We start from the raw sequence: 60,948 nt of genomic DNA on the forward strand, positions 1-60,948 counted from the left end.
ACTTTGACTTCTCCGTGTGTAAAGGCTCACCAATAGCACTAGCAATAACACTAATACCTGAGAGCGAGTACATCTGTGGGGGAATGTTATGCAAGACTGCCCAAGTGGGGACTGTCTTCAGATCCTGAACTTCCAACGAAGCATCCACAGACCACGAAAAGACATTAAAGGCACAATTTCCGGTTTGCCAGTAACCCACTTGGAGAACCCAATCTCGAGTTTTCAGACACGGAATCAAAATGAGGCAGGAGGTATCCGAGACTTGCCTGATAGTGATACTACCAAATTTGCCCCAAACTCGGTTTAGATCTGAGAATATTTTTGACAAGGGAGGAATCAAACCGTGAAAATGCGCAATAATATAACCCTTCCACTGATCTGCTGTCCTCAAAAGGACTGAGGCGGGGGCTTGAACAACTGGAATACCATCTTCCAGGAGAACCGGAGAATCAATCTTACAAAGATTACGAAGAGAGGCCTTAAAACGCTCGACATGAGACGGAGCATCGAGGAATGGAATAGGACGAGGGATTGATGAGGGTGGAGGAGAATTCGAAGGATTCGCGGAGATTTGAACCAATGGGAGATCTGCAGAGACTTGTAACTGTGGGAGATCTGCGGGAGGGGAATCGCCTGAATCCGGTCTGGAGAAACAGACATGGCTAGTAACCCGACGACCGACTGTGGGTGAGAAAAAGAAAAGGAGGGAGAAAGCAGAAGATTCTCAGAGAACGGCGTGAGGCCGATCCCCGGTGGGTTTCGCGGTTAGATCACGAAATCGCCCTAAAATTCTCTCAAGCACACTTCCCAAGCGCCTAAAATTCTCTGTGTTTTCTTTTTTATTTTATTTTCATCTATACTAATTATACATAGTCCCTTTAATCAATATAAAACCAGAAATTTTAGCACAAAAGAAATTAAAATAGGATTTACATTTATCTTATATAATATGAGAATGTTTTTTCTAATTTTTTACTCACATTGCGACATTTGACATTCTCTTTTAGTGACACCTGTCATCTTCTAAAACAAATTTATATCATTTCTAATTCCAAATAATCATATTTATCTTCTTAATATTGGTACAACTGACATATATTTTTAAATCTATTTTTATATCTTAAGTTCTTCTCTTAAACAAAATTAGATTATTTTTATAATAAAATTAAAATCTCATATTATATATATGATATAAAATATAATATTCTATAACATTTACTACTGATACTTTACACATTTTCTTACATTTTATTAAATTTGTCTTTCGTCCTTTAAAGTGAAAAAAAACACACTATTTTATAATAAATATTTTGTAATAAAAGAAAATATCATAATAAAAACCATATCTTGGATGAGAAATGAAATAGTTAAAAACATGATTATGATTAAGCTTTTATGTAATTTTATAAACCTTAATCTATACATGAGAAGGTTTTTTCTAACTTTTACTCACATTTCAACATTTGGCATTCTCTTTTAGTGACACATGTCATCTTTTATTTCTATTTTATTCTTCTAAAACAAATTTATATCATTTCTAATTCCAAATAATCATATTTATCTTCTTAATTTTGGTACAATTGACATATATTTTTAACTCCATTTTTATATCTTATGTTCTTTTCTTAAACAAAATTAGATTTTTTATAATAAAATTAAAACCTCATATTATATATATATGATAGAAAATATAATATTCTATAACATTTACTACTGATACTTTACACATTTTTCTTACATTTTATAAAATTTGTATTTCGTCCTTTAAAGTGAAAAACACACACTATTTTATAATAAAATAAAATATCATAAAAAACCATATCATGGATGAGAAATGAAATAGTTAAATACATGATTATGATTAATCTTTTATGTAATTTTATAAACCTTAATCTTTACACGTTTTAGAATCATATAATATTTTCTTTCATTAATTGAGTAGGCAATAAAGTTAGTCAGCTCCACGCTTCCACTAAAATCCTACTAAATTATGATAAATTACACAACAAGAGCTTTTCCTTTTATATCAATACACATATCAACATAAAATCAATCTTGTCAAGAGCATTTCAGAATTGTTGTCATGTTCAAATCATATATATATAAGAAGATTTTCATATAAGTTCACTTTATTGATTTTCTATCTATTTCTTTCATTAGAAAATTGTAAGTGCCGTATTTAAAATAGTATTAATTAAATCATTAAGTTTGATTATTTCTTATATGGATAATCTATTAAAATTTTATATTTAATATGATGTACTGGGTTACAAATTGCTTTTACCATGCATTAAAGAGAGTCATATATATAGCCATAGGTAGATATTTAATTAAATACTTAGACTCAAATTTACTCTCAAATTCTAGACATGTTGTAACATATATCATCAACGCTGCAAGAGGAAAAAAGATTGTCATGTTTCTTGATTATGATGGTATCATTCTCCAATAATTGATGATTGAAACGACCGCACCCGGATTCCCAATCCTCACACAGGATCAACTGGAAACGATCTCACCGGAACCCCATAATTTCGACGAGACAACCGGCGTAGAAATCGCACCTTACAAAAACTCTCACAAACATACCAAACCCCACCTCATCTAGACACTTGGCACTTGTAATGTTATCTATCTAACATTTGTCTTCTTTTGTTGTTTGGACCTAATTAATTAAATTTATTTGTACTTTGGACCTAAGTAATTAGTGGCCCATAAAACAAACAAAAAAACTCTTAACATTTTCTTTTTCCCTTCTTTGATAAGAACCAGTTGTAATCTCCTTCTGATCTAAAGCCACCATTTATCAATTTGTGATTTCATCCTAGGAAAAAACTAATTATAGTTTATTTTGAAAATTTGAAATTATAAATATAGGTTCCAATCTTATGTATGATTCAGGAAAAAAAACGGATTTTAAGTTATGTATAAAAATTAGTTCTGGGTTTCAATCTTATAAATGATTCATGGGAAAAAAATGATTCTAGATTATGTTAGAATGTGGGATATTTATGTGTTCTCGGAATTCTCTTATAAATTCATAAATATTTGGATTTTCATAATCTTATATAATTTAATGGTGGGATATTTTCCGTAAGTAATTTGAGAAATACTTACTCATTTATTCCCCATTAGATCTTACCAATTTGTTTTCCATAAAAGTAGAATTCATTCTGTTTCCATGAAATTAAAATTCAATCTCTAATTACTCTTCTTTTAAAACAATTTTCAGTTATTATTATTTAATTACAGTCATTAGGTTCTTGTAAAGAATTATATTATTTTATATATATTTCCAAATTTCAATAGGTATTCTTGAATAATTTTTAAATTATTTTTGCAGGTTATCATGTTTGTTGTTCACATTAATACTACATATAAAAAAATTAGGCGAGAATGTTTGACAAATTTATTTATTCATTAGAGTGTTTATGTATGTCTTTCCTATTCTCCATGAGCTGGTCCAGCAATTATGGTTGTCATATAATTTATCTATGTCCTTTCTTCTATTTTAGAATTTCAATTTGTTTTTCTTTTTGGACATTCATGTGGTAAAGCAGGATAAAACTTCTTTTTATTGGACGATGCGTATGAGTATCTCCATTGTAAATTTAATTTTTTAGTAGTCTTCATCTTTAAGTAAAAAAAAACGTATTTAAAACTATTATAAAAAAGGAAAATTGTATGTTTACTGTCATATGCTTAAAAAAATCATGTTGTTAAGCTTGTGATGTCTTTCTATATTATAGTGTGATATGAGTTGCATTTTTCTATACTATATATGATTAATTTGATTTCTATAGTTTTGAGTAGTATATGTTAATTGTATATTGGTATCATATATTTTTAAGAATCTTAGTATCAAATAGCTTTAGAATTAACCATCTTAGAAATAAAATAATTTCTATAACATTTTTCCCCTTTCACATTTAATTAAGAAATTTTATTATTATGACATTTGACATTATAATATCCTACTGTTTGTCTTCTAAGTAGATACGACAAATATGATTATTCATTTTATTCAATTGCATCTATAATGATGATGAAATAAAATCATTGCATGTTTATACTCATCCAAAAATTAGTGTAATTTTTAATCCATCATAGAGTTTCTAATAACTATAATAAATGAAAATAAATAATATTATTTTAATTGAAAAAAGGAAAATCGGTTCTCAAAGTTTAACATATAATTTAGTATCAGGAAACTTTCACAAACTATATTAGTATAAATAATTTTATTATTGATAATACATATATGATATGAAATATAACTATTTAATAAAATTAAATATAATTAATAAGCAATTTAATATGTTTTAAAATATTAATAATTTTGTATTTATTATTTAAGGTCAAATGCAAGAAAAATAACAAAATAAGTATTCAAATAAAATTATATTACAAATATTAAGTTACATTATGAAACGACCTGACCCGTTTTTATTTTTATAAAAATAATAAATAATAATACTATAATAATAATAATAATAATAAATAAACTACGACTATTGGTCCCATACCCACTAGCCACCTAACCACAATCACAAACGACAGTGGAATAACAAATACCAATTAAATAACCAACAAACCAATATCCAATAATAATCCATAGTAGAATAACCAATAACCAATCCTAACCATTCCAATGTCAATACAACAGGAAACAAGAAACCGGCAACCTAGCAAGTTCTAAAGACCCAACTCTAGCAACCTAGCAACGCCAGATAACAATCAATCGAGTTCCTAGAACATCTTCCTCTTCATTGCCTTGATTCCACGATCACACTTTCCCTTTACTTGCATCTCAATTTGTGTTTGTGGTGCATGTAAAGGGAAAGTGTGATCATGGAATCAAGGCAATGAAGAGGAAGATGTTCTAAGGACTCGATTGATTGTTGTCTGGCGTTGCTAGGTTGCTAGAGTTGGGTCTTTAGAACTTGCTCCCATCTATTGGGCTATACACCCAAGCAACAATGATCCAATGTTCCAAAACAACCAACAAACAAAACACACAAACCAGGAAAACGAACATTGTCTCGCTGGAAGGGAGGTGTCGACCGACACCAGCCTAGTGTCGACCGACACTGGCATTGGTGTCAACCGACACTACCCAACAATGTCGATCGATGACGTCTTGTTGGTGTCGATCGACACTCCACCTGCAACTGCGATTCGCTCGAAGCCGAAAGTCGGATCTCGCTTCTCAACCTCTTCCAAATCATCCAATACTCAAAACCCATGCCGGAAACATCATTAGGAACCTGTACAATCCAATCCCCAGCAAGAAAAAACACAAAACAACAACAAAGAAGCAAGAACAAGGAAATCAAGGGCTTAGATTAGCCATGGTCATGCACTCACCTCTTTGCAGGAAGATTCAGACCAAGAGCAACGAATCCAACCCTCCTAGCAAGCCTCTAGATCCTTCCTAGCTCCAAATCTCTCAAGAACAGCCAAGAAATCTCACCAATCTCTCTCAAAAACTCAAGAACTCTCTTTTCTCCCTTTTCTCTCAAAAACCACAAAGCGGCAGACAAAATAAACCTCCAAAACCCTTCTGGTCGACAATTCACTTATATAATCCGGTCCAATGGTTTTTCCTAAACCAAACCGGTTCAAATTGATAATTAAATGAATATGGTCGAACCAGAATAAGTGGTGTCGACCGACACCAACATCGGTGTCGATCGACACCCACCCCCAAAACGCAGAGTTTTGGTTCGCGGGCATTACAATTCTCCCCCACCAAAATAGATTCGTCCTTGAATCTCGATCAACACTCAGCCAAGGACTCATGTGCTACCGACTCCACGGCCCGCACTTCTCCGACCAATATACGAAAAGTCACCTCTAGGTGATAGACTCGCGCTCCAGGCGTTATTTGCTCTCGACTTTTGGAATTTCCTTTACTCACAGGCCTAAACCTTGTGTTTTTATTGGCTCTTCATCAGACCTAAGTCTGCATGCCATAATGTTGGCTCCTCATTGGGCCTAAACCCGCATGCCATAATGTATAAGGATAAATCCAATATTTGTCTCTTGGGTCGTCACTCTACAGCGCGCCTTCGGATCGTCATCCGAAGTCGATATACCAACCAAACTCCCAAGCCACAAAGTCTTAGAATATGGCGGTACTAGGAGAACCAAAGTCCCCCAAGAGTCGCGAGCAAACAATTCTGAACACGACTGAGTCCTATCCCTATCCAGGTTTCCTTCCCGTGGCTCGTGTAAGACAACACAATGTCCTACCAACCACATGTCCCCTCACTGGGATACCTCATGACCACACAAGGATAATCTCAATGCCCCACGGGCCGCCACAAAGGCCAAACAAATGTCCTAAACTGGACCGCCACCAAGGCCAAACAAATGTCCTAAACAGGACCGCCACAAAGGCCAAACAAATGTCCTAAACAGGACCGCCACAAAGGCCAAACAAATGTCCTAAACAGGACCGCCACCAAGGCCACTCGTCCCGAAGGACCGTCACGAAGACCATCTGTCCCGAAGGACCGCCTCAACAGGCACTCTGGCTAAACAGCCCGTCACAAAAGCCACACAATGGCTAAACAGCCCGCCACAAAGGCCACACAATGGCTAAACAGCCCGCCACAAAGGCCACACAAGCCACTCCAAGGCTCTCCACCGCTAAAAACTGATGAATTCTAACTCACATAAAACTTTCCATTTTTAGACCTTCCACTTCTGAAACTTTCTATTTATAGAAACTTCTAATTCGGGAAACTTTACTCCAAAACACTGCCTTGCGGAAATTTTGTACCCCAAACACCACCTCATCTTGTTACTTAGTCGCACAACCAACCACCCCAAGCGACCAAGTAAACAAGAGAGATGGGCTGGAATACTCCATTCCTACTCCAGCCACGGACTACAGATGGGACCAGGCTAGGCAAGCTCAAGTCGTGGCTTGCTTCTCATACCACTTCTTAAACCTTTCCTTCATCCTCGCCTTAGGCTCCCAAGTCTGCTCCTCCACACCATCACAGTCCCAACGGACTCTCATCAAAGGAATCTTCTTCTTCTGAAGTTCCTTGATCCTCCTCTAGAGAACCCTCAATGGTCGCGCCTCCAAAGTCATGTTAGGCTGAAGATCCTCAGGAATCTTAGCCAACAACTGATCATCCTCACGGAGACACTTCCGCAACATAGACACACCTTATGGAATGCTCGCATAACCTCAAGTAACTCCAGTCTATATGCTACTATTCCAACTCGCTCAATCACTCTGAACGGACCCAAATACCTCGGACTCAACATAGTCTCAGTCAATGACCTGTTTGGACCCCGCAACATGGCCATCTTGAGGTACACTCTATCTCCAACCTGAAACTCAAGATCTCTGTTCCTCCTATCGGCATAACTCCTCTGCCAATCCTGAGCTTCCTTCATATTTAGCTTGAGAACCCGAATCTTCTCCGAGGTCTCCTGAACAAAATCTGCTCCGTACATGCTCCTCTCCCCCACCTGAGTCCAGCATAACGGTGTACGACACGGCCTCCCATACAAAGCCTCATAAGGTGCCATCCCGATACTCGCCTGGGAACTGTTGTTGTAAGAAAACTCTACCAAGGTCAAATGATCTGCCCAATGGCCACCCCAATCCAACACACACATACTCAGCAAATCCTCCAACGTCTGGATCGTCCTCTCTGACTGTCCATCTGTCTGGGGATGATAAGCTGTACTCATATGCACCTTAGTGCCCATCTCTGCCTGAAATGCTTTCCAGAACACCGAAGTGAACTTGGAATCCCTATCAGACACTATGCTCGTTGGCACCCCATGCAACCTGACTATCTGCTTCACATACTTCTTAGCCAAGACCGTTGCTCCATCAGTCTTCTTAATGGCCAGAAAATGTGCCGACATAGTCAACCGGTCCACAATGATCCAAATAGCATCAAACGTCCTGGACACTGGCAAACCTACCACGAAGTCCATAGTAATCATATCCCACTTCCACTCCGGAATGGGAAGACTCTTCAGCAAGCCACCTGGTACCTGATGCTCAACCTTCACTAGCTGACACACATCGCACCTCGCAACCCAACTAGCCACGTCCTTCTTCATCCCAACCCAGTGATAGTACCTCTTGAGATCTCGGTACATCTTAGTCGCTCCTGGATGAATAGAGAACATGCTAGCATGAGCTTCTCTCAGAATCTCCTGCCTCAACTCCTCATCCTTAGGCACACAGATCCGCCCATGCACCAGAATAGTACCATAAGCCGAAACCTGATACTCTGAGTCAACATCTTTTGAGGCATTCACCAGCCCCAAATCCGACTCATGAGCCAACCACACTCTGCTCAACAGATCTACTCTATCAGCTGCACCCAAACCCAATGGCTCCTGAGAAACCGCACACAAGCTCAACGCACTGATCTCTCCTACCAGAGAATCCATATCCTGCTCCTGAACCGAAGCCGCCCGCTTCCTACTCAATGCATCTGCAACCAAGTTAGCCTTACCAGGTTGGTAGGCTATCTCCAGATCATAATTCGCCACCAGCTCCATCATCCGCCCCTGCCTCAAGTTCAGCTCGGGCTGAGTGAATATATACTTCAGGCTCTTATGATCTGTAAACACCTGTACTTTTGCACTATAAAGATAAGATCTCCAAATCTTCAGGGCAAAAACTACAGCACCCATCTCCAGGTCATGAGTAGGATAGTTGTCCTCATGCTTCCGCAACTGCCGTGAAGCATAGGCAATCACCTTCCCATGCTGCATCAACACATATCCCAAACCCACTCTAGATGCATCTGTATAACCCACATAGGGTTCTCCCTGCTCAGGCAAAGCCAACACCGGAGCAGTAGTCAACATCTTCTTCAGGCTTGCAAAGCCCTCCTCGCACTCCTGTGACCAGACAAAAGGGAAATCCTTCCCCGTCAACTTATTCATAGGACGTGCTCTGCTCGCAAACCCCTGCACAAATCTACTGTAATACCCTGCCAACCCGAGAAAACTCCTGATCTCCGTGGCATTCTGCGGTCTAGGCAATCCCTGATAGCCTGAATCTTTTCTGGATCTACAGAAACCCCATCTGCAGACACAATGTGACCCAAAAAACCCATCTCACGCTGCCAGAAGCTACACTTGCTCAGCTTAGCAAACAACTTCTGCTCCCGCAGCTTCTCCAGGACTGCCATCAAATGCATTGCATGCTCTTCAAGACTCTTAGAATTAATCAGGATGTCGTCGATGAAAATGATGACAGACACGTCCAGAAACTCCTGAAACACGTTGTTCATCAATCTCATAAATGCAGCTGGTGCGTTAGTCAACCCAAACGGCATCACCACAAACTCGTAATGCCCATACCTCGTCCTGAAAGCAGTCTTCCTCACATCCACCTCATTTATCGGGATCCGATGATAACCCGACGCCATATCTATCTTGGAGAACCAAGTAGCACCTCTCAACTGATCCAACAACTCATCGATCCTCGGTAGAGGGTACTTGTTCTTCACAGTGACCCGGTTGAGACCCCTGTAATCGATACACAAGCGGAAACTCCCATCCTTCTTCTTAACGAATAACACCGGCGCTCCCCATGGTGATACACTAGGACGGATAAAACCCTTGCTCAACAAATCCTCTAGCTGCTTCTTCAGCTCTGCCATCTCTGCTGGAGCCATCCTGTAAGGAGCCTTGGATAACGGTGTCGTCCCTGGTTCCAGTTCAATCGTAAAAGAATCAGACCGAGAAGGTGGTAACCCCTGCAATGACTGGAACACGTCCTCAAACTCCTCTACAACCTGAATACCGCTAACAGTTGACTTTCCCACTGACTCTGGCATAGATATAGTAACCAAATAAGCCTCACAGGCCTTCTTAATCATCTTCCCAGCCTGAATGGCCGAGATCACGAGATTCCCCGAAGTTGGTCTAATCTCTTGATAAACCAACTTCCCTCCTAAACGCTCAAACTCCACTCTACCCCGATAACAATCCAGATGAACCATATGCCGATGCAACCAGTCCATCCCCAAGATAACGTCATACAACTCCACTGGGCTGATAAGCAAATCCGCAGGCCAAGACTCTCCCGCGATCTGAATATTGATACCCCTCGCTCGACCAATGACCCTCAAGAACATGCGTCCACCAACTCTGACAACTCTTGTACGCTCTTCGGGATCTCCCACAATACCCGCACTCTCTGCACACTCCGGGGTAATGAAGCTATGAGTAGCTCCAGAATCAAACATAACATGGGACTTAAACCCTCCCACCAACTAGGTCCCTACACAAACCTCATGTGTTGAGAACCTAACACTTTATCACAGGACAACATAAAATCTGAACTTACTAAGAATTCACAATGATACAGTACCAGAAATTATACATGTGATCGCCCCGGCGCTGGTCCCACCAATCTCTGCAGTCGTGTAAACCCGTGGCGCCTGCTCAATCCGTACAACCTGCTGCCCTCCCGGCTGCACCTGCTGCAACGCTGCCACTGCTACCAGCTGCAACTTGGGACAATAGAGCTTGATGTGCCCTGGCTCCCTGCAATAGTAGCATACACGATCTGCTGTCGACGGGGCGCTCCTCTTTGGTCAGCTAGCAAACTTGTGATCCTTGCTCCCACACTTGAAGCAACCCGGACCACTCGACGTCTGCCTAGCCTCCCACCTCCTCTTGGTTCCCTGCGCAGGCTTGCCGCCCTTGCTAGAACATCGCTGGTGCTGAGCCTTACTAGGCTGAACTGTTGGGCTAGCCACCACTGACTGTGCCCGGATATCCTCCTCAATCCATGTTGCAGTCTCAACCAGCTCTGAACGCGAAGCATAACTCCGCCCCCTACAGTGAATCCTCAAGTCATCATGTAGGGCCCTCAAAAACCTTCTGATCTGAGCTTCCTCAGACTCCATATCCCGACGCCCATACCTTAGAAGTTGACTGAACTCCAAGTCAAGCTCTCGCACTGACCGAGTCCCCTGAGCTAGCTGAAGGAACTGCACCTCCAACCTATCCAGTGCCTTCCTAGGGAAATACTTGCGGTTGAACTCCAAGACGAAGTCAGCCCAAGACATCTCCCTCTGCACTCTCTTGGCTGCCACAGAACTCCACCACAACTGAGCATCACCAGTCAAATAGTGGACCCCAATGTCCACCCAAAACCCCTCAGGACACCTCAGAGTATGGAAGTTAAGTTCCATACTCGTCCTCCACGCATTCGCAGCGGTAGGATCTGTACCTCCCGAAAACTGCTCGGTATCAATACGGCCCATCTCAGTCAGCATGCTGATATAACGAGAATGGACCCCCACATCCGCAACCACTGGCTGCCGCTCCTCCGCCACCACTGGTGGCACTACCTGAGCCTAAGCCGGTGCCACTTGTGGCAACCTCTCCAACAACTGTGCCAGCAAACCCGTAAGGTCGACACCCGGGACTCCACCCACTGGGACACCCACACCCGGTGCCCTAACATCACCGGCTACTGGAGCATCAACACTGTCCCCTCCGGCCACACTCATGGAATCCCCCTGGATACCCTGCGACTCGCCCACACCCTCTGCTGTCACACTCTGGTCCACAGTTTCACTAACCACTGGGACTCTGCCCCTACCACGACCACATCCGCCTCCACGACCATGACCAACAACATCATCCTCTCTAACCATCTGCACTACCATTGGCCATTAGGTTATCCGTCTTGGCTACATAAAGATAAAGTCTTTGGGGATGAGGAGCTTCTTCTCATGTTAAAGAACTCTTTGGCTCGGTTGTTCTGAGTTTATCTTTGACTTATTCGTTTGGTAGTTTAGGATAATCAATTTTCCTATGTCTAAGTAATGTCCATCTTGGCTAATGTCCAGTATAATTTATATTATCTTGAGAAGAAAAAAGAATAAAAACAATTGTTATCATGGCAATCGCAAGCATAACCAATAGACGATAGCATGAGAATATTATCCTGTTGGGTTTTTTATATATTTCCCTCACCCCACAAGATCTTCTCTGCCACATGGCAGAACCATAACCTCTATATCTCGTGCACGTAAATTTGAGTTTGTGGAAATCCAAATCCAACCAATCAAAACTCACTGACCTGTCTATATTCCAATCTTCCTACAAAATGAACACTAATATAAAATCGAAGTCTCCAATTCACTAACATAACACCAACAACATCTCATCTCACTAATTTTTTAGTGTTCTTGTCTAGAAGAAGCAATGGCCACTTCAGCAATCCAACACTCTACTTTCTCCGGCCAAACGGCTCTAAAGCCATCCAACGATCTCCTCCGCAAAGTTGGATCCTCCAACGGCGGTGGTCGTATCGTCATGCGTCGTACCGTCAAGTCTACTCCTCAGAGCATCTGGTTCCATCCCTAATCCCTCTCTCTTTCACTCATCTTTGTTTTTCTAGATAAATAGATTTTCCATTTTAACATGGTACTAAACAATGAAAAGTGAAACTACTAAAGATTGGTTTCGGTTCAAGATTCGACTTGAATTATTTGTAATGTTTATTCGAATTCGGTTTAGCTAGGTTCTTTGGATATATTTTAACGACCCATTAGTTTTTGTTTCCTCAACCCTTTCTAGTATAGCTAAATGCCTAAATCAATCACCAAACCATTTAATTTTAGCATCTAACAAGAAAAACTTGTGACAGGTACGGACCAGACCGTCCCAAATACCTAGGACCATTCTCGGAAAACACACCATCATACCTAACAGGAGAATACCCTGGAGACTATGGCTGGGATACAGCCGGTCTCTCCGCTGATCCAGAAACATTCGCAAAGAACCGTGAGCTCGAAGTAATCCACAGTAGATGGGCAATGTTGGGTGCTTTGGGCTGCACCTTCCCGGAGATCCTCTCCAAAAACGGAGTCAAATTCGGTGAAGCCGTGTGGTTCAAGGCGGGATCTCAGATCTTCTCAGAAGGAGGGCTTGACTACCTCGGAAACCCTAACTTGATCCATGCGCAAAGCATATTGGCTATATGGGCATGTCAAGTTGTGCTCATGGGATTCATTGAAGGATACAGAATCGGAGGTGGTCCTCTTGGTGAAGGACTTGACCCGCTTTACCCAGGCGGGGCGTTTGACCCGTTGAACCTAGCAGAGGATCCAGAGGCTTTCTCGGAATTGAAAGTGAAGGAGCTCAAGAACGGTCGTCTTGCCATGTTCTCAATGTTTGGATTCTTTGTTCAAGCCATTGTTACGGGTAAAGGTCCGATCGAGAACCTGTCCGATCATATCGCAGACCCTGTGGCTAACAATGCTTGGGCTTTCGCCACCAACTTCGTCCCCGGAAAATAGAGTTTGATCGGATCATTTATGTAAAGTTCTAACATTTATCAATGCATTTAAGTATCCCTAAGGCCTAAATATATGATATTTTGGTTCCATATCCTCGCTTTCGCCAGAAATTTGCATTAAGGTACCAAGTACCAACTTTTAGTACAAACATAAAAATAAACGTATGTGGAACCGGATATTTTCATATTCTTGCTTCCTTCGGCGGTTCGGCAAGTGTAATTTTCATGTTTGAGTCATTGAGTGGTACAGTCAGTTGCTAGAAAGTCTGCTGTTCGAACAACGTAGTCATTGAGTGGTAAATGCTTGAGATGCATAAAATTATTTACATATAATGAATTTTTTTTACAACTGTTCCTTTATAAATGTTAAAATTGAAAGAAAAACAAATACAGTACACTACACTGTAGCTTGAAGATTCCAATCCTAGAAAGAAAAAAGAATACAAGTCTATCCAACACTGCATATAACTTTCAAAATGGCTTCCGAACCAGATTTCTCCTCCACTATAGATTAAACGACTAGGGATCAAAATGTCCAAAACTATATACAACAGAATCGAGATTGTTATAGCAGCTAAAATAACTGGGGAAAAAAAACATAAAGATCTGCTGATACAAAGACCCAACCAAATGTTCTTGGAAGGCCAAATGTAACAATACACTTTTTTCTGTCTTCACTTTTCTCTTTTCTTTTTCACATTCTACTATCGCAAAAAGGAAAAAAAATAAAATTACTTAGATATATATCTTTTGCTACCAACAAATATTAACGTCTCACGAATTGGCTAAATAGCCTAAAACGGAGAAAAAGATCACTAATACCAGATCCCAAGATCAAAAGATTTGTTTCTGAGACAAAAAAGATTACCTCACTCACGGATTTGTTCAGACTGATCTTCATCAGTTCCTGTAATTGCCTCAGAAGCTCCTTCGACGGACTCGTGGTTACTTTTATTGTTATCGTTGTCGCTTTCTTTGGTCTCTTGTTTATCCAAAGTACTGTCGTTGTCTTCAGAAACATTTGTATTCTCTAGTTTTTCTGTAGAGGAGGTCTTGACTTCATCTGCTGGTTTTGGGTCATTAGAAGCGCACTTGCTTTTGCTGATAAGGTGGTCACGAGAAACAGAGAGACTATTACTATTGTTGTTGCTGTTATTATTGCTCTCTCTGCTGCTTTGACGTGTTACCCACACAAGCTGCAACATGTGTTCTTGCCAACACTTTGCATTAGCTAATGCTTTCTCGGCTGCGCTGCGTTTCACAAATGTGACACAAGCTGCACGGTTTTCGTTCTCTGTTTCATGGTCCTTGCCACTACCAATGGACACATTCTCTTCCAGTTCCACTTTTGAGACTTCGCCATAAGAAGAAAAATGTTCCTTTAAGACAGCAACCTGAAAGTAAAAAATAGTTCAAAGCATCGTAAGTCCGTCAAATACTTAATAATCCGGGTGGAATTAGCCTATTTAATGGAAAGTGAGAAAATTTTGCACACTGATAAAGAAGAAAAGGGAAATGGGACATACATCAGCTAACCCAGTTGGCAAAGGAGGAACCACTTTGATGGTCGTGGTGCGGTTATCCAACTTATACCTATTTGCCATAGGAGCTTTCAAACTTGTGGTATACGAATAAGGTCTCTGCTTCAGGTTTTTTGAATCAGGAGATGGTGTTTCTGTGCTTAGCTTGCAAGCGGAAAGAGGTTTCTGGATAGGCACTCTCTTATCTGTTGACACTCTCTTATCTGTTGATGACTCTGTTTTTGGTGATGCAATTGCAGCACCGGGATCAGAGGCTGCGTCTAATTTAGCGCGCTTAGCATCTGGCTCATCTGTTTCCTCGCCCTTGACAACCGTACCCTGAGAAGATTAGCGCAAGATGATATTAATGTTGATCAAGTAAATAATTTCATCTGCATCTATGCGATATTTAGTAAGACAAGGTCATTAGCTGAAGACAACCTAAGCAAAAATAAATATATCACGACGCACATATGTCTACTCAAATCTTTGTGAACAGAACTCAATGCTATAATATAGTCAGAAATCAGGTTTGCACTTATCTAGCATTATACACTACTTCAATTTCCAAAAGACACTTCTGATATTCAAATTTGCAGAACCCTTCTACTTCTGCTTAACTTTCTAGAATCTAGTGATTGCAAATTTGTAATTCTCCTTTGAAAAGGTATTACCGGGATAGAATAAAAAAAATGGAAAGAGATTTCGTTACTTGGTCGTACTTGTTTTTCAAGTGTCGCCAACTTTTTGCGGTACTCGTTACGCTTCTGCTCCAAAATTTCCTGTTTTTTCTTAAGTGTCTCCTTCAACTGCTCAAGAGTGTCTGCTTTCTTCTGCTGAAGCAGCGTAACCTTGGGACCACTAGTAGCCACCACGGGCTTAGACTGTTCAGAGGAGGATGGGGCTCCACCAGTGTGAAAGGCAGGACCCTTTGCCATGGGATTTACATGGTTGCTTTTCAAAGCTGCAGCAATCGGAAGTTGGTTCTGCCCTCCAGAAGCAGTCATACCACGACCCTTCATAGAAGCACCATTGCCAGTTGACAGGCCATTATCAGGTATACTATCTCTATTTGCCCACCAAAGTTTAATAAAGCGGTTACCCATCACAGCATCAGGAGCCCTGAGAGCAGATTCAGCTTCTTCACGTTTCGAGAATTGCACAAATGCTCGCTCACTATTTAATGGGATGTGAATATCAATAACTTTCCCAAACTTCTGAAAATGGGCAAGAATGAGGTCCCTTCTGTTACTCTCGTGGGGAACATTATTCACAAATAGAGTCCGCAATGCCTTTTGAGTTGATTTCCTTGTATTGTTCATTGTATCATTTGAAGTATTTGATGAATCAACAACTTTTGTGACACTTTCACCAACATAATTTTGTTTACCATGTCGGGATATATTAACTGAGACCTCCTTTAATTGATCTTCAAGACCAGCAGATGAATTTAATACTGCATCTGTTTTCTCTTTCGAATTTGCTTGACTATTAGAGCCACGCATTCTTCCCCAAACTGATTGACTTGTGCTTCTAGAATCTCGAATACCACATCCATTTTCAGCGCCATCTTGGTTATTGTCATCCAGTGGAGCTACATTCTCATCAATCCCATGAGAATTTAGAGTAGATATTGCACCTGACGTTTCACCAGTACTGTTATTCCACAACGGTTGATCAGGATCATAAAAATCAGTTCCACCCGCACTAGGATATGCATCCCCATAACCCAAACCATCAACAGTCATTCCAACCTCGTTAATCCTCCCATGAGCTCCTTTAGCATTCATAAAATTAGCACCCCCAAATTGTGCAGTCACCGGTTTAGAAGAAGGTGCCAGATGAGGTGCACCAGGGACTGAAACAGGAAGGTTAAACTGTGATAGACTCTGCACAATTGGAAAATGAAGAAAAATTAATCACTTAGATAAGTGTAATAAAATGGCAGTTATAAGAAAGTTATCATGCAATACAAAGTATTGGCAATTCAGCAACCATGATTTCAATATATCATTAACATGTATCCAAAAATCAGAATGGATTTTGGCTTTACTGACAGTCATGCCAGGCAAAGCTAATGCTGAATACATTAAAAACTTAATTCAACATCACTGAGAACAACTATTGAAGGGAGTAAAGTGGTCATACCACTATCATGCCATGTAAAAGCTAATGCTGATCACATTAAAGAACTTAATCTCAACATCACTGAGAACTACTATTGAAGGGAGTAAAGTGGTCATACTACTAGCAACATATGCTAGAAACGTAGATGTGCTGATATTCCAGCTCAGTAGAGGATCATGCAAATAGTTATCAAATATCTAGTAAACCCCCTAGGTTCTATTGTGTTTTTCTAGATACATCTAATCCCATTGAAGGAAAAATTAATCAAGAAAACATACCTGGACATCGTCAACAACAATACGATTCATCCCATGCTCCATTGGACACATGTCCCCTCTGAGGCAGAAACCACGTTCCTCAAAGTCTCTGCATCGCTGTCGAGGAATACCCATGTTGAGTGGAGCATTTAAGGGAGGTCTTAGGGAACCTTGTAAGTGATGGAAACCATCCAAGCCACCATTTGGAACTCCAGGAATCATTCCAAAAGCAGGCCATGGTGCACTCTGAGCAGCTGAAACACCAGCTAGTCCCCTTCCTCCAAAAATATTGGGGGCCATAGACCCGACTTGAACCATATGAGATGAGAGATCAACAGGATTAAACCTGGAATCACGCTGGGCCCAAGAACCATAGTTTCCTCTACCTCTACTAGGACCAGAGTCCCTTGAAAACATTGAGTTCGACCTCATTCTTTGATTATCATACTGTACACGTTGCCCTGATCCTGCCCCAAAAGGCCGCGTTTCTTGTTCACTAAACGAATTCCCATTTTCATTATGTCTATAATTTTTCCTGTATGGCCGTGAGAACCCCTGATCTGAAGAATCTTGTTCCAAGGACTGAGACCTCGCCTCTTCTTTCCTTCGGTGCTTATGGTTGCGATCGTCATCCTCCTCCTCGCTGATTTCATGCTCCTCCTCTGGATCACTCATACACTCAGGTGGAGATAACACACTTTGCTTTGGGGAGGAAACAGAAAGTTCCATAAAAACAACTTCAATAACGCAGAGCTTCCTTTATCTCTTCATACAAAACTCTGATACAAATTGGTATCCACCATCAGGTTATTGCACGCACAACAAACAAAGAGTAAAACAGCAAAACGAAACCCTAACCGATCTAATTTGCAATCAATCCTCAAGAAAAAACTAGCTATATCTCATCTTCTCCTTAGTGATTACAAAGCAACGATCATCTCTCGTGAGATCACAGATTCATGCTTCGCCTATACTATCGATTAAGCTCATAACTCCCACACCAACTCGATTGCACTAATAAATTAAGATAACTCCAGAAGACTAACATCAACAAGCATAAGAAACTTAGGGTTTAAACAAAGCTAGCGAGCTTCAGAAAAATTTATCAGAAACGGGGAAATAAATCTTACAGGTTCTCTGAAGCAATGACTTTATTCGTGCTTCTTCACAAACCAAAAATTTCGGATTCAGGCTAACCCGACGGCAAAAGCCTAAATCAAAAGCAATGGATGGAACATTCGGGGAAGAAATTGGAGCGAGGACAAAAAAAAAAAAAAGTAGTGACGGAGGGAGAGATCGTCAATGAAGATTAAAATCCACGGCGGAGATTGTTCACCGACGATGTTCACGAATTGCTCAGAGAATCACAACGTCGCTGATAGCGACTGGCCTCGGCATTAGGGTTTGAAGGAGCTTGTGAAATTAGCTGAGAGAAGAGAGAAGAGAGAGAGGGGGCTTTTTTGTTACAAAAATAAACAAGGCAATGCGAGGAGGAGACTTGGGAAATTTCGATTTGCTACCCCCAAGAGTTTGTCAATTTTACATAATGACCCCACGAATTTGGAAATTCTTTTAATTTCCAAAATTAATACAAAATTTATAAATTCAAGTCCTTCCGTGTTTTTATTGTTTTAAGACTTTAAGTGCAATATATAAAATGTTACAGAGTTTATTTTATATATCTATATTAACATTTTTGAAATATCTTTTATGATATTGTCTTTTTACTTTTAATTATTTAAAAAGTTATTTAAAACATTAATCCCTAAAAAAATTCCAAAACTAACATTACTACAGATTTTGTTTCCTAAATATTTTACATTTCATTCCAATTAAATAAATAACAATAATCAATATCGAAATAGAAACTATCATATATTTAATCACACATTCTGTTGTGTTTTAAAGATATTATATCTGAATCATTCACAAATAAATAAAACAACAATTTGATTCCTATTTTGTTTTCTAAAACCTGTGAGATTTGATTATTAACGTAAGAAAAACTTTGATTGACATTTATTTAAATATTATAATTAACATATATAAACTTAATAAAAATTAATTATTACGAATATGTAAAATTAAAAAGTTTAAAATACTATATAATGTGGTTATATAGTAGATGAATTATAAAGAGGACATGTTGAAATTGATAAAATATTATTAAATTTGTGTTAACACGGGTTAAATCCTCATTTAATTATTTATCAACACTACTAATATTAGAATATTTGACATAAATTCAAGTTGATTTAACAAAGATTGTATAAAATAATTAAATCATTAGGAAAAATGTGACTTAATCACTGCATATAATTACTGATTATTTATTTAGATCCCTTATTTTTTGTTATAATAATTAAAAATCAAAATATAATCTCAAACACTAAACAAAACAAACTAAATATAACAAACAAATGGTCATGAAGTGTATTGCGGGTTAAAAATAATTAAATATTTTTCCGCACAACAACTAGAAAATTTAGTTATTCCTTTATTTACAAAACATTCAATATTTAGCAAATAGATACAACATAAAATATAAATTATAATAGAAATTATATGACTGCGGTGTACTGCGGGTTAAAATCTAGTCTACTAGTATTTTTGTAGCATTTTTCAGAAATAAAACTTCATTTTTGAAACAATTATGTATTTAACTAGGTTTTCACCCGTGGTACACCGCAAGACTAAATTATAAATTAATTTATTTTAAATAATATTTTAAATTATTTAGTTTTTAAATTTCCAATTGATTAAATTTTATCTAATTAATTTATAATTTTGTTTAGAATATTTTTTTTCTTACGTTTTATACAGTTTATAACCTAATTACATTAAATTTGTTATAAGATAGAATATAAAATTTTAAAACACTTAGTTTTGTTTTCTATAAGAATATGTTGTAGTATGTGTAATATTTTGTAGTTCACATACTAAATAATTGATAAGCTAATTTTCTAAACTATGACTACAAAACTATAGTATATGAAATAAACTAATAGTTTTATTGTTGGTTCTATAGTCTAAACCCGTCATGCTAGGCGAATCATACAACATGTTCAAAGATTTTTAATCCGCAAAAACTCATCATACGAAACCCGTGAAAGTAAAATATAGTATGTGAGGCTAAAAATCATTTTTTATCACATCAGTTTTTCAAATTTTTAAAGAACAATACATCTTCACTCACCTCCTTATAAAATAAGGAAATAAAATCTGTATACATTTACAATTATATTTGCTACTTTTTAAAATAATTAGTTTCTATAAAAAAAATCAAATATAAGTAGAGTTAATTTGTTTATTAAATTAATTATTTAATGAAAATGGCATGCTTGTAAATAAGTATCAACTTGAGGATTTATTTTATAAATGTCTCCAAAAATATATATATAGATATAAGTTACCAAAATTTCAAAATCAATTATAGGGTAGATTTTAAATATAAGAATATCTTTCTACAGTAAAACTTTTATAAATTAATACTCGCTATAAATTAATAAATTTTTTCGGTCCCAAGTTGGGCCGGTGTAAAAAGGGACACATTTCGATAAAATAATAAGATAATAACTTTTTTGAAAATCATAAGTAAAAATATAATCTCATCAATATCATAAATTTATAATCAAATAAACTAATATATATATATATTGAAATATGACTCTATTGTTATTTAAATATTCTTTAATTTGCATTCTAATAGAATTCATCTCTAATCTTTTTTTATTAGTGTCTTTCAAAATAGCATCATGGCTAAGGTTTTCACACAACAACCGCCTTGGTTGGCACTATTACCAAAGCCATTATCAACTTTATCACGTCTGCAACAATGATATGTTATTAGCTGTTTCAGTTCTCTTTTATTTGTAATCCTCAGTTCTAGGCTGCTCTATTTTGACTGATTTGTTTCAGTCTGCTACTACACACAATGTATAGCTTCGTTCACTATATATAAATTTCACATTTCTTTAAAAAAAACAATCCCATCATCTAATATTCAAACTTGCATCTAGTCTCTATATATACTAGTGAAAACTACTCTAGGGGAAAAAAGTGAGTAAAAACATTTAAGTGGTTATATATTGATTAATGTCCATGCTAATTAAAATTTATTATTTTTGATATATGTCAAAAAAACTAATTTAGCAAGAACATAAAACTATCTCCAATGTATATCTCTATTTTTACTCTAAAATAGGATAACTCAAAAATAAAGTATGGTTTTACTCCAAAATAAAGTTAGAGTAACAAAAATAGACGTGAAAACAGAGTTACTAATTATATAGCAATCTCATCATTTTTTCTATTTTAGAGTAAGATATAAAATAGTAGTTTTGACTTTAAAATAGAGTGGAGTAACTGATGCCCTAGTAAAATCTTATTATATAAAGCATGGTTTCAAAAGTTACTAAATCACTAGATCTTGACACATGTTAATTTCAAAAGTTACTAACTCATAAGATTGTGACAAGTGTCAATTTTACACAACTTTCTAATTTTTTTTAAAAGAATCATTCAGAAAAATCAAGAAATAAAAATAATTACTAATCATAAAAAAAATTATAAAGATAATCTTACCACAAAAATACATGTATTTCCTAAAGAAAATTCTCCTACAATAATTATATTTATATATACAAAACAAATCTGAGTTATATTGAATTCTTGGTCTAATCCTAAAAGAAAAAAATCTTATTATATAAAGTTGGTTTTCAAAAGTTAGTCATTAACAAGATTTTGACATGTGTTAAGTTTATATCAATCTGAGATTTTAACATGTGTAAAAATTAATATTTAGTAGGAGGGATTTGACATTACAACAAAAACAAAAAATTTTTGTTTTAAACAATATTAATAATGTAAAAGATAATTATCAAATAAATTACAAAAATTAAAAGTTTTTTCAAAATAATTATAAGAAGATTATATAATATATATATATATATTCATAAAATTAAAAATTATATCATTAATTATTTATTTTTAATTTTAAGTTATTAATTCTATAGGAAAATAGAAATGAGATTAAGGAAAATATACAGTTAATTGTTAATTCTAAATTTTGTAAATACTCAGTTCTATATAAACATAGATTGTCTCATATTTTTCATCTAACAAAATAATTTATTCAAAAATATTACTTTCAACTTTGTTCTATTGGTAAAAAAAATAATTGAAAGGTATATTTTTCTTATTTTTTAAACCAAAATTTTCTCCTACTATCTCCTTTTTCAGTTTGTAATAGGTAAGATTAATGTATTGACCCAGAAAAAGATTAATATATGTGCCTTTTTTCGAATGTTGTATTTTAAAATTTAATGTAGTATTTTTCTATTTTTATTTAATTTATCTTTTCACCTTTGAATTATTTGGAATTCATATATTATCGTGCTTATAATTTTCTTTTATTTCGTTATTTATGTCATATTAATTTTCTTCTATTTCTTCAACCTTGATTGGTTGGTCATAGACCGTTTTTGTGCAATCATAATTGTTACCATTCATTTAATCCCAAAAAGAAATAAAGAGTAGAAGCTCATCACCCTAATGGTTAGATAAAATAGGCTAATCAAACAAAAGCTTACAACAAACACAGATAGATAAATTGGAAAAACATAAATTTTTGTTGATAGATCCATAGGAGTTCGGAGACTGTGACACCCTGGTTTGCGGATAGGTTTAAAAGAAATGATTTGTCCACCTATGTCACCAAAGTGCTCTTATCTTTTCGATCAAAGGTCCTGAGAGAACTCCAAAGTTAAACATGTTTGAGCTGGAGTAGTTTTAGGATGAGTGACCTTTCGGGAAGTGATTGTCAGAGATGTGCGAGTGAGGACAAAACATTGGAAAAGATCATATGTGATTTATAGGGGTAACATTTTAGAGCCTCCTGGACGTACAAACCGGCCGTCAGATATGGGTGGGCCAGAAGTAGACGTGAGGCCCACTGAGGAAAGTGGGCCCATGGAGTGGGAGTCCGGTCGTTCCAGAGATAAAGACTACATAATAGTGCGTCAAAAACACTTCCACAAATACATTGGAAAATTTAACATTAGTAACTATCAAAAACTTTTATGACGTTAGAAAAGGGTTTTTAAATGAATAGGTTGTCGGAGCAAGCCATTTTGATATAGCTAAAAGACGTGAACATGTTCTCTGCATATGAGGAGGGCAGAGCCGAGGTTCTCTTTATGGTGGAGGAGGTTAGATGTAAGGTTATCTTCTCAAGGGATGAAGGTGGAGGAGGTTGGATGCAAGATTATCTCCCCAAGAGAGGAAGGTGGAGCCAAGGTTCTCTCCATGGTAGAAGAGGTTGGAGGCAAGGTTCTCTAAGGGAGAACAGCGGAGCCGAGGTTCTCTCCATGGTTGGTCATACACTATTGTGATGTTACATAATTGATTAGTTTACTATGTAAAATATCTTTTATTCGAAATATTTTTTTAGCCAATAATTTAGTAATTAAAAACATTATGCAATAGTGAAAGTAAAAGACATATAATAGTTGTCTTAATGAGTTTCATATAGACATTTTCGAGGTGGTGGTAAAAAATATATTTGTAAAATACAATATATTTTGGTGTAAAAAATACGATTTTAATGGTAACATACATAAAATATTTGTAAATAAATATAAATCAATATATTATAGCAAAAATAAAACTTATAAATTACCATATTTATAAAACTTTAAACCCGCACATCGGGCGGGTCTTTATCTAGTTAGCATATATAGTCTTGTTATTTTGTTAGTTTTTCTTTTTGGTTAACGAAAAGAAAAGTTAAAAAAAAGATATAAAAATGTAAATTAGTATAAATAGAAATATGATTATTTTCAGAAAAAATTCTCAAAAACACATGAACTATTTAATATTTCCCAAAAAAAAACAGGAACTTTCTTCAGTCTCAGAATTCAGAAAAATACACCAACAAATTTTTAGCTGAGAAAAAAACATGAACTATTACTTTTTCTATTTTCTCCTCGTCTATGTTAAAACTGTTAACAGTGTTGTAATCGTGTTACTATTTTTGGGAAAATTTTCCAAGAACAAACTTAAATTATTTAATTTTGCCAGAAAAATACATGAATTGTTTTTCGTTGCAAGAAAATTACGTAAATAAAGAAGAATTTTTTTTCATTAACAATTTATGGTTGTCAGAGCTCATAATTCATCTACTCCATTGATCCTCATACATAGAAGCCTTGTTTAAAAATTCGGAGATTAAACGAGGATTAATAGTAACAATAATAAAATAAAATATATGTTATTAAATATATGTCTAGTTATTTCTATCCATATTAATAGAAAATATAAAATAAAATAGAAAATATAAACTTTTTTCAAAATTGTCGTAAATACATCAAAACATAATTTTTGAAAGGGGTTAGTCATGAATCGTTTTACGAGAGAATCTCTAAAGGTCTACAAAGGTCTTTGGAGCTCTCAGGAAATTTAGAGTTTTAGTGTTGATGTAGTCCCAAAATTTATAAAGTCTACATAGATCCAAGAGAGTATAAGGGCGTTCCCATCGGTAAACTTTTAAAATTGAGATCCTATGTAGATTTTATTAATATTTTAATACAATACTATTATCTAATTTAATTAATTATTTTTGTTTTTACAATGAGCATTGAGATGGTGACAGCATGTCTTAATACAATACACAAGATCTCTCTTTCCTCACCTTTTTAATTTTTTTTTTTAATTAAAAAGTCATTGATCAAAAAATCACCCATGGGCTTGCTCTAAGAAGCTATGAGTTGTGACCACCTAATATTGTTAATGGGGAAAAAAAACTTTTTGATATGCAGTGTGTATTTTTCTGCCAATAAACAAAAAAATCCAATGATTTTTCTGCCAATAAAGAAAAAAATCCAATGATTTTTCTGGCAAAATTAAATAATTTAGATATGTTTCTGGAATTTTTTCCAAACATAGTTACGAATTCACGACGCTGTTGACATAGTAACGGATACGAGGATAAATTAGAAAAGTAATAGTTCGTGTTTTTTTGTCAGCTAAAAAATGGTTCGTTAATTTTTTTGGCAATAAAAAAGTTGATGTTTTTTTCTCAAATATTTAATAGTTTGTGTTTTTTTTAGGGAATTTTCCAGACTATTTTCCAATTTTATTAAAGAATAAAAACTAAAAATGTTTTAACACAAGCCAACATTTAATGATCAATAGAGGTGACATGTATCACAGGATTGTATTAATGAACTTTATATATTTAATGTTTTTTTTGGAAAAAGTAAGGAAATTGTAGATTTAATTCATGAAAGATAAACTAAGAGAGATATTTTCCTTTATTGAAAAAGATCAACAATACTGCCCTAGTTTCCTAACAATTCTCAAGATCTCGCCCCCCCCCCCCCCCCCCCCCAACCCCAATATATATGAGACGTTTCATATCCAATCTTATCCCTTTAATTGATCGTCTCCTCCAAAGAGTCCTCTTCTTTTTTTCTTCTTTTTGTCGATCCATGGATGACGAATATCTGAGCTTGGAGGAGCAAGAGGAGGAAGAAGAAGTGGATTATGATTACTCCTTCGATGACCAGGAGATCTGTTACAACGATGAAGAGTCAGATTTGCAACACGTATCCTCGACAAAGCCTACGAGCCAGGTGATCACTAAAGAATCACTTGTAGCAGCACAGAAGGATGTTTTGGTTAGGGTTATGGAATTGTTATCGGTTAAGGAGAACCAAGCGAGGATACTTCTTATTTATTATCAATGGGACGTTGATAAGTTGTTCTCTGTGTATACTGATCAAGGCAAAGATCGTTTGTTTTCTCTTGCTGGTCTTACTGTTTTTGATCCTTGTTTGGTTACATCGAATGGTGGGACGATGATGAAGTGTTGCGATATCTGCATGGAAGATGATTTACCAAGTCATATGATGACGAGAATGGAGTGTGGTCATAGCTTTTGTAATGATTGTTGGAAGGGACATTTTACTGTGAGGATCAATGAAGGGGAGAGCAAAAGGATTACATGTATGGCTCATAAATGCAACGCTATTTGCGACGAGGATGTTGTTAGGAGACTAGTTAGTCCGGAGTTAGCTGAGAAGTTTGATCGTTTCCTCCTTGAGTCGTATGTCGAAGACAACATGAAGGTGAAGTGGTGTCCAAGCACACCACATTGCGGGAATGCGATAAAGATGGAAGATGACGGCAGCGAGGTTCAGTGTTCATGTGGACATCAGTTCTGTTTCAGCTGTCTTAGTGAGTCTCACTCTCCTTGCTCTTGTTTAATGTGGAAGCTATGGACTAAAAAGTGTGCCGACGAGTCAGAGTCTGTGAACTGGATAACAGTTAACACAAAGCTTTGTCCCAAATGTAGCAAACCTATTTCAAAACGAGATGGTTGCAATCTCATGACTTGTAAGTGTGGGCAGCATTTTTGTTGGCTGTGTGGTGAAGCTACTGGAGTCAGCCATACTTGGACGACTATTGAGGGTCATAGTTGTGGTCGGTACAAAGATGACAAAGTAAGGCAATTGGAGAGAGCCAAAAGGGACTTGGACAGGTACACACATTACCATTACCGCTACAAAGCACATACCGATTCATCGAAGCTAGAGGATAAACTTAGGAAGAGTGTCCTTGAGAAGGCAGTGTTCAATTCTGAAACCAAGGATCAAGACGTGTTTAAAGAATACAGTTGGGTTATAGATGGAGTGAACCGGTTATTCAGATCAAGAAGGATTCTTTCGTATTCATATCCTTTCGCGTTCTACATGTTTGGGAAAGAGTTGTTCAAAGACGAGATGAGTGATAAAGAGAGAGAGATAAAGAAGAATCTGTTCGAGGAACAGCAGCAGCAACTTGAAGGTAATGTTGAGAAACTTTCCAAGGTTTTAGAAGAGCCTTTTGATGGATACTGTTTTATGGAAGTAGTGGAGATGAAGAGGCAACTCAACAATTTGAGTTCTTTGGTCGATAAACTATGCAAGCAAATGTATGAGTGCATTGAGAATGAATTGTTGGATCCAATCCAATTTGGAGTCCACAACGTTGCACCTTACAGGTCAAAGGGAATAGAACAAGCAACTGCGTTTTGTCCTGACAAATCTTCTGATTGTGGTTCAAGCGGATCTTCGTAGATCATGAGAAGTTATTATTTTGATTATATAAGTTTATTTGTTTAGTTTTCCCTTTTCAGTGGTCGTTGTTTCATAGACAGATGATGTAGCGTTATTTATGGTTGGCTCTTCTTAATGGGGTTGTTTTCTTAATGGGTTCATCATAACCATTTTAGGAGGATGCAAAACCATCTCTAAAACCATCACAACTAACTGTTAAATACTTTTACCTAGTTACCCATAAATTTTATTTGTAGTCATCGCTCTTGCAAGGCCAGTTCACATTATGGAGCAGGAGCTACAAGCCTACTACAATGTGTAGAAAAGGATGAGAGTTGTGATTGGAAGAATTAGTATTTACTCTATAAGCATGGCATAACAATGTACAAGCAATCAAGCATATATATACAAATGTCATTTAACCTACTATCCTAACTAATGTGATCATATAGATTATTTACAAATCTTCCATATGAATATGGAAGATTTACGTATCTTCTAGATATCCTTATACTGTACAATGGTTCGAGGTCCCAACGCAAATCCTCTTATATACAATGATTCGAGGTCCCAACGTAAACTCCAACAATATAATTTTCACTTAAAAAAAAATATTATAAACAGATAATAGTGGTGCATCGGATCCAGATCTAAATTTTAACTATTCGGATATATGTCTTTCTAGATATTCGATTTTCCGTTAATATCTTAGGTTGCATGGAAACATAAATTGATACACAAAAGTGAAACATTTCCGAAACAATAAATAATGTTTTTAAAAAATTAGAAAATAGAAACTATGTATATACTTATATATATATAATCAAATACTAAACATAAAATCATATTAAATGAAATATTTGAAATACACAAATTCAAAACATAAATATTAAATAATTAATTTTTTTTTTTTGATAATTCAGGAGTGATCGTAAAGGCTTCCTAGGCCCAAAGACTAATCTCCTGGGGCCGAAGGAAACCATGTTAAAAGTCGAACCCCCGTGGCCAATGCTACTCGAACCCAGGTGGCGGAAATTTTCTCCATTTACCACTGGACCAAGGCGACTTGGTTATTAAATAATTAAATTAAATACTAATAATATGATATATTTATATGTATCATAAATTCTTATATTTCCAAATTATTTAATAAATTTTCAAACTAAAAGAAAACGAGTTTCCATCGCATTTCCAAAATGAAACCATCGTGTTTCCAAAATGGAAACCATTGTATTTCTAAGAGATTTTTATGAATCATATTTATGTGTTTCCACGAGTTTCCATTTCCAAAACATTTTAGAAACAAAAAGTTAGGAGTGGGCACTTCGGTTTAAATTCGGGTTCGGTTCGGTTTGATTTGTTCGGTTTTGGTAAAACTCTAACCAAACTCAACCGAAGTTAGTTTGGTTTGGTTTGTGTTCGGGTCGGTTTATGTTTGGTTCAGTTTGGTTTGGTTTGGTTTTAGTTTGGTTAGGTTTTAATTCGGTTTAAAAATCAGTTAATGTAACAAAAAAAATTGATTATGGTTTTATAATATTTAATTAATCAAATAAATTAAAAAAGCTAGAAAATTAAAAAAGCTAGAAAATTAAAATTAAGTACCTAATATTAAATATAATTAAATCTATATTTATATTTAGGTTTTATTAGAAAAGTTAAAATAAAGTAAAATAGAAACCAAATGCAAGTGGTAATAGCTAAGAAGATCACATACTTATAAATTCAATAATATTATTAATTAATTTAAAAAACACATTGGGTTATCGGTTTAGTTCGGTTTAAAACCGAACCAAACCATTTGGGTCGAGAAGAAATATAACCGAATAATTAAAGTGTAGGATTGTGTTTTGTTTGGGTCGGTTTGAGTTTGGTTGGTTCGGTTCGGTTTAAATGTCCACCCCTACAGAAAATGGACCTCAAAAAAAGAGTCCATTCAACATAGTTAATATCTATATTCGGATATAGATTCATTAAAAAATAAAAATAATAATTTAAAAAAATAGTATGATAACTTTTATTAAATGTTGTCAAAAATATATTTATAGAAAGACTATTTAGAATGTTTTCCATATAAAAAATATATATATAAAATTTTACAAACATAATAAATATTTTGCTAATTTGGATCTAATTTAGACGGATTCAAGATTTGATAATGCGAATCCGGATGCATTTTTATGAAGTAAAACGGCCCGGATCCCAGATTATACGCATACACAATACCAATTATAATCTACAAAAGTACAAATGGTGAGGTGGAAGTATAAAATTTTTAAAAAAAATCCCAACAAAGAAAAACAGTCTGGATAATAACACCAATACATAATTAAACTTAACAAGTTCACCGACCAGTCTCTTAGTGAGTTCTACTTTTAAGAAAAAAAAAACATGTTTACATTTTGTAGTAGAAGAAAATTAGAAAATATATAAAGATGCTCAAATTATAAATAATAATAGGAAATTAAATAAGGACATCTCGAATTCAATTAGGAAAAAGAAGAGAAGTTTACTTTAATTTTAAATATGGAAATAGTTAATTCCATCTATAAAAAGGAACCATACTGCCCTATATATAAAGGTTTGCGTTACTGAGTCCAACAAAGTAACAATTCTCTACAAAAGACCTTGCCAAGTGTATGAAACTTGTCGTCTAACTTCATCGTCTTCATAACTCTCGCTCTCTTGGTCGATATTTTTGATCTGATCGTCTCTTAATTATTTTGATCCATGGATGACGAATATTTAAGTTTCGAGGAGGAAGATTATTGCTACTCCTCCGAACCCGATGATCATGATCAGGAGGAGGGTTGCGACGAGGAAGAGTCGGGTTTGCAACACTCTAGAAAACCTACGAGCCAGGTGATCACGAAGGAAACACTTAAAGCAGCACAGAAGGATGTTTTGGTTAGGGTTATGGAATTTTTATCAGTTAAGGAGAACCAAGCGAGGATACTTCTTATTCATTACCAATGGAAGATTGATAATTTGTTCTCTGTGTATGATGATCAAGGCAAAGATTTTTTGTTTACTTGTGCTGGTCTGACAGTTTTTGACCCTTGCGTAGTTAATTCCAAGAGGAAGAAGAAGGAGAAGACGAGTAAGAGGAAGAAGAAGAAGGCGAAGAAGACGAGGGAGTGTGATATCTGCATGGAAGAGGATTTATCAAAACATGCCATGACAAGAATGGAGTGTGGTCATAGGTTTTGCAATGATTGTTGGAAGGGACATTTTACTGTGAGGATTAATGAAGGTGAGAGCAAAAGGATTAGATGTATGGCTCATAAATGCAACGTGATTTGCGACGAGGATGTTGTTAGGAGACTAGTTAGTCCGGAGTTAGCTGAGAAGTTTGATCGTATCCTCCTTGAGTCGTATGTCGAAGATAACAAGATGGTGAAGTGGTGTCCAAGCACACCGCATTGCGGGAACGCGATACAAAAAACGGTAGATGACGACGACGATGAGGTTGAGTGTTCATGTGGACATCAGTTCTGTTTCAGTTGTCTGAGTGAGTCTCACTCTCCTTGCTCTTGTTTGATGTGGAAGCTATGGACTAAAAAGTGTGCAGACGAGTCTGAGACTGTTAATTGGATAACAGTTAACACTAAGCTGTGTCCCAAATGTAGCAAACCTGTTGAAAAGAGGGATGGGTGCAATCACATGACTTGTATTTGCGGGCAGTGTTTTTGCTGGCTGTGTGGTGAAGCTACTGGAAAGACTCATAGTTATCGGAGTATCGCTGGTCATAGCTGTGGTCGGTACAAAGATGACAAAGCAGGGCAAATGGATAGAGCCAAAAGGGATTTGGACAGGTACACACATTACCATTACCACTACAAAGCACATACCGATTCATCGAAGCTAGAGGATAAACTTAGGAAGAGTATCCTTGAGAAGGCAGTGTTCAATTCTGAAACCAAGGATCAAGACGTGTTTAAAGAATACAGTTGGGTTACAGATGGAGTGAACCGGTTATTCAGATCAAGAAGGATTCTTTCGTATTCATATCCTTTCGCGTTCTACATGTTTGGGGAAGAGTTGTTCAAAGATGAGATGAGCGATGAAGAGAGAGAGATAAAGAAGAATCTGTTTGAAGATCAGCAGCAGCAACTTGAAGGTAATGTTGAGAAACTTTCCAAAATTTTAGAAGCGCCTTTTCATGAGTATGATCAAAAAGAAGTAATAAATATGAAGAGTCAACTCATCGATATGAGTGCTTCGGTTGATACACTCTGCAAGAAAATGTACGAGTGCATTGAAAATGATTTATTTGGTCAATTCCAATTTGGAAGCCACAACATTGCACCTTATAAATCAAGGGGAATAGAACAAGCTGCTAAGTTTTGTGATTCTTAGGCTTGTGGTTCAAGCGGATCTTCCTCAAACAAGTTTCAATTATTTCTCTTGTTTTACTAGTTTTTGTTTTATAAACAGATGATGCAATAGAAAACTAAAAAGGTTTTTTTTTCCCCTTTATGGTTCTCTCTGTCTAATGCTATTGTATTTTTGGTAGTTTCACAACCATTCCTTTTTTAAACAAAACAGCATGCAGTTCTTGTTTTAAAGAAACTAATTTTTGTCCTAATTATCTATTTATCTTTACCACTATCATTAGTAATTACTATGTGCTCTCTAGGAGCCTAGAGACTCACCAACATTGAGTTTTGTATGTGAGAAAGTCACAGAAAAGAGAAGACGCTTTTGAATCCAAGAAAAGAATCAGATTCTTTGGACTTACCTGCAAGTGTTAAGCATAATCCCTTATTCTGCTCTAAGCTTGTGCTGCTTCCCTTGACCATCGAGATATCAAAAGAAAGAATTTCTGTAGGTGCATCAGATGTGATCCTTGGCCTTTTCGTTGAAGGACTAACCAATAATCCATATGCTCTATACGGACTTATCTCTGTGTTGCTTCCTTCTTGAGAACATATGGCTATAGGATCCTCGGTTCTTGATGTGGTGACGACCGGAGAGTTCTTTGACCTTTTCCTTATGTAGTTGAATATTGTTTCATCCGAGAATGGTCTTTCTTTTTCACCTTGTCAGATCCATGGGAGGTCATAGTCAGACTTTAAGCAAATATTTATAAACGCAAAATAGAACTTCATACTGAGTGAAGAAGATTTATGCACCAGTTTTGTCTGCAAGGCTTGCATAACCCGGGCTAGTAATCTGCGGTGCACTTTGTTTGATATCCTTAGTATTTGTAGGTAAGCGAAGCACAGAATCATACTGAAATAGAGGATCGAGTTCAGGAGAATTCTCCACTAAGCTTTTCCTTTTCAGAGGTGATTTTCTTGATGCTGGAGAGGTTGGATTCAAAGTGTTCAATGAAGGAAAACACTTGGCTTTTTCGCGTATGTGGTCAAAGACTGTATGTTCATTAATAATGACACAGTCATCTTCTTCCATCGTCACATAAGACTCTTTCTCTGTAAAGAAAGAAAAATGGTGAATAGAATACAAAGCACACAAAAGAAAAAGGATTTAAATTTGTAGTGAGCATCTAACCTTCTTCTGAATCCTCATCTATGAGCTTGAAACTAGGCCTGAAGAAGGAAATCGAGCAGTTGAGGAGGAAGTTGTAATCATGAAGAAACTGATAAATAGACATTTTTCTGAGCAAGAAAGATTATAAAATGTACTCACATATCATCTTTTCTATCCTTCCGGGTTGAAGGTCCAGATGTAGCAGGGGTTTCATCATCTACTATGCAGGCATCCACCATAGGAGTATAATAGTGAGGCAGCCTGTTTTCGCTTCTGTAATTTTTTTTGTTGTTGTTTGCCTTCTTCAGTAGAAGTGTTTCATGGAGGTCAGTACCAACTACAATAACAAAAGCCCAAATGTAAACACACTTCGTTTGTTACTTATTTCAGTGTCTCACTTACTACATGGTCATCAAGTTTTGTTACCAAACCAGAGGTGTTATTTAGAAGACTAACTGTATTCTTCGAAGATGAGATCAGCCTTCACAGTCGCCTTTGCTTGTTGATGAGGCCTTTCCAGGAGAATGGTTACGCTATATGGACTAGAAGAAGGCAACAAATAATGAATGAAGTATTGCAAATCTTAGATGTAGTTAGACGAAGATTTGCATCGGGATAATGATGATAAGAGTGGCTGACAGATAAGCATACCTGGAGAAGTCTTCCATTCTGCTGCCAATAAAATATTACTGATTAGTTACATTTACTTGAATGTCTTTAAAGAGGATTACTTGAACACAAGAATGTTGATATAGTGTTTGGATTTTTCAAAACTCTATGGTTTATCGTTGGTCAAGTGCTCATCACCTTATTTTCTCATGAAAGTGGATAAGATTCTCTTCCTCTGAGCCAACAATCTGCCGGAAAAGGATACAGATTAGTAGCTTATCTAGTAGTTATCTTTTGTTCATGAGCAGAACTATGCAGAGACGTGGAGATGCAGGTACAGTATCTTCAGTAGAGTTAGAGTTTAAATGCAGAAAGTTAAGGCAACTAACCATGTCAGCATAATGGCGTTTTGTGGATTGGAGAGGTTGTGATAGCCGTGTCAATGTGACTGCTAGTTTAGATATTCCTTGCTTCTGGCCGTCAACTTCCTCGACCTTGATTTCAACTTTTGGAGGTAGGGATGATAGAGACTCTTTGATGGTATTTCCGAAAGGATATTTTCGACCGGTAACAATCTCTATCCTTCGTGGATCAGCTTCAGCAAGATCTTCAAATGACCTGACTCCCATCGAATGAAGTGCCTAGCAAAAGAAGGCATTCAGACAAAAGGTCCAAGACAAAAAATTCACTGAAGCATCTGGTAAAATAAGGTGCAGTGAACGAGTATAAAGAGAAAACAGAGATGAAACCTTTGCTGTAACCATTCCAATGCCTGGTAATTGTTTCAGCAAATATGGGCTGTCGTCCCAGAGCTTTTGATAGAGTGATTTTGCTAGAAGAGTTGAGCTAAGAGTTCCTTTATAATTCTTTTTGTATATAAAGTACTCTTTCATGCATCTGGCTACTCTGGATCCGTTCGAGCAAATAGAGTTAGCATCCTGAGACAAAAGTTCCAATGTTCATATGCAGAGTTAAGAAGTAACCGTAATTAAGTGATAGAAAGAAGCCATGAATATAATGTTGGTGGACCTGAGTCATGGATAAATCATGGATTGAAGGATCCCCAGTCAACCAATCATTTGCAAGCAGAAACAGTTTCTCTTCTCTGGTTTGGATGCGTTTTTTCCGCTTTCCTTTATCATCGTTGATGTGGAATCTGAGCCTCCCTTCTTTATCTGCATTTACATCATTTAAGGTCTTCTTTTCATTGCGTCTGAGCTGTATCCCTTCATTTTTAATATAAACATAAATTAGTACATTCATCAAGTAAAAACAGAGTTATGTACCAAAGCAGATTTGACATACAAGATATCTCTTCAGCACGACATACTATCTGAAGGGCCTCATCCAAGCTGTAGCCCGTCGGTGCATTAATAATGTACTTCATTGTGTCAAACTTTAGATAATACTTTGTCATCAGCCTTCCGGGCTCTACACAAGAATGAGAGTGCATTATATTTTGAAATTGAAGATATGAAATCATATATCTCCCTATCTCAGTACCTTCTGGTTTCAAAACAAAACCGTCTGTGTCAGTCCAGATCATCTGATAGTGGGAAAGCTCATTGATCTTCTGAAGGCAAAGCTCTGGTAGGAAATAGGAAAAATGAGAACTCCCAAAAGAAAAAATGAGTAAACTAACTAAGTAAGTAGGGCACCTTGCAAATGCTTCTCTACTCGATCTTTAGGAATTCCTGTCTTAATAGCATAATTCTCTGGATTCTGTCCATACGAAGTTCCAAGTTAGCTATACCATATATGATAGCCCGAGAAATCATTGAGAGAGCATATGAACGTACCTTTTTCATTCTGACGTACAGGTATGAGCATTTCATCCACTCAATTGCCCGTGTAATGTCAGAAATAGTAAGTTGAACTATTTCTGCGGTTAGGTGCTCTATTAAGCATGGCAGCAATCTGGAACAAGATAAACAGAAGAATATTTCTTGAAGCCAACAAATAGCATTTAAAGAATGTGTAAGAAAGCAAAGGGTTCCAAAAACGAAGTTTATTGGGCAATGCTTACTGTGATTCAACAACCTCGCATCCATTCAAGAGATTCTCATATAGATGGACCTGTAATTGTTAAATAAATTACAAGCAGAAAACATTAGAGAAAAGTAAAACCTAAGTAAGAGATTCAGCCATATGGGAAAAGTTTCAGTTAATAACCGTCTCTCTTCTTGTCATAATAATAACCATTCCCGTGTCATCAAATGGAGGCCGACCAGCCCTGCCACACATCTAGAAAAGAGAGATTACTAATCCTTCTAGGAATATATTTAAAGCATACTCCATTAGCTTGTGCAGCTAATCACACTGCAATATAACGTTTATAAAAACTATACATGTAAGATGCTCGAATAATTTACCTGTAGTAGTGTGGAACGATCATACTCCATGTAGTGACCTTTTTCCTTATTGCTAAAAGGAATAAAAATGTCAGTGGATTACTGGATATTAACTTAAATGCCAAAAAAATTCTTAATGGACATATCTATGCAAAGACGTACAAATGTTGAGTTGATTTTATGACGACTGTATGTGCAGGCAGGTTGATTCCATGGGCAAGAGTGTTGGTCGTGCAGATAACTTGGATATCTCCATTAAGGAAGAGCCCTTCTACGAGGCTGCGGTCCTTTTGGCAAAGTCCACCGTTGTGATAACCAACTAATGGGGACATTTTGGTACTATTCAGTTTGCAGACAATACTGAAGTAAAGGAACAATCAACAAACTCAGAAGAGTGAAATAGACCATACCGCCTTGGAGGATATAAGATTGCATTTGTTTGTCACTGCACATTGGCGAAGCCTCCCTTAATCGTTCTTGCTGTTCTCTGCTTTTAATAAATGGATTTGAGTAACCATAGGTCATTGCAGTCTGAGCAAGCTTTTGTGCAGCCTCTTGAGCGCCTTTTCGTGTTGAGCAGAAAACCAATGCAGATTTTCCTTTTGAGTATTGCATTAAAATATCTGAAAATTCATAGGATTTCTCATCAGAGTGGTATAAGTTACAACCTAAGCAAGACTGCAATAACGGAAGAATCCTAATCATGATAATATCAGCTTACCATAGATATAGTTTTGGAGGCGCTGGATTTGAGAAAATATAAGAAAGGAAGACAACAACTGATTTAGTTTCTGTCGTGGAATAATTGACAAAAGAGACGAGGGGCTAAGGCTATCTAATCTAACATGCAGAAACTGTATACCTTTTCGAAGAGGAAGTCATTCTTGGCAGCAGCATAACCTGTAAAAAAAAACGGTTAACATTTTCTTACAATTCATCAAAACAGGAAAGTCATCAACAGGCAGCTAACCAAATTCATCATCTTAACACTTAACCAAACCAAAAAAATGACTTTTGAGATGAGACAGGTACCAAAAACTTTAGTTGTCAACTTAACAGGTCTCATTTCTTCGCCAAACCTATAAAACATGTGAAAAATAAACAATGATGACACTGAAAAAAATAACCCACATAAAGACATAGTTCTCTGGAAAGCAGTCCATAAGTTACCTCTTAATTCCTGCGGTAGGAACCTTGAGCCATTCAGCTGCAATAATCGAACAAGTATTACCACTTTAGTTCTTTGAAGCAAGTTTTTTTACTACGAAGCAAAATTAACAAAGCAAAAATAATTCATACAATCTGCCGAATATGATTAGAATTGTGCGCTCCATCTTACCTAGGTCCTCAATGTTTGGGATGGTAGCTGAGACAGCCAGAAGACGCACGGAGGCTAAAGGACTTGACCTTAGTTCATGATTGCTAGAAAGAATCTTTATTCTACTGACTATTGCCTCAAGAACAGCTCCGCGGGGATCATTCAGTAGGTGAACTTCATCAATGAGCACAAGCGCAATATCACTGAAGAAACCTAGGCCTCCACTGGTAACGCGATAACGGCTCACTGCATCAAATTTCTGCAGGAAAACATGTAAGCTACAGAAACAGTAGAAAAGATACAAGCATGCACTTTGTCTAAATACGGAATGAAATATCATATAGTGCATGTGTTCCGGCTATAAGCATGGGGCAACAAGAAACTATTAACAAGTTCCAGACAGTAAATACAGACAACAAAAGAGAAATTGATATATGACCTCAGGTGTAGTCAAGATAATATCTGCGTCTTGTATATTCCTTGTGCTGTAGGTTTCATTATCACCTGTGAGCTCCAAACAACTGATTCCCCATGAGTTAAACTTTTGATTCCAATCACGCAGCTTCTCCTGTACTAAAGCCTTGGACGGAGATATGTAAACCTTGACACCAATAGGTAGAAGAAACCATTATTTGACTTCTAGGTAGCAGCAAGTCCAATACTGATATGTGTATTGCAAAAACAAAGGAGATATCAATCAAAACATTCAGGGAAAAATGCTCAAAAGCTTACTGTTTTAAGAGCTCCTTTAGCATGAAGAAACCTCCCTTCCGCAGAGATGGACTTAGAGAGGAGCCTCAAAATACACAGTTCAAAGAGAACGGTTTTACCACTTCCCGTTGGCGCTGAAATAACCATGTTGATGTCGGAGTGAAAGCACAGTGGAAAGCACTCGCTCTGAAGCGAGTTGAAGTATCTGAACACAGAACGATCCAGAAGCAACACAAAGCAAAGTGTGGATTAACAAAGTATATTATAAAAGAATCATGATATTCCCAAAAGATAACATGTATGTGTAAACCATTCCTTGAGTAAGCAAAACACAACATTTGAAGCAAGCACTAGACTAAAAGCTGAAACTAAAACATCAAAACACTAAATCTCAAAGTTTATAGAGAAATCACCTGAAACTAAAAGCTGAACGGAAATTTCCAGGCAAATCGGAGACAGATTTGAGCGTGTGAGTATCCATGACCAAATTGCTAATTAGACGATCTGTAAATTCCAATAGCGTGAAATCAGAACCCTAATTCAAGATAGAGATCACTTCATGAATCTATCGGTACAATCAGAAACACCAGCAAACCATCATCATCATCCACAATTCGATTCTAGATCTGTTCCGATCAACGATTGAAATTTCTAAATTAATCGCCAAGATCAAACTAGTAAACAGATTACGCTAGCGAAATTTCAGAGAAGAGGTATGAAGAAGGCTACGGAATACTTAACAAGTCGGAGATCGCAAAGTACTATCCGATTGAAACCGATCACGAATCAAGCAAACACAATTGCGAAATTGAACAGAGAATAAAAAATCTCACCGTTAAATCACCATTGAAAAGCTTGCGCGAGACCAAACTTGAAGAGCAACGATCTGTGAGTGAGAGAGAGAGTGAATTCGAAATTCAGAGGGCCGTTGTAGTGAAGAGGAAGCTAAATTAGTTTATTTTAATGGCCAAAAACGCTGCTACGTCTCAGATGAAAAAACGTCACGCAGTTTGGTCTTTTTGAAAATTTGAAAAAACTTATGGGGTCTTCTGATAGCAATTGATAATATTCGGGGGTCATTTTCACAAATATATATATCGCTCCTTTCTCGTCATCTGATTATGAGATTACTGCAAGTAGTATAAATCTTTAATCTTAATTTTCTTATAACGATGCTTCGTTTGAGTATTATACTTCTTGTAAGTCAGTAAATCAGTAAAAAACAAACTTTCGTGTTGCAAAATCAGCTATGTGATGTACTAAACAATATAATATGTTCCGGTCGTTGCGAATGCGGTGGTTCATGGTCAATGGTGGATCTCAAACACCCGTAGTCGCAACCCTATAATACAACTGCTCAAAACTTGCCTCCCTTCCACGCCGTCACTGATGCCTCTTGACGATAATGCAGATGATAGGTTTCTCTGGAAAATTGGGGAAGCTCCCGCCTCTGATGTCTTCTCAACAGCGGCAATTTGGGATTTCTTATTCCCTCCGGGTACCAAAGTGGACTGGTTCGAATCAGTTTGGATCAAAGGCAGGATTCCAAAGCACTCATTCATCACTTGGCTTAATGCACGCCATAGACTCCTAACAAGGGATAAACTAGTAAGGTGGGGTTTCTCGGTTCCCTCAGTTTGTCTGCTTTGCAACAACCAGGATGAAACTCATCAGCATTTGTTCTTCGATTGTTTGTACTCTAGAGAAGTATGAAAGTATTTTCTTGATAAGGCTCAAGTCACTTCTCCCACTGATTTTGAGATCAGATCTAGGTGGTTGAAGAGTCCTTCGAGGGATAAAAACATAGCTTTTATCCTTCGGTTAGCCTATCAAGCCTCGGTTTATCTTATTTGGAGAGAACGCAACACTCGACTTCACTCAGCCATATCGAGACCAGCCTCAGTTCTGATATCTCAAATTAAAACCATCCTCAGACTTCACTTAGGTCCTCTTACGCTCAAGCAACGGATTGTTCCTCCGGCTCCTACCCTTTTAGTTACTTGGTTTGGAGTTTTTCACTAGTAGTACTTTTTAAGGTGTGTAATGTCTATCTTTTATGTAGGTGTTACTCTTCAAAAGAGGCACTGCTTGTATGATTCCAACTTGTGGACTGAATGAATTATAAAGGTATTGTAAAAAAAAAAAAAAAAAAAAAAAAACAATATAATATGATGTTTGTTTTAAGGCTCTGTTTGTAATTTCTACTTTCTCTAACCGCTCGGAGTCGCTTCTTTCTCACAAGTGTTGTTTCACCGCTCCTCAATTACAAAAGGTAAGAAAAAAATTACTTCTCCAAAATATTGATAATCACATTGTTATTGATGCCTTCTCAATACAGGTAAAGAGATCAATTAGCTACCCTGCCCAAGTAAAAAGCTCATCAAAGCATCGTGTTACTACGTTATGCTAGCTACTACGTCTCACCCCATGAGGAGGAAACATCAACATAATTTCTGATTCGATTTTCTGATAGATCAAATTAGGATCGTAATAACGTAACAGAAATAAGAAAGATGTAACAATGCATGAATGTTTTCATACATAACTTTTGACAGAAAACAAAATATCTAACTCAAATCACCAGGAGTGTTAATTACAATCACAGCGACAGTAATAACAGGTGGTCTTATACTCCTCAATAAGCTTATCATTTAGAGCATCATGATAACGTACCGGCATTCCGCTTATAGGCTTTACTCCACCTAAAACTTGTGTAGATTCAACCACTGAGTCTACAGAAAGAAATGGTTGAGCAGTGTCACCAGGCGGCGGCTCTAGTAAGAGAACAATTCTATCTCTCGATTTCAAACAATGAAGAACCCTGTGCAAGTCCCAGTACACCGTCTACTTCCTTATACATTCTGGTCCTGCCCAAGTCATGTTTGTCGTCACCAAAGGCCATGATTGACACTCTACCATGAAAGCCCATTTTATGGAGAGCTAATTCGATATTAGGATAAATCGAGCCACAATCGGCACCACTAGGGATTGGATAATCATCCAAGTTCCAGAAGACCACTGTCTCATCACCTTGACAAATTAATAGGCCAACGCACAAACACGAGTTACGAAATCCATTAACCATTATGACAGATCGATCACATGAAAATCTAAACGAACAGTTTCGGATTAGAGAGAGAGAGAGAGAGAGAGAGAGATCTTACGGGAATAATATCTCGTCTCGGTTAGATCTTCGCCCATGGTTCGACGGAGAGAATTGGAGACTTTCTCGGTAAATTAGGGTTAGATTGAATGAGTGCAGCCTACGGATGAGAAAGACAGACAGAGTGCGTTTGTAGGCTGTGGCCGAGAGATCTATTCTCTGTGCCTGGCATGTTCTCAGCCGTTGGATCCCAAGAATCCCTTTTAAGGGTGTAGATCTGTGGCTTGTTTTTAATCTCTCAACTCGGGATTTCGGCCATTAAAAATAGATATTTTATTTTAACTAACAGTAATATTAAAAAAATCGAATTTCTTTACCAAAATATTAAAAGAAAATGAACAAAAATATTTGATGGTTTTGTAATAATAATCTGAATTAAAACTACTGAATTTATACAATAATTTTTTTTTTTATTTTTAAAAAAAAATTGATTTAGTGGATTTGGACTGAAAAAATCCACTTTATATCTGATTTAAGTGACATTAAAAAATCTATGAAATACACAAAACGACATGTTGAACAGGTTAAAGAATCACAGCGGCACATATTAATTTGAAAAACACACAGAGAAAAATGTAGCATGATGTTCATTTAGTCTAAGACTCTCTAACCATTCATGCAAGTGAAATTTTTTTTTTTTGCGAATTTTTTTTTTGTTAAAGTTAGTTTTAAACATAATTTAATAAGTGAACTTGGTTTTTTTGGACAAACTGACAAACTTGATTATGATTGTTTTATATTCTATATTTTCCAGATGTGAAGGAGCAGGAGTTTGAGAATTTTTACTTACATTCTATTTATAAATTAAACATCTATATATGTACTCTCTAGGGACAATAGACTAATTTACCGAGTTACATTGTATTTAGAAGCGCTACCCAAGCACAAGCGCTTCTAAGCTACCCAACTACAAGCTCTCCGAAGCATAGTGTTACTACGCTATGCTAGCTACTACGGACGGTTGGGGAGACATCAAAGTAAGAGAAAACACCTGAAAAAAATGAAGTCATTTTACTGAACGGACAATTCCAACAAACTAAGAGGAGCAGAGAATTAGAGAGAAGAACTCACACGCTAATATATTCTACGTTTAGGGGGAGGACCTTCCTCGCTTACTTTGTCCTTTTTTGCAAAAGAGTACATTTTATCGAATAGGAATGCTGGCCATTGGGGATTTTCTGATGATGAGACGCAATCAGTCGGATCTACTAAAAAACACGGTAACGTCTACCAGATTCTAAAACAGAAAGGTGTTTGAAGAAACTGCCACCTCTGACTTCAGAGGAGACTACGATCAAATCGCGATCAGGAAAGTCCACAGAAGAGTCGATTACCCATAAATAAATGTCACTGAACATTCTCTGGGCGGGTTTAAACCCTCTGGGAAGGAAGAAGATTCTGCTCTTCCACGTCTTCTTACGCAACATCTCTCCACCCCATGAGGAGGAAACATCATCCTTCTCGTCGTCAACATAAGCCCAGATTGACATCTCACCCCTAAAACCCCTACCAATAAGTTCTGATTCGATTTTCTGATAGATCAAATCAGGATCATTCATACTACCAGGGAATGGGCAATCCCCGAGGTCCCAGAAGATGCCCATCTGAGCCCCTTCCACGTCTGTGATAGGCTCTGAACAAAACGGACAACGCATACACAGAGTTAGCCAATCACATAAAAGATAGGTTTAACTATGATCCATTATTATACTAGTATTCACAGATCGACTCGATCAGGGCTGGGTGCTAGTTAACTATGACAGATCTAATCATATAAAAATCTAAACAAACATTTTCTGGTTAGAGATGGAGAGAGCGATCTTCACCGGAGAAATCTTCGATCTTGTAGAGTTCTTCCATCTTGGAGAGATCTTCGCCCATGGTTGGATGGAGAGAATTGGAGACTTTCACGCTAAGTTAGGGTTTAGGGACGGTGAAGAAACTGATCAAGCAAGATTTAACATTTTTAGGTATTTATCAGAAAATAAGTTTATCAGATTTAGGTATTTCATTGATGAAAAAAGTATCCATTTAGAACTTAAAACATACAAAACCACAATATCATTTTACTATTTTTACTACATAAAGGATCACCAATCAAAATATATACCTTACATTTCTCTTTTTTATAAAAATTTCAAATTCTTAATTATTTAATAGGTGTGTGTGTGTGTGATGGTTTACTTAATACATGTCACAGCGAAAACAACAATACCACTCCATTGTCACTAACAAAACAGTAGATTTTATAAATTTAAGTGCGATGATTCAAACAGTAAATAGTACAAAACAAAGATTCCTTCTCCCATTGATCAGGAGCTCTGTTTCGATCTCTTCATCAGCTCTATGAACTCTCTAAATGCTGCATTCACAGGACATAACAAAACAAACATACAAAAATCATAATTAATCTTCTGGTTTTTCAGTACAACTGAAGCGTAAGTGTCTTTGACCGAGTTCAGACTCAGTGTATGAAATAGAAAGGACAGTTACCGTTATCAGAGTCGTGAGGTCCAGGGGAGGCTTCAGGGTGGTACTGGAGAGACATGACATTCATTGCCGGGAAAGATAGACCTGCACAGCTTCCATCATTCAGATTGACATGTGTCACTTCCACTCCTCCGGGAAGTGAAGCTGGATCAACAGCATAGTTGTGGTTCTGACAAAAATTACAGAGAAAGACAATGACACACAACCAGATTCAGATTCTGTCAAACTTGTAACCATGTTCCTAGCACAAAGGTTCCAAACTTGAGCTGAAAAGAATAAGACGCAAGGAAATATACCTGAGCACTGATCTCCACCTGGCCAGTTCTGTTGTTACGAACTGGGTGGTTTCCTCCATGATGACCAAACTTCATCTTGAAGGTCTTACCACCCAAAGCTTGGCCGAGCAACTGATGACCCATACAGATTCCATAAACAGGGACTTTACCGAGAAGCTCTTTAACTGTCTCAACAGCATATGGCACAGCAGAAGGGTCTCCAGGACCGTTGCTGAACAAAATCCCATCTGGATTCATTTTCAGCGTCTCTGAAGCTGGCCATGTCGACGGAACAACAGTGATTTGACATCCGTATGAAGATAAACGTCTTAGGATGTTTTGCTTGATTCCAAAATCGTAAGCGATAACCTTCGAATTCAAGAGAAAAGTATAGAAAAAAAGAGAGTAAGAAGCTGGTGTGGAGAATTAATAAGAGAAGAAGTAGAGAAGTAACAATACTCACTTTGTAGGATTTCCCATCGCGTGAATTCGTGTTGAAATCCCATTCAGGGTTTGTTTTGTCAACCCACTCATAGGGAGATTTACATGAAACATCACTTATTAGATCAATACCTACAAGATTCAAACAAGCAGACCAAAGAAGTTCAATATTCCAAAGGTTATATACTTATATTCTACTGCAAAAGAAAGGAAACTGTTTCTGACCTACGATATCCCATGAACGAGACATTTGCAGAAGCTCGTCATCTGTTTTGGACTCTTCTGTGCTCAACACCCCGATAAGACTACCATCTTCTCTTAACCGACGGGTGATTGCTCGAGTGTCAAGATCATCTGATAGTGTTTACAAAAACATCCCCAAATAGAGTAAATCAGACATCCAATTTCATAACATGTAAACAACAATCTAAATAGTATAGTGAACACAAGGAACTTACAAACTCCCATGATGTTTCTTTCGGTTAGATAGTCAGCAAGTGTTTTCGTGCATCTCCAGTTTGAGGTACTGACAAATTTACAATTTCGAAATTTAGGGACTTTTAAATGAAGACACGCCCAAAGAAACATGCTTGTTCCCGTGCAATGGAAATGAACACTTACCTGATGCTTAGATTTCTTATCACCAAACCAGTAAGAAAGCATTGTCCAGATTCTTCATCATCTAGAACAACAACCATTACAAATGTGATAAGAAACATAATGAACATAAGCTTTAACAGTGTACAAGAATTTTCCAAAACTGGCTACTCACCGGGATTGACACCAGTGTTACCAATTTGTGGGTTTGTCATTAGCACAAATTGACCAGCGTAACTAGGATCAGTTAGAATCTCCTGATACCTTTCCAAAAAAAAATTAAAAAGATTAGTTAAAAGCTCTTAAAAATAAAAACCGTTGAGGATGATACTGATACCCATAACGTAATGAAAAATCAAAACTTTACCCAGTCAAGGAAGTGTTAAACACCAATTCCGCAATACGAGTTCCTGGAGCACCAAAGGTCTTAGCCGGCCAGATTGAACCGTCTTCTAACACAAGCCTAGCATTGTACGAAGTCCAAGGTTTCTCCGCAACACCTACGATTGATAAAAATCAAGACTTCTTCACATCATCATTTCCCCCTCAAAGGAAAAAAAAAAAAATCCAAGCTTTATCATTTATTCAAGAAGTCGACTATAAAAGAGGCCAATTAGAGACAAGGGTCTCCCAAAAGCAAAAAAAAATTACCAGAGGTTGACAGAGTGAGTGGAGAAGCGGAGCATCGGATGATCGAAACCCTAAATCCACGGCCGCGACGGTCGAAGGAAGGCTGGGAAGAAAAGCTCGTAGGCAATACAAAGCCCAGAGTCCTCGTTGCCATGGCCATATTGTTGTTGTTTCTCAGTGAAGTGAAGGACAGAAGGAGACAGTGGTTGAGAGAGAGAATAAAGAAAAAGAAACGGCGTCGAGGTTTTTTGGTTTAGGGTTGGGCCGATAGCCTCATTTTTGTTATCTTTTATTTTTGACTTTTGTTGACTTTTCTTCTCTAGTAACTTTGTCACATAATCGTCGCTTTTTTGTTTATATAACGAACGATTTCAAAGTATATACTATAATGATTCACAGCAAAAAGGACACTGATAAAGCAATTGGTTTGGCACAACAAAGGAACCATTTGATGACCTCTGGTTGAAGCAGAATATCCCAGCCATTACGATTGCTAACAGAATTGGCGATAAAGAATTTTTATTTATGGACAAAACGATTGGAAATGTTCTGAAAACTGTGGCAATTACATTGATCTGTTCTGAAGTTTTTAGACATATGGGGTAAAAATTTCTGTTTCTTTCTTTCTTTCACTGTTGTAACTTGTAACCATCGAAATGAAGCGAGAAATTGACTCTTACGAGGCAAAACCTCTTGGATTTGAAGTCACTTCAGTCTTCAGGTAATGAGTCTATTTTTGATCTTGACGGTTAATGCATATACGCCATAAGAAGGAATATGCAGTAGTGCTACCAACAAATACCTGCAGGTGCATGCATTAATAAAACTGTTTAAGGATCGGCAAAATAATTTCATTTTTCCTCAGTACCAATCCTGATTGATCTAGTATGTAAATGTTTTGAAAACTTACCATACTGGAGCCATGCCTAATGACAAGTCGAGAAATGGATATGGCCACCTAAGTCAATTGAGGAATAGAAGTGTAAGATAAAATCAAGAACTAAAGTGTAAGATATAACAGATGACAGAGAAAGAGGATGAAGAAAAGTTCTTAGTTCTTACCCTACTGAGATAAAAACATGGAGAATCCATTGGAAAAGAACGAAACATCCTGTCCACAAGATGAAGTAAGCGAACCTGAACAAGGGAAATTTCTGCAAAGCAACACCAAAATAGACCTCAGGTTGATACATTGATGAAAAAAAACAGAACTTGTTTTTACATCATATGTGCAGAAGAATGAAGTGTTTTACCAGACGGTTAAGAGATGTGTCAATAAGCAGCAAAACGAGGTTGCTCGTGTGCAAATTCACAGTCATCTGAAACACACAATTTTTTGCACTAGAAAACTTGAGACATAGTACAGAACATATGCAACATAGAAAGTGCCTTCAGCATTGCACAGGCTCAACTATTAAACGTTAAGGAGAGAGTTCTTGATGAGATGGCACGAAAACTTACAAAACTCATCTCATAGTCCTGTAAAGACAGAAACGGGAAAATCACCGTCCAATATATACTGTCTGTAAGCACAGATGCTCCAGCACCCATCTGTTTTTCAACAACCAAAGCGCACAAGTACCTCGGTGATCACAAAACATACCTGAAATCTGAAAGTTGCAAACTATACATATCCAAAATATTTGAGTCTACCTGAAATATAATCTGGAAGAGATGGACACATGAGTTTAGTGCTTTTGAATCAGAAGTTTTACTCTTCTCGAACGAAACCAATTTGTCCCCGTTAATAAGGGGAGAACGAAACCCGATCTCTGCATCATTTCCTACTTGATCAACCATGTTACGTTGCTTCTTGTATTGAAAACACCCATAAACTGAAAGCAATGATCCCATCTACAGAACAAACACATTCATCCACACAAGTTTGACTATAACCATATACATATATACACAATATCGAGATCAAAACATACCCCAAAGTAGATTGCTATCAACGTGAATGTCCACCTACCAATCAAAAACACCAAACACATCTCATAAATCTCAATCAGAAACATTCTCAAAGCCTTAAAAGTTCTTTCTCTTTACACATAATAAAGGAGATATTTTTACAGAACTTACTGAGTGTAATAGTAGTAAATACGCCATCCACGGTTAACAAGACGGACAATGTTGTTAACAAGAAGAAAGCAAAACCCGAGAACCCGGAAACCCAGTAACCAACCCGGATGGATCCGCTTAAAACAAGGTCTCCAAACATCATCAATGCACAGAACATCACCATCACGACCATCTTGTGGTGGTTGAGTTTGTACTGAACTATCCTCGTACTTCCATAACACGAATAAAGAAACAATCATTGGTGTTATTACCCATATCGCACAAAGTAACACTCTCCAGTTAAACCAGTACTCAAAACTGGTCAATCCCAAAACAATCTCAAGATTCATTTTTTCTTCAGTTGATCCGTCTGAATAATTCGGATCTTCAGATCCGAATCTCAATTGGATCAGTACCGGACTTGAGAAACCAGATCAGACCCGTCTCTGCAGATGAATCAAAGTAACTTATTTGATTCACAATACACATATAGAGATGTTAGAATATTAAGACTAAGTAGTAGCGTGAATACTTAATACTTACGGAATGTTAGGTTTCTTCTAGTTCTTGTTCTTGAGAAGTAACGTGAAGTTTGTGTATGTGTGTGATGGAGAAGTCAATTTGAACCTTTGATTAGCGTATGAGAGATATCGTATAAATCTCCAGAATTATCCAGTGGCGGTGTTAGAGGCCCACTAAAATGGAGAAATCGAAGAACACAAAGTGGGAGACAATTGACAGGTGGGACATTTGAAACGGCGTCGTTTTCGATTCGTTGTGTACAGTATTTTATTTTATGTATGTATCTTAGCATTTTTGGAATATTGTGTCATCCTCTATTATCTTTCTATCCAAACAAGTTCCAACTAAATTTTTTACAATTTCGTACAATCAAACACAATCATTTTCTTATTTGATAATATTAATTTTCTAAAATCTATCTATCTAACTTAAATCAATATGTTAGATTAAAATATAATTCTCTTTTCATTTTTATTTAATCTTATATTTAATTCTTTTAATTACTATTTAATACATAAAGTTAAAAAAAAATTATTTTTTTTCCGCATATGATGTTATTTGAATTTTTATAAACAGATATATATTAAAATTTGTCTTAGGATATTTGTAATCAAACAAGTATATCCACATATAGAGCTTGGAATACATTTTCGGAGTAAAATAGGGTGCCATCACTTTTTGCCGACTTCGGGTCGGGTTTTTAACTAAAATTATAACCGATTCAATTATTCGGATCCTCTTTTAGATTGCCGAATATTTTGGGCCGGTTTTTAATACATTGTGTACTTATTTACATCCAATTAATGTCAGTTAATGCCCATTGTATCTTAGAAAATATCTAATTTGCATGCCGAATTTTTAGGAACGAGTTTGACAAGAAGACTTTATAACCCAAATTATGTAATCACACCCTCTTAATCACATCCCTATAATATAGCAACTAATTCAAGATGAATTCATCTTAAGAATTATCTAATTTTGCGTTTAATAAACAATTACATATTTGATTATATCTTATTAGCTTTAAATGTACACTATTAATCCAATAATATTAATTTAGAATCATAATAAGAATATGTCATATCATTCATTCCTAAATAATAACTAACAAATTGTAAAATGTAGATTCTCAACTTGCGAATCAAGAGTTTCTACAAAACTCTACCTACAACCGTTAACAATATATATATATATATATATATATATATATATTCAATTCACCATTGACTACAAGCACCTCTAAACCATTATAGTATCATATCAACAAAATAATAGACTCGTGGTATACCACGCGGTAAAACCTAGTCTATCTTAACATTTTTGGAGTACATTTTTCTGTCATCCTCTCTTATCTTTGTATCCAAACAAGTCTCAACTAAATTCTCTACAATCCTTACAACCAAACACAATCATTTCCTTATTTGATAATATTAATTTTCTAAAAATTATCTACTTAATTTAAATCAATATGCAATCATTCTCCTTACACTTTTATTTAATCTTATATTTAATTATTTTAATTACTATTTAATACATAAAGTTAGATTTTTTCCAGCATATGATGTGATTTGAATTTTTATAAACGGATATATATTTTAAAAATTGTCTTAAGATATTTATAACCCAACAAGTGTATCCACATATAGAGCTCGAAATACATTTTTAAAGTACAATAGGGTGTCATCACTTTTTGGCTTTTTGCCGGTCAGATTTTTAACTAAAATTATAACCGATTCAATTATTCGGATCCTCCTTAAGATTACCGAATATTTTGGCTGGTTTTTAATCCATAGCATACTTATTTACATCCTATTAATGTCAATTAGTGCTCATTGTATCTTACGAAAGATCTAATTAGCATGCCGAATTTTTAGGGCTGAGTTTGACAAAAAGAATTGATAACACAAATTTTGTAATCACATCCCTATAGTATAGCAACTAATTCAAGATGAATACATTTTAAGAAACATCTAATTTGCGTTTAATAAACGATTACATATTTGGTAAGTTCTTATTAACTTTAAATGTACACTATTAATCTAATAATATCAATTGAGAATCAAAATAAGAATATGTCGTATCATTCATTCCTAAATCATAACTAACCAAATCATAAAATGTATATTCTCAACTTACGAATCAAGAGTTTATACAAAACCTATCTACAACCGTTAACAATATATATATATATATATATATATGCAATTAAACATCAACTACAACCACCACTAAACTATTACAATATCATATCAATAAAATAATATATTTGTGGTTTACCACGGGGAAAAACCTAATATAAGCATAAAATGACAAACATTTCTGAAATGAAAAATATCTACCAGCTCATCATATTCTTTTTACTATTTATGGTGAAGTCTTAAAATAAGTTTTTTTTTTCTCTCATGTGAAATGGCAAAAAATAAGAAAAGCTTTACTGTATTTAGTTTTTTTTTATAGTAAGCTTTACTGTATTTGGTTATATATTTTTCTATTGGGATTTCAATTTTCTATGAATCTGGTCAAAATAACATTAATGAATATAGATACCAATATATATATATATATATAGATACCAAAAAGTTATTTATACTTTTTAATTAGGTATGTATGAAATTTTGAATGGAAAAAAAGAAAATATAACAAATGGTATGGAATACAATTCAAAAACACAAACGTATCCACGAAAGTATGATGAAAAATATGACAATGTAGATTTCTTGTTAAAATGAAAGGTCTTTGGAAAAATATATAAATTCAATAGAAAAACGAGAACTTCAATAAAACCACGATATATATTACATGTCCAATTATTTAATTATAAAGCACTAATTTGAGTTCATAAAAGCATAATTAAACATAAAGATAGATACGATATAACCAAGTTTGACTTATTTTATATTACGGTCTAAAGACGGCCATGAGCAATCATCTCCAGCAAAGCAATCTCGTTCATCATAACTTCATCACACCCATGCATCACCATCCAGCTATCAGTCATTGGCTCATTAAGCTCCATGGTTACACCACTTCCAGAACCAGATGCGGAACCAGAAGTAGACGCACAAGTCGAAGACACAGCCGCCAATGATGGGATCTTCCTTTTATCGTCTAAATCCATGTTCATCACACCATCAACAATATACTTACACTCATCCTCTTTATCCTCCTTGACCGCGGCCATTACACCCTTGCCTTTATCTCTCATGTTTTTTGGACCAACGTTCGAGTTTGGGGTCATGAGGGTGAGGGTATCATCCTTGTAGGTAACAGACCTTATGTAGTTCTGAAGAGTGTTGCTGCCAAGTTGAAGGGATATTTCATCTTTTCCTTTAGCCCTCCTCGAGTGTTGTCGACGTTTCGTCGCATTCCAATGGTTCTTGATCATGTTTTCTGTGCGTCCAGGGAGTTTTCTAGCGATCTCAGCCCATTTGTTCCCAATCTGCTTGTGAGCTTCAATCAGAATGATATCTTCTTCTTCAGTCCAACCATCTTTCTGTAATATAAAACAGAAAATATGCATAAAATGACACATATGATATTAAATTAAAGTATATTTTTTTTATTGGGTTGTTACATTGTTATGAAAGAATCTGAGTGAAAATGACATTAGTTTAATTGTCTCACCAATTAAAAAGTTTTGTCCACAAGAAGATGACAAAATGCCTTAAATTGATTGTCATAGACATATATGTATATACAAACAAAATTTTAAAGTAGTCATGCATGAATTAAAACCGTATACATATTGACAAGTGTTAAAAAAGTTTGTTTAATTCCCTTAGAAGATTCTCAATGTAATATGTATGAATCTGAACATATCGAAGATGATATATACTTTGCTTTTTTTTTTTTTTTTTCTTTTTTTTTTCTGTGAAAAAAAATGAAAAAAAAATTGTGTTTGTATAGCATACTAATATGTTTTACAAAACTTTACGATCTTTGTAAATTTCATCATAAAATAACTAAAATATACATATTCTGTGCAATTATTTAATTTCTAACAATTTATTAAGATGAATTTGTGTTTATATATGCATATGCGTGTATCACCACACCGTGATGTATCATATTGTATGTAATCATTAAAAAATAAACACATAATTCTATTTGCTTATGTATGCATGATGTCAATTTGAGTGATGAACACATCAAGTTGATGTATGTATCATAATATATGTATATGTATGCTTCTCTAAATATTACACACAAAGACGACCATACACATATGCATATATAAATAAGAAGAAGGTAAGAAATTAAAAAACCTTGATATCGGGACGAAGATGGTTATGCCACCTCTCTCTGCACTGTTTTCCAACTCGTCCTTGAAGCATCTTTGCAATCTGAGACCATTTTTTAGTTCCATGATTTTCCACTAATTTCACCAATAACCTAAATATAGGCAAAATCATCAGAAAATCTTGTTATTAGGAAACAAATCATACCATATTAGGAAATTTATTTATTGAGGATTCCAAAGAAAGTTTAGATTTTATTTTTACTTGTCTTCTACAGGAGTCCATTGTCCTTTGATGATGCTAGCTTTTTTTGCGGGTTTACAAATTCTCCTCATCTGGAATCTCTTGTTCTTCTTCTTGACCTGCTCAGTCTTGATCATTACCTGATTATTTTGACACCGAGATATGATGGTGTCTTCGTTTGCGCTCAAGTTTGGTTTCAGCATATTGAATTGATTAGACTCAACCAAAGCCAGATTGAAGGTTGACTCGGTCCCAAAGATGAATCCTTGGTTTTGGTCATTTTCCCACATAGTACTCTCATGTGTGACATGTGAAATGTTGGATTCAACAGTTTGCGAGGTGGTGTAGGCCATGCTGAAAAAACCTTGGTCGTTGGATGTGCCATGAAAATATGTCTCGAAAGTTTCAGTGCATGGAGAAGGAGTTATGCCCCTATTGGTTTCTTTTGACGGTAGTTCATGTGTGTGAGGCTGCATATCAAAGTAATACGGAACAATATTTAGACTTTGAATAAAGTGATCAGAAGTTGAGCTTGAAGTTTTTGATGTGAAATTCTTGTGACAAAGATAAGGGTTAGAGTTTACCATCGATGGAAGATGTGACCTATCGAGATTAATCTGGATAGGTTTGTGATGCACATTGTGTATACAAGAAAAATCATCTTTTGTAGTGAGGCTATCGTCATAGATAACGGCTGCGAGATACGGATAATGCAATTTGATCACTGACTCGAACTCCATAGTTCAAAACTAAATATAAACAAAGATTAGAAGATGGATTAACTAAACAAAAAAAAAAGTTGAGTGAAGTATAAAATCCTATGTCTGAAAGAAGAAATGAGTTGGTGAAGAACACAAAGACATTTTTTTTTTTGGTTTAAAGAACACAAAGACTTTAGAGAGAGCAATTTAATTTGACTGCAAATAAAAGATGAGGAGTAAAGTAATTGATAAACAAAATTAAGGAAGAGAGGGTGAAGTGATGGTAAGAGTAGAATACTAAGCCTTATAAATAATAACAAAACTGTGAATGGTGATGAGCTGGCAATAACTTTTATAAATTGTTTGAATAAAAAAACTTATTTTTGTAAAGACAATTTGGTAGTCTAAGGATAAAATGGTCTCTAAAATTGGTCATGTAATAATCATGAAGTCGTTATAAGGTAGTTTGTATTGTTGCGGAAAATTCTCGGGCATAATTGTGACAAGTGTTGAACATGTAAGCAGTATTATTTTAATTAGCTGTGTGATTATTTTTTTGGTGTTATGATGTTAATCTAATAGTTTTTATTTAACAAGGGTCCACATTTTCTCTGGTCCCACAAAATTCAACTCTAAAACATTGACTAAGAAAATAAGATGATAAATTTATGGTAACAATTTTATTTTATAGTATTCAATTGTTCCACTAGATTTTAAGGTATAATATATATATATATATATATATATATATATATATATATATAGCACGTAAAGTATGTATCGAACCGCTGTTGAATTTATATGTAAATAATGTTCCTTAAAAATTACTCATTTGAGTCAATCATTTTAATTTTAATTAGTTGGGAAAACTGTATAATAGATTTTAATAGAAATTTAAGAATTCTTAAAAACTTTCATATTATCCTAAAATATTAATATTTCTATTCAATAGAAGGACATTTTTAAAAATCCACATGGAAACACAACTTAAAAGCCAAATAACAATATCAGATAAAACAATTTAGATGTTGTAACTGAATAGCGACTCATATGATTTGATTCCATGATATTTTGTACCAAAAACATAAACTACTAAATACATTACTTCAACTTTTTGATAAATAATTATTAAACATGTGGACTCTTAAAATTACTAATACTATTTAATGATTACAATTTCTCATTGTTGTAAATTTAGAATCAACCAAAGACATAAGTTATAATAAAATTTTCCAACTCGAAATCAAACGATTACAACTAAGCTAGGCATCACTAGACTTTGTCAATGTGTGAAATAATTACTATAGCAAATTTCGATGATACAAAGTGATTATTGTTTCAAATATTGGCTATGTCCAATGATTTTCAGCTATGAAAGTTTTCACACATCATACACATAATGCATGAGAAGAATCGACAAAATGACCAAATCTGATAAATATAGTGAGATAGGCAACTCTCAATCCTCTGTTTCCGAGTTCTTATGGACCTATCCTCTAAATTTGTTGCTTATTTTATCTATGCAATCTTTGCTGTGAGCTTGTGCTCCCAAATCATGTACCTTTGTGTAACATTTGTTTCCTCTGTTTGGGTTGATTGAATGAATGCAAGTATGAATTGACAAAAAAAAGGAAACTCTCAATCCCACTCTTACAAACGATTTGAATTTAAATCGTAATTCGTCTTTTCGGTTATTGGAGTTTTTGTACCCATTAAGGAAAACTAAAAAACAAAACCATTTAAAGAAACTCGATTAGGTCTGTCACGAAAATAACCAATCAGCCTGACACATTTTTCAGGTGTTTTGTCGGCGTTGAGAGAATGGACCGATCGTCTAGGAGTTGGAATTATTGTTTCAATAGTTGGCTTGTGACACTTGCTACGTTGTGGAAACGTAACGATTAGTATGATGGGTGGACTGATCAGTCTAGCCTTTTCTTGAAACACTAACTTCATGTTTCTGCTTCTAACTTCTAATTTTAACACAAACAAGCCCCAAAACTTTCAAACTCCAATACAGCTTCATAAAACTTGTATAAGACACAAGACACGACAAAAAAAGACACAAAAGATCCGACAAACGATTCAAGACGAATACTACATGAATCACCAAAAATGCTAAAACACCATATATCAACGTAGTTGCTTAGGTGAAGAGGTAACCATTAGCTTGATTCTTCTTTAGTGAGCATAAAATGATTTTAAGATTAAGAACCAGTTTTTTAGAGGGGTTATGTTTTCGTGAAGGTGATAAGTTACATTAATTTAGTGGTACGTTGCTATATTTTTAATAGAAAGAAAACAACCAAATCTCACACATAGTATCTTAGTGTTTTTTTTTAATGGTATTTGTATATTTTTTGTTGTAATGTACAGAGATCATATCTAGATCTCTCCAACTCACACCTCCTTGATTATGCATGAATAAAATTATATTAAACAATATTTAATAAGGTCTGGTGACTAAGTGTTGAGTGGTTTGATGAAAGTAATCCAAGTTGTTAATTGACAAGTGACGAACTTTAGCAAATCAGATATAATGATCACAACTATTATGTGAAAGCATGCAATATATATATGGTTTTATATGTACGCCCAAATTTAATATTAGTGAGTCAATGAAGGAACATCCAAAATTTTGTGAACAAATAGTGAGGGAAATAAAGAGTTTGTGAGTTGAAAATTCTAAGACGGAAAATAAAATGTTACATGTATTTGAGAATTCAAATAGACAATAATGAATGTTATCTCCTAGAGCCATTTTTGTTGGGTAGAACGTAAGGGCCCATTAATACTTAATGTTCAAGAAACTTGGTAATTCTCGGCTTCTCTTAATGTAAATGATTTAGATGCAATATTTACTTGTCATGTCGTGATTCATAGGTAAAAACAACACTTCTCACAATTTCCTTATAATTTATGGCTTTTTGGTAGGGACTGTTACCGTTATATTATACGCTAGCTAGGAATGATTTATCTGTTGTTTTCACAAATGAGTTGGTTTTGTTGAGATTATGTGAAGTACTCGCGCGAAGAAGCATACAAAATGAATACGCTCAAAGAAGAACATATCATACAAAAAAAAAAGTTGAGTAATGCAATGAATGACCCCTATAACGCTTTGGTTAATTATACATTCTATAAGCCCTTCCTATATAATAAACTTATTTTCATAAAATAAAGTTTCAAACTTAATCTACTATTATTTAGTTGATTCTAAATTATGTATTATGATACGGTGTTGTTGAATCTGATATCTGTAAATCATGTAATTATAATTTTATAATCTAATGTTGCAATATTAGAAAAAAATTATATTTTTCACTAAAATTTGGTCTTATCTTAAAGTCAAGCTATTTTTATTATATACATGTATTTTGATCACCGATGTGGGTAATGATTAACGGGAGAGATATGTCGTATCTTATGAGGGCTTGACCAACATTTGTGCCAATTTTGGTATGTATGGACATTTGGTTCATTTGTGAACAAAAGAGGGAAGTGAAAGAGTTGTGGTTCCAACACCGCCAATAGTGACAGACCTACCGAGTACAAATGGGATAGTTCAGTCCGATGATGGGTTCGTTCACGTGAGGCAAAGGGGTAGGAAATCTGGGTCGCGTATACCAAATGGGAGAACTATGGCAGAAGGGATGAATAAATAGATGGGAAGAAATCTTCGGGATCTACGGCAGGTGAATGATTCAAAGAATATTTTGAGTACAAACAGTTTTGGAAAGTTGAGTGAGGATTTGGCGGATAAGGAAATTTACGCTTAAGTGGTTCAGAGGAGGACATATAAGGAAAATAAAGATCCTAGAATGGCAATATCGCAGGGGAAGAGTAAAACGCAAACAAAGGCTGTCGTTGAGTCTAGGCCTATGGTGAAGCATAATGGGCCGGTTGATGGAGGTAGAGGTCAAAAGAGTGGTAATAGTAAAGGGGTCATCTTAAGATGCCCAAACAACATAAAATTGCTAAGCCTCTTAAGGAGTTTGTGTTTTGCCCAACGAAATAATAAATTGAGCTCTTTGTCAGTGAAAAGAGAATAAAATTCTTGAACAAGTCTGTGAGAGATTTGGGAGCTGTTTCGTAAATGTGAGCACATGTAATAATGTAGAGGGGTTTGGATCTCTGATTCGGAGGATATTGTTCCGATTGCTATGGAGGAGGCGCATGAGAAATCGATGGGTATATCTCGAGAAGTTAGTGAGCCATCAGAGGTGGCGATGGAGTCCCACGATGCTTGACGTCTTTTCATGGTTATTTTAATCGTGAAAAGATTATCAATGATTAATTGTCTATTGTGGAAATTTAGGGGGGAAATAAACAAAATTTTTGACAATCAATTTGTTATTTACTCTAGAAGTGTCATACCGATGTACTTGTTATCTTTGAAACCCATGCTGGAGGAGATCGAGCCGATCAAATTTTCAAGAATTGGGATGGAAGATAAGCTCAAAGTAGATGTTGTTGGTTAAAGTTGAGACTTATGGTTGCTATGGCGATCATGGATTGGGGATGTGGAGGTGGTTGAATCTGCTAATAAGTTTATCCATGTTGTTGTGGTGAGTAGAGTGGAGCTTTCGAATCTGATCATGGTTAATACCACAACAAGCAGGAGAACTAGCTTATGAGATTGGTTAAAGGAGTTAGTTCACGATTTGACTGGACCGGTGGTAATTAGAGGTGAATTTGACACGATTGTTCACTTAAATGAGAGGATGGGGGAATGGGAGATTGACGTCTGACTCTTTGGCATTTGAAGACTGGATTTATGAGATGTCCTTGATTGATATGAGCTTTCAAGGGAATCAATATATTTGGCAGAGAGGAAGAGTGAAAGCAAATTTTGTGGCAAGGCATTTTTGATCGGGTGCTTTTTTGTCCACATGCACGATTAAAATGGCAGGAAGCTAGTATTAAACATCTACCTTTTTGCATCTGATCAAGCACCTCTTTATCTGCAATTGATGTTAGAGATGACTGGGAACGTGAAGCATCGACCATTGTAGTTTGAGGCTTCTTACCTGAGTCACCATGGGTTTAAGGAGTTGTTGGTTAAGCTCCAACAAGTATTGAGAAAGTGGATCCGTGAGGTATTTGGAGAGGTTCAGGTTCGAAAGGGGATACTGCTGAAAGAGATGATGGAGGTGCAGACCCTCATAGAGCATAATCAAACAGATGATTAATTGGAGAACGAGAAGATATGTTTCTAGAAGTCGAGAGAGCGATGGATGGTTCATGGAGATAAGAATACGACTTTCTTTTACACTTCTACTATTATTGAGAGGAGGCGAAATATGAGATGTTTAAGGATGAGGCGGAGAGTTGGATAACGAATGGCCAAGAACTTGAGAAGCATGTTGTGGAATATTTTAGGTGGTTTTATTTATTATGTGGATTAGACAAGCGTTCAACTTTCACGGGACGACTTTGTTAAGTTGTCATTGGAGGAACAAACTAATCTTAATTAATTTTTTCTAGTGAAAAAGATAGAGAAGGCTATTCAGAGTATGGGGAAGTATAAAGGACATGGTCTGGATGGGTTCCAATCCGTTTTCTATCAGAATTTTTGGAAGGTTGTTGGAAAATCAGTGGCCCGCTTTGTTTTTGATTTTTATTGCCATAGAGAGAGTTGCAAGAGGAGAATAATGATGTTATTGTTGTGCTTATTCCAAAGATGGGGAAACCAGAGAATATAGCACAGTTCAGACTCTTTAGCTTGTGTATTGTCTTGTTTAAGATTATTACGAAAGCAATGGTTGGGCGGTTAGAGCGGGTAATAAACAAGCTAATTGGACATGCACAATCGAGCTTTATTTTGGAGCGCTTAAGCACAAGCAATATTGTAATTGTCCAAGAAGTTGTTCAATCCATGAGACGTAAGAAAGACACAAAAGGTTAGATGTTATTGAAGCTAGATTTAGAAAAAAACTCAAGACATAATTCGTTGGGATTTTTTGGAGGATATGCTTAAGACGGTTGGGTTATTAGAGCAATGGTTCAGCTGGATAATGAGTTGTGTGACAGGGCCGGCTATGAGTGTCTTGTGGAATGGAGAGAAGACATAAGCTTTTAAACCATAAAAGCTCTGACAAGGTGATCTGTTGTCTCCATATATGTTTGTGTTATGTTTGAAACGGTTATGTCAATTGATTGAGATAGAGGTTGAGTGGAAAGCATGGAAACCGATCAGTTTTTCTAGAGGTGCCCTAAACTTTCTCACATTTGCTTCACGGATGATCTAATTTTATTTGATGAAGCCTTAGTAGCTCAAATTCGAGTGATAAGGAGTGTGCTGGAAAAATTTTGTTTAGCATATGGCAAAAAAGTATGCTTAGAAAAGTCTAAATCTTTATTTCAGAAAACGTTTCGCGGTAATTAGGTAAGTCAATTAGCTATGAGAGTGGGATTGGATTGACTCGAGAATTGAGTAAGTATCTTGCCATGCTGATTCTTCAGAAACAGTTTATTAATAATGAAACGTTTGGGGAAGTATTGGAGAACGTTATTTCGAGGTTGGTGGGGTGGAAGGGGAGAACGCTAAGCTTGGCGGGTAGAATTACTTTACTAAAATCATTGTCGGGTTCAATTCCCGTTCACTCGATGAGCACAATAAAATTATCATCACACACTCTTTAGAAGTGGAATAAAGTTTCTAGATATTTCTTGTGGAGGAGCACTGCAGATAAAACGAAAAAGTTATTAGTGGGATGAGAATCAGTTTGTTTTCCTAAAAGTAAAGGTGGGCTTGGTATTCGAACTGTGGGTGCTATGAATAAAGCTTTGATTTCTAAGACATGGTGGCTTTTACTAATACCTTATGGGCGAGAGTAGTTCGCAATAATTATAAAGTTGGAAATTCTAAGGATCGATCTTGGACAATGGTGAAGAACAATTGGTCTTCTACTTGGCGAAGCATTGGTACTGGCTTGCGGGAGATGGTCTATATTATATTTGAGTTGGATCATTGGTGATCATTGAATGAGCCTTTGTTGGATACAGTTATTGGTGGACTTCCCACTAAGTATGAGCAGTTGACAGTTCGGGAGCTATGGAGAGATGGTATTGTTTGGGATCTTCCTCAAATAGTATCTTATGTGGCAGAAAACCAGCGTCTGAAATTTGTATCTCTGGATGGGAAATTCATTATAGTTCTGCCTATACCTTGTTGACAGGGGCGAGGGATCGATTATCTTGGAGAGAGTCCCTGGATGGGAGATTCACTATAGTTTTGCTTATACCTTGTTGAAGAAGAATGGGTTATCTCAATAGAGTAGGAAAAGTTTCTATTCTTGTCTATGGCAGGTGGTGGCCTAGAGAGGATAAGGGTGTTTCTTTGGCTGGTAGCTAGACAAGTGATTACGACAAATCAAAAACGCCATAGACGTCACTTATGTGACACTAATGTTTTCCAAGTGTATAAAGGAGGGATGGAAACAATTCTTCATGTCTTGCATGATTTCCCCGCAATAGCTGGCATATGGACTCAGCTATTATCGGTGCGAAGGCGACAAAATTTTTTTCAAGATTTCTCTGCTGGAGTGGCTTTATGAAAACTTAGGAGAAGGTTGTGATGGGGCTGAGGGGACTTCATGGTCGAGAAGTGGAGGTGTGGAAATCTTTTTGGAGACTCTACATTATGGAAGGATATGGTACAATATATTAAGAATCTCACAAAAGAGATCATTTTTGCTGCAGTCACTAGAGCTGCAGCCTCATCCTTGGGCAGAGTCGAGAGGTTGGTTCGCTGGTTATGCCCGCAGGCAGGTTAGTATAAGTTGAACAT

General features: G+C 36.2%; 6 protein-coding genes and 3 pseudogenes across 13 annotated transcripts; 3 read left to right on the forward strand and 6 right to left on the reverse strand.

Annotated features, from left to right (window-relative positions):
* Positions 1-12,005: 12,005 nt before the first annotated feature.
* LOC104790423 (chlorophyll a-b binding protein 2.4, chloroplastic) lies at positions 12,006-13,405 on the forward strand. The gene is made up of 2 exons (XM_010516177.2): positions 12,006-12,368; positions 12,665-13,405. Exons 1-2 carry the CDS (start codon positions 12,220-12,222, stop codon positions 13,314-13,316), a joined length of 801 nt encoding a protein of 266 aa, XP_010514479.1. The 5' UTR covers positions 12,006-12,219; the 3' UTR covers positions 13,317-13,405.
* A 456-nt stretch (positions 13,406-13,861) lies between these two features.
* On the reverse strand, positions 13,862-18,864 carry LOC104790424 (zinc finger CCCH domain-containing protein 41). Its single transcript, XM_087455905.1, has 6 exons — positions 18,350-18,864; positions 17,241-17,998; positions 15,558-16,724; positions 14,842-15,174; positions 14,184-14,709; positions 13,862-14,016 (listed from the first exon to the last, which is right to left on the reverse strand). The coding sequence occupies exons 2-5, from the start codon at positions 17,946-17,948 to the stop codon at positions 14,185-14,187; spliced, it is 2,733 nt and encodes a 910-aa protein (XP_087312031.1). The 5' UTR covers positions 17,949-17,998; positions 18,350-18,864; the 3' UTR covers positions 13,862-14,016; position 14,184.
* A 6,787-nt stretch (positions 18,865-25,651) lies between these two features.
* LOC104790425 (putative E3 ubiquitin-protein ligase ARI3 pseudogene) lies at positions 25,652-27,469 on the forward strand (annotated as a pseudogene). The gene has a single exon (XR_015559603.1). The product of XR_015559603.1 is annotated as a putative E3 ubiquitin-protein ligase ARI3 pseudogene (transcript).
* A 2,479-nt stretch (positions 27,470-29,948) lies between these two features.
* Positions 29,949-31,898, forward strand: LOC104790427 (putative E3 ubiquitin-protein ligase ARI4 pseudogene; annotated as a pseudogene). The gene has a single exon (XR_015560393.1). The product of XR_015560393.1 is annotated as a putative E3 ubiquitin-protein ligase ARI4 pseudogene (transcript).
* Positions 31,225-38,756, reverse strand: LOC104790426 (ATP-dependent DNA helicase homolog MER3). 3 transcript variants are annotated; one of them, XR_015560392.1, is made up of 29 exons: positions 38,629-38,756; positions 38,209-38,299; positions 37,817-38,000; positions 37,524-37,685; positions 37,106-37,343; positions 36,937-36,973; positions 36,799-36,845; positions 36,629-36,666; positions 36,488-36,509; positions 36,177-36,389; positions 35,929-36,085; positions 35,788-35,839; positions 35,588-35,659; positions 35,442-35,491; positions 35,215-35,332; positions 35,074-35,137; positions 34,919-35,002; positions 34,721-34,846; positions 34,445-34,641; positions 34,165-34,353; positions 33,805-34,056; positions 33,614-33,663; positions 33,458-33,475; positions 33,238-33,348; positions 32,966-33,143; positions 32,828-32,865; positions 32,449-32,748; positions 32,055-32,354; positions 31,225-31,548 (listed from the first exon to the last, which is right to left on the reverse strand). XR_015560392.1 is itself a non-coding variant. In XM_010516180.3 (28 exons), the coding sequence occupies exons 2-28, from the start codon at positions 38,274-38,276 to the stop codon at positions 31,996-31,998; spliced, it is 3,399 nt and encodes a 1,132-aa protein (XP_010514482.3). In that variant the 5' UTR covers positions 38,277-38,299; positions 38,629-38,756; the 3' UTR covers positions 31,820-31,995. The 3 variants fall into 3 exon arrangements, 1 of the variants encoding a protein (XP_010514482.3); XR_015560391.1 differs by lacking the exon at positions 31,225-31,548 and having other exon boundaries at positions 31,820-32,354; positions 33,233-33,348; XM_010516180.3 differs by lacking the exon at positions 31,225-31,548 and having other exon boundaries at positions 31,820-32,354; positions 33,263-33,348.
* Positions 38,757-41,729: 2,973 nt separating this feature from the next.
* Positions 41,730-42,965, reverse strand: LOC147942271 (uncharacterized; annotated as a pseudogene). Its single transcript, XR_015560395.1, has 3 exons — positions 42,785-42,965; positions 42,030-42,591; positions 41,730-41,949 (listed from the first exon to the last, which is right to left on the reverse strand). The product of XR_015560395.1 is annotated as an uncharacterized LOC147942271 (transcript).
* Positions 42,966-43,080: 115 nt separating this feature from the next.
* Positions 43,081-45,778, reverse strand: LOC104790431 (carbamoyl phosphate synthase small chain, chloroplastic-like). The gene is made up of 10 exons (XM_010516183.2): positions 45,413-45,778; positions 45,129-45,261; positions 44,937-45,025; positions 44,786-44,846; positions 44,623-44,690; positions 44,390-44,518; positions 44,187-44,296; positions 43,745-44,092; positions 43,452-43,617; positions 43,081-43,320 (listed from the first exon to the last, which is right to left on the reverse strand). Exons 1-10 carry the CDS (start codon positions 45,549-45,551, stop codon positions 43,271-43,273), a joined length of 1,293 nt encoding a protein of 430 aa, XP_010514485.1. The 5' UTR covers positions 45,552-45,778; the 3' UTR covers positions 43,081-43,270.
* A 115-nt stretch (positions 45,779-45,893) lies between these two features.
* LOC104790432 (uncharacterized) lies at positions 45,894-48,226 on the reverse strand. Of its 2 annotated transcripts, none has more exons than XM_010516184.3 (9): positions 47,996-48,226; positions 47,474-47,898; positions 47,326-47,359; positions 47,045-47,245; positions 46,853-46,942; positions 46,645-46,710; positions 46,454-46,545; positions 46,302-46,349; positions 45,894-46,193 (listed from the first exon to the last, which is right to left on the reverse strand). In XM_010516184.3, the coding sequence occupies exons 2-9, from the start codon at positions 47,800-47,802 to the stop codon at positions 46,109-46,111; spliced, it is 945 nt and encodes a 314-aa protein (XP_010514486.1). In that variant the 5' UTR covers positions 47,803-47,898; positions 47,996-48,226; the 3' UTR covers positions 45,894-46,108. The 2 variants fall into 2 exon arrangements, with proteins under 2 accessions (XP_010514486.1, XP_010514488.1); XM_010516186.3 differs by having other exon boundaries at positions 47,474-47,918; positions 47,996-48,122.
* A 2,483-nt stretch (positions 48,227-50,709) lies between these two features.
* Positions 50,710-53,480, reverse strand: LOC104790433 (transcription factor MYB118-like). 2 transcript variants are annotated; one of them, XM_010516187.3, is made up of 4 exons: positions 53,040-53,480; positions 52,477-52,925; positions 52,240-52,366; positions 50,710-51,467 (listed from the first exon to the last, which is right to left on the reverse strand). In XM_010516187.3, the coding sequence occupies exons 1-4, from the start codon at positions 53,193-53,195 to the stop codon at positions 50,880-50,882; spliced, it is 1,320 nt and encodes a 439-aa protein (XP_010514489.1). In that variant the 5' UTR covers positions 53,196-53,480; the 3' UTR covers positions 50,710-50,879. The 2 variants fall into 2 exon arrangements, with proteins under 2 accessions (XP_010514489.1, XP_087309011.1); XM_087452885.1 differs by having other exon boundaries at positions 52,477-53,323.
* Between the last annotated feature and the right edge of the window lie 7,468 nt (positions 53,481-60,948).

This window comes from Camelina sativa, chromosome 6, assembly GCF_030686135.1.
Source record: "Camelina sativa cultivar CO46 ecotype springtype chromosome 6, ASM3068613v1".
NCBI lineage: Eukaryota > Viridiplantae > Streptophyta > Magnoliopsida > Brassicales > Brassicaceae > Camelina > Camelina sativa.

What these genes read in the sequence shown, in the direction of transcription:
- LOC104790423 (XM_010516177.2), top strand. Translation starts at nt 12,220, where the DNA reads ATGGCCACTTCAGCAATCCAACACTCTACTTTCTCCGGCCAAACGGCT. An exon ending in TCTACTCCTCAGAGCATCTG is followed by an intron (nt 12,369 to 12,664) that starts GTTCCATCCCTA and finishes AACTTGTGACAG; the next exon opens with GTACGGACCAGACCGTCCCA.
- LOC104790424 (XM_087455905.1), bottom strand. Translation starts at nt 17,948, where the DNA reads ATGGAACTTTCTGTTTCCTCCCCAAAGCAAAGTGTGTTATCTCCACCT. An exon ending in TGGCGACACTTGAAAAACAA is followed by an intron (nt 15,175 to 15,557) that starts GTACGACCAAGT and finishes TAATCTTCTCAG; the next exon opens with GGTACGGTTGTCAAGGGCGA. An exon ending in TGCCAACTGGGTTAGCTGAT is followed by an intron (nt 14,710 to 14,841) that starts GTATGTCCCATT and finishes TTTTACTTTCAG; the next exon opens with GTTGCTGTCTTAAAGGAACA.
- LOC104790426 (XM_010516180.3), bottom strand. Translation starts at nt 38,276, where the DNA reads ATGGATACTCACACGCTCAAATCTGTCTCCGATTTGCCTGGAAATTTC. An exon ending in ATGACTTCCTCTTCGAAAAG is followed by an intron (nt 36,510 to 36,628) that starts GTATACAGTTTC and finishes TCTCAAATCCAG; the next exon opens with CGCCTCCAAAACTATATCTA. An exon ending in TGTACGTCAGAATGAAAAAG is followed by an intron (nt 35,138 to 35,214) that starts GTACGTTCATAT and finishes TCGTATGGACAG; the next exon opens with AATCCAGAGAATTATGCTAT.
- LOC104790431 (XM_010516183.2), bottom strand. Translation starts at nt 45,551, where the DNA reads ATGGCCATGGCAACGAGGACTCTGGGCTTTGTATTGCCTACGAGCTTT. An exon ending in TAACACTGGTGTCAATCCCG is followed by an intron (nt 44,847 to 44,936) that starts GTGAGTAGCCAG and finishes TTGTTGTTCTAG; the next exon opens with ATGATGAAGAATCTGGACAA. An exon ending in AGGTGGAGATCAGTGCTCAG is followed by an intron (nt 43,618 to 43,744) that starts GTATATTTCCTT and finishes AATTTTTGTCAG; the next exon opens with AACCACAACTATGCTGTTGA.
- LOC104790432 (XM_010516184.3), bottom strand. Translation starts at nt 47,802, where the DNA reads ATGAATCTTGAGATTGTTTTGGGATTGACCAGTTTTGAGTACTGGTTT. An exon ending in TCTTCCAGATTATATTTCAG is followed by an intron (nt 46,943 to 47,044) that starts GTAGACTCAAAT and finishes GTTGAAAAACAG; the next exon opens with ATGGGTGCTGGAGCATCTGT. An exon ending in CATGTTTTTATCTCAGTAGG is followed by an intron (nt 46,350 to 46,453) that starts GTAAGAACTAAG and finishes CAATTGACTTAG; the next exon opens with GTGGCCATATCCATTTCTCG.
- LOC104790433 (XM_087452885.1), bottom strand. Translation starts at nt 53,195, where the DNA reads ATGGAGTTCGAGTCAGTGATCAAATTGCATTATCCGTATCTCGCAGCC. An exon ending in TGGACTCCTGTAGAAGACAA is followed by an intron (nt 52,367 to 52,476) that starts GTAAAAATAAAA and finishes GCCTATATTTAG; the next exon opens with GTTATTGGTGAAATTAGTGG. An exon ending in ATCTTCGTCCCGATATCAAG is followed by an intron (nt 51,468 to 52,239) that starts GTTTTTTAATTT and finishes TTTATATTACAG; the next exon opens with AAAGATGGTTGGACTGAAGA.